The sequence below is a fragment of the Lathyrus oleraceus genome, chromosome 4 (assembly GCF_024323335.1).
Source record: "Lathyrus oleraceus cultivar Zhongwan6 chromosome 4, CAAS_Psat_ZW6_1.0, whole genome shotgun sequence".
Taxonomy (NCBI): domain Eukaryota; kingdom Viridiplantae; phylum Streptophyta; class Magnoliopsida; order Fabales; family Fabaceae; genus Lathyrus; species Lathyrus oleraceus.
The window spans coordinates 390,148,985-390,221,073 of record NC_066582.1 but is presented as its reverse complement, the minus strand read 5'-3'; the positions used below and the strand labels follow the sequence as shown (position 1 = coordinate 390,221,073).

Sequence of the window (72,089 nt, the reverse complement as noted above, 5' to 3'; positions counted from 1 at the left end):
TTTTCTTCTCCAGCAGTAGTCTCTCCCCAATGCAGTCGCAAGCAGGGTTGTTGCTATCTTTCCTTAGCACAGTCGCTAGTAGAATCTGTGATATATCCCCAGAGCAGAGCGCTTGTGGAAGACTTCGTTTTCTCCAACAGTACCCTCTTCCCCGGCCAAGTCGCCAGCGGAGTTGTTATTACCTCTCCATCAGAGTGCTTATCCCTTCAGCAGAGCAGTGATTATGTTCCTCCTCAGCAGTTGTGGGTGTTCCCCTCAGAAGAGTCGGCATTTGGTGGTTGATTCCCCAGCTCCCCTCCATGTCCCCAATGGATTCTTTAGTGAATTCCCCAGTGGAGCCGTCAGTAGATTTGTGGTTTGGTGGAATGTGTTTATGCAAAATCCCCAAAGGAGTGGGTATCCCCTCAGAGTTTCCGCCAGAGCTAGTATCCTCGACAGAGTTGCTTTTGTGGTAGTTTCTGCTTGTTGAAACCTCTGTTTCCCCAGTAGGGTCGGTTGGTGGTCTAGCATCCAGAGATTTGGTGGATTTCCTGATTGCTTTTGATCCTCAGTAGAGTGGCTTGTTGCAGAATCTACTTGTGTGATCTGTTTTTCCTTCAGTGGGTGTATCCCCGATGGAGTGGATAATTGTGTTCTCCCCAGAAGCGTTGCTTGTGCAGCAGATTCTACGTGGATGATCTGTTCTCCCTTTGTGGGTTGTTCCCCAGCGGAGTTATGTGAAGTTGCTTTCATAGCAGTTCTCGCCTGTGCAGTGAACTCTTGTTCCCCTGCAGATATCTCGGGATTTTTCCAGTTCCCCAACAGATTTGTCTTTGTGGCTGTTTATGCCTGTTGTGACTTTTTGTTCCCCAGTTGGGTTGTTTGTTGATCCATCACTCAGAGATTTTGTGATATCTCTGACCTCTTTTGCCTCCCCGCAGATCTTTGCTTTTTAGCATTGAAGATCTCCAGCAGATTGACTTTCCAGTTGGATTCTTTGGTTATTCCTCTGGGAGTGTAGTACCGGGCGTTTGATTCCTGGACTCTGTTTGTGTTAGAATTGTCTGTTTTGTCAGCATTCATCAAACATAAATTCCGCATATTCATGCGTAATCATAAACATTCAGATATTCATGTTGCATTTTTGCCATATATCTTTTGTTGTTGTTCCCTGCTATGGTGATATAGATCTCTTTATAGATCTCCCCCAAGCAGATGTCGGGTGTTTAATCTCAATATAGAGTCAACCCCATAAGCAGAAAGTGTATGTCTTTCCTTCTGCAGTTCCCCACTGAGATATATCCTCGTGGATGACGGTTTCTTCCGTTTCCTCCCAACACATATATTGGGATGGATATTCCTATTGAGTTATATCCTCATAGGATGAGTATTGATTCAGTCTGTCTTTTCGGATCAATCGCGAATTGGCTATTTGTCAGCTGTTTTCTGTGCTTCCCGGTGGAATAAATGAATGAATTGTCCAGTAACCGGTAATAATTTTTTTATCCCCAGCGGAATCTTTTGGGCCTCTACCCTCATACCGGTAGTTGTAAGTCCTATCTTCCCTCTTCTTGGCGGAATTTGTGGTTATATACCTTTTATTCCTCGGCAAGAGTTGATTGGTTTTCTACCCAGTATTCGGTAGTCGTAAATCCTAGTTTTTCTGCTCTCCAGTAGTTTGTGGTTTGTTATAAACCCTATTTTGTTTCCCGTGCGGATTTGTGATTCTTTCATTCCCACGCGGACGTTGTGGTTTTCTACCCCGTATTCGGTAGATGTAAACCCTAATTCTTTGTACCCTCATCAGAGTTGATGGCTACTACCCCGTATTCGGTAGTCGTAAGTCCTATCTCTTTTCCCCTAGCAGAGGTGACCTTTGTGGTTCGTTCTGGTTGATGGTGGATTTTATGCTGTTGTGGTTTTATTCCCAACGGGGTCTATGCTGTTTGTGGATAATTGCCGGTTGCTAGCAATTTTATCCTTAGCCAGAGTTTTGGTATTCTTCCCCGTATTCAGTAGTTGTAAACCCTAATTTCTCCCCTTTGCAAAGTTAACCTTGTTGTTCATCCTAACCGATGATGGTTACTCTTTGTGGTTATCTTCATTCGTTGTTCGATGTTGATATTCTTTCCTTGCTTCTGGATAATTGCCGGTTGCTAGCAATTTTATCCCCAGAAGTCTTCTGGATCATTGTCGTATGCTTGCAATGTCATCCCTTTGAAGTCGCCAGCAAGTCCTTGTGGGTAATTGTTGTTTATGCAATTCATCCCCAGCGAGTTTTATTTCGTTTACCCGTTTGCTTGGTAATGATTGTTGCTCTCTTTGATTGGTCATCTTTATATACCTAGTTTTGGTATTCCGATGCCTTTCTTTTCGGTTGATTTATCCTTTGTTAACCCTTATACCGGTTGTGGATAATCTTCCATGCGAGTATATTATCCACGTTCTGACGGTAATGGATGGCATATCTCATGCGCTCTTCAGTCGAAGCCTTTTGTGTTTCCCTGGTCGAGTAAGATTCGTTATTTCCCTTTGCGGAATCGAATATTTGTTGTTGGATAATTGCCGGATGCTTGCAATTTATCCCTTTGAGTTGTCTTTCGTTTGCCCGTATGCTTGGTATCGATTGTCTCTCTTTTTGGTTGGTCACCTATTATATACCCAGTAACCGGTATCTCTGGTGTCACTTCCTTTCGAGTATATTATTCACGTTCCGACGGTAATGAATAATATGTCTCATGCGCTCTTTGGTTGGAGTCCTTTGTTGATTTTCCCCAGTAGAGTAAGATTCGTATTCTTTGTAGAATCGAATATCCATCCTTTAACCAGATTGTGTTTCGGATGATGAGTGTTTTGGCATATATACCAATTCACGTTTTCGGTTGGTCACCTATTATATACCCCGGTATCTCTGGTGTTTCCTTCCATGCGAGTATATTATCTACGTTCTGACGGTAGTAGATAATATATCTCATGCGAGTATTCTATCCACGTTCTGACGGTAATGGATATTATATCTCATGCACTCTTTGGGTTTGTGTCCCCAGTTGAGTAAGGTTCGTTTTCCCTTTGTGGATTCGAATGTCCATCCTATAAGTCGATTTGATTTTTCAAGCCCTCCTTTCGGATGATGAGTGTTTTGGCATATATACCAATTCACGCCTTTGGTCGGTCACCTATTATATGCCCTAACCGGTATCTCTGGTGTTCCTTCCTTTCTGCTCGCTATTATGACCTTGGTCCCCTGTGGAGTCAGATTTTCCTGAGTTGATGTACCTTTTTCAGGTCTTTCTCAGATGTTTGGTTGATTGATATCTCTCACCCTTATACCGGTCTTAGATGTTCATTCTTCCTGAGTTTGTTACCCTTATACTGGTAACACCTTATTTCCTTGTTGCTTCCCCAGGAGAGTCTCTTTGTTAGACCTTCTCCAGTGGAGTTTCCTGTTGTGATTTTACCCTCTTGTTGTATTGGTGTTTTCCCCAATATATGCATTTTTCCCGACAGGGAGGTTCTTTGTGAATCCTTTCCTGGTCCGAGTCCGGATTTTTATCCGAAGTATCCTTTGTGGATAGTTTGAGTCAGCTTGTGTCTTTCCAATGGATGTGTCTTCCTTTGGATTTCTTCTTTCCCCAGTGTGAGTCCTTCACTCCCCAGTTAGGTCTCTAGTCCAACCATGTCTCATTCACGCAGTGTCAGTTTGTCCCCTAACTCAGAGTCGTGTCCTGCTCACGCATTCTTTTTCTCTTTTATTATCCCCAATAAGAGTCCCCATGAGAGTCTTGTTAGAGTCTCTGTTCCTGGTGAGTGTATTACTCCGATGGATTTTCTGTTCTTTGTGGACCCATTACCCCACAGAGTTTGTTTTCTTTTGCATGCATACATCTTGCATCATGAGGTCTCTTAGGGACCAAAATTTGTCTCATTATTGTTATTTAAGCCCATTCTACCGCGTCGAGATGAAGATTTCTAAACTTTACTTCTCCGGTTAGAATGACCTTAAATAGGGGCATCTGTAAGACCCCAATTTTGTCCCTAAGATCCCTCATAACATCATATCATATCATTCATTGCCTCAAGGATCATTGTGCACCTTGCTTCCTCCCTGTGGGTGGGTTATCTTTTTTGAGTGGTTTCTTGATCACCAAGCATGTTTTTCATTTGTATATCATTGTTTTTCATTTGTTCACTAACCAAAAGTACAAAAATATGTCATCTAACCTTGTTACTTGCAGATGAAGCAATTACAGGTCAAGGCAGTCAATGCATTCATTGAGTTATAGATTGTGGCCATTCTGAAGAATTTGGGCACCATGATCATTAATCAAGAGTTCATATGAGTTGCGATATCATTTTGAATCAAAATTTCAAGTGGTAGAGGCTTGGAATTCATCAGAACATTCTTCGGTTAACTGAAGCCCTAGCTAGTCAACTGCAAAGTCAACTGTGGATTTTGGATATGGGAAGTGATGGGAAATACTTCATTCATGTTCAAACAAGTCTCATTTGACATTTCAAACACTCTCTTTGAAGGATTTGAGGTCCAGTCAAAATTTGCCAAAAATAGAAAGTGACCTATAATTTGAACTTTCCAAAAATGGAAAGGTTTTCATCCAACTTCAACTTCAAATTACATGACCAAAAATGCTTCAAATGAAATTTTGTTGAAGATGAAAGTTGTAGATCTTTCTCTCCCATTTCCAAAATGTCCAAGAACATCAATTTCTCATTTGTGGTTGGAGAGATATGATCAAAAGATGGCCAAGTGTGGATTGAACTTCAAAAGGGCATAACTTCTCAACCATTGCTCCAAATCATGTGGCTCTTTTCGCATTAATCTTGTTTTGACCTATAATTTCATAATCATGCATTACATTTCATCAATTCTCATCACAAAAATATTTGCATTTTTCATTTGAATTTTGGAGGGAAATTTCCAATTTGAAAATGGTGCATTGTTTTTACATTTTTCCACTTGCATTAACCTCCAAACAGATTTTTGAACTCATTCTAAGCTAAAATCGTGCATTGTTCATTGCCATGCACATGCATAAGGTGTTTTTGCAAATTGTCCAAAACACCTTGTTTTCACTAATTGCAATTACCAATTGATTAATCATGATTAAGTTTGGTTAATTAGGAGTATATAAGTGAAATCATAATAGAAAAACCCTAACCACAATTCATTTTTTTCAGATCTCAAATTTTTGCTCTCAATTTTCTCTCAAATTTTTCTCTCATTTCTTCATATCAATTCACAAATTCGTGCTTGATTCTTCATCTAGCATCATCATTGATCATTATTCAAGCAAGAATCATTTGAATCCGTGCATCTTGAAGCTGCTCCAAGCAAGAACATCAACAATGGTGGATTCCTCAAACTGTTGATTCGTGACCAATTGAGCATCAAGAACTTCTCCAATACACTACACAAGCTTGCAAGAGAAATATCCAAGCATTACAAGGCCAGGAACACACGATTTTGAAAGCTGCTCTTCAAGAGGTGTGGAATTCGACTCTCTCTTTTCTCATTTTTGTGATATGAATGTTGTAGATCTCGTTTGTGTGATGATTCTGAGCTTTGTTTCATTTAATTCCATGCTATATTGAGAGAGAATCGAGGATTTAAAGTTTTGATGAAGAATATTATGTTGCTCGATTCATGCATGTTGTGATGATTTTGGATGAAATGCATGTTGATTCGTGTGGTAGGATGTTAGATCTACATGTCCATGTGATTAATTGATGATTCTGGAAAAAATTGTTCTTGCTTGCTCATGAATGCTTGCTGCGTTTTTCTGGAAATTTGAAGAAGATGTACCAGAGTTTCAGCCACGATTTTGCACTGGTTTTACGCAACGTTGTTCTATTTCCTTTGTTCGCTGAAAACCGTTGCCATATCGTACTAGGGCTTGCATGTGCGTGCCATGATCGCTTGCTGATTGGCTGGAGCGCTTCTTTAGTCAAAACGCACCGTTTTGTGGATGGCGCCATTTCCATTTTCAAATTCTATTTCATATAATTCCATTAAATCAATTCCTAATTCAATTTTTATTTCATTTTTTTTTTGCAATCTTTGAAAATTCATAACAAATTCAATTTTAATCCAATTTGCATGGGATTTTTTGCATTGATCTTCTTTTTTCCTCTACTTTTTTATCAGCATGAGAATTAAAGTTGTGCCTGGCCTGGATTTAATTTTGCCTATGGTTTTTGTATGTGTATGCCATTTTGACATTGTTTGCCATTTCCTTTGTGAAATAATGTGTGTTGATCCAATGCTTCTGGAAATTTGCATGATGAAACTAGACACTCTAATTGACATTTTGGTGTTGATTTTGCAATTTTATCATTTGTGGTTTCTGTTTTATGATTGTTCTAAGTTGGTGTGACAATTTGTGTCACACCATTTGCATGTTCATCTTATGCCATGTGTTTACCCTATCAAATGATGCTCAATTGATCTGATTTTTTGCATGCTGATCATATGAGATGTCTTGAATATGTGTGAATTTTTCCAGATTTTTGTGAATCATTTCTGATTTAATTGAGATTTATCTTTCTGTTTGATCACATGTGGATCTTAAAATTGTCTTGAACTTAGAATGATCATGAAATGGATTTGGTAAATGATATGGATGTGAGACTTTTTGCTATGTGTCAATAATTGTTTGAAGTTTCATCATGTCAAATTTGAGCTTCTGTTTTAAATTTTTTTTCTCATCTTTGACCCTAGGCTTTGGCCTAAGGGTTTGCTTCTCATCTTTGAGCTTTGTTTTCAGGTTGAACATTCAAGTTCCATAGTTGTTGATGCTCCATCATTTGAGCACTTGATGTTTACCATTGTCTACTAACATTGTGTGTTTTGTAGGGCTGTTAACTCATTTGAGCTTGATTTGTGGCTTATGCCTTTGCTTATTGGGTTTGACTGTTGATATTAACTGTTGTTGGTTTGTCTAAACTGTGTACTGATTTGTGTGATGTTTCCATAGGTACATTAAGTTGCTTAAGTTCACTTTGAACTTGCTTTTGCTTGGTTGCTTAACCAATTAGGTATAACCTCTCTTCTTCATGTAGTCTGGAAGACCTGGCCTGTTATGTGGCCAGGCACCTGTCTGAAGTCCTCCTTAAGAGGCAATGTCTTTGTGTGTTTATTTTTGTGCTAAGCAGGAAAAGTCCTTTGATAAGGCAATTGGCAGACAAAAGATATGTGTAATCCATCTCCTGCTACTCAGTGTGTCACTCACCTTGCTCACACCACATGTGTTGATGCATAGTGAGTAAAAGCCCAAGATCTATAGATTCTAACTTGTGGAGAAGAGTTCCTACTTTCTGAACTCCCACACCTTCTATTATTCGAAGCTCTCTCTGACCAGAGATAGAAGCTATGAGGCACACCCCTCATCTCCTTTTCATCTGCTTCACCTTAACTCTCAATGTTAAGGTTAAGAGCACAACTTACCCCATTCCAGTTGACTTTAAAGTCTAACCCTTGCTTGAGCCTAATTGCTTGTATATAGTGTGTGCTAACTGAATCTTTGATTGCTTATTGGTTCATCTGTACATGTTTGCTTGTTTGCCTTTGTGCATTTATCATCATTAATTGTTCATTATTACATGATCATCATTTCATATCTTTGTGACACATCTTTGTTTGTCCATTGAGGAATCAACTGTAAGTTCATTCATTGGCCATTGTTCCTATGATTTGGAAGGGATTAAGTGTAAGACCATTTCATTGGCCACTTATGTCCTCTTTGCTTAGTGCTTTTGTTTGTTTGTTGTATGTGAGGTTTCAATTGTAAGTCCATGTTGTTGGCATTTATTTTCCCATGATCATTTCTGTGGAGATTAGAATAAGTCCAGATAGATTGGCATCTGATATCCATGTTTGTTTGTCTTAGGAGATAGGTGTAAATCCATTTATTGGTATCCGATATCCAGTTTGTTTTGTGAGATTGGTGTAAGTCCAGTTGATTGGCATCCGGTATCATTTCTTTGTTTGTTTCAGGAGATTAGTGTAAGTCCAGTTGATTGGCATCTGATATCCATGTTTTGTTTTGCTTTAGGAGACTAGTATAAGTCCATTGAGTGGCATCTGGTATCCCTCTTTGTTTTAGGAGATTGGTATAAGTCCAGTGATTGGCATCCGGTATCCGCTTTTGTTAACTTTGTCTGATACTTTGTTTACCTGTTATTTGCATTGTTGCCTTTTCCAAAGGAATCACTTGAATCATCTTCCATATGATCTCAAGAGGTGAACACCTAAGAAGTTTTACTCCCTCACCCTTCCATTTGTGTGTGTGTTTTCAAAACCCTCTTTTCACATGTTAATTCAAAAGCTTTGACATCTATTGTGCAAACATTTTGACATGTCTTTCAAATTAGAAACCTAGGCCTTAAGCCTTTGACTTTTCAAACTCCATTTTCTCAATACTTCTTTGAATCAAATCTTAATCATACTTTAACTTCATTTTTGTGAATAATCCTAATTGGTTAACTTCACTCATTCAATTGTTTTGTGGCTTTGTCCATTCTTGATAAGTTTTCATGCATTAGCCATAGGTTTGATTTATCCTAGTTGGTTGATGTTAATCTCACCTTTTGTCCTTAGTGATTGAATTGTAAGACTTCCTTGCTTATTATAGGGTTAACCCCTCACTAGCAAGTTGAAGCTTTTCTCACATGGTGTACTTGTTGTTTGTATAAGGTTGAGATTTCTCCCGTGGATAACGAAAGACCTTAGGGCTTTTGTTTTAAAATGAACCCACTCATATTTTGGAAATCTCTTAGCCGAACTACGGCGTTTTGATCCTTACCTTTCATGGAAGGTACGTAGGCAACGCGTTCATCCGTTCAAACACAAAAACAATAAAAATTGTATATTCTTTTCTCATCCCTTCCATCATTGTTTGCACAATATATGTCATAAACAAATAACTTTTTATACAACAAGTGTGAAAAGAGGTTCCCTAGGAGTACCTAGGACGTTTTGGGTGCCTAACACCTTCCCATTGCGTAATTAACCCCTTACCCAGATCTCTGACCTTTTCATTAGTTTTCTATGTGTAAAACTTCTTAGGCTTTTGTTCGCTTTTTAGCCAATCCTTTGGATAAATAAAAGTGCGGTGGCGACTCTATCTTTGTATGCTTTGCTTTTGATTTAATCAATAAATCATAAAGTGACGAATACACCGCTACACCCGCCATATACCACATTAGGGTTGTGGCAGCCGCCATCAACCCGGTCTTCCTTATTCTTCTCCAAACTTTTCGCCACGACCTTCTCTTACTTTTTCAACCAACCATTCCCCATTAGTAGATATCCAATGCTACATTTAAGGAGAGTGGGGAGTATATATGGGAAGGTAATTTTTACGAAAAGGGGGTGCATTTTTTAAGTCAGATTCTTGTTGTTAGATTTTTCTTAGGCAGTTTCCCACTTTGTAAAAGAAATAGTTTCTCCATATCAGGGACTATTGCAATTATTGTTTAAGCATCTGAATTTGATTGTAATGGTGTACTCGATTGCCAAAGCGTGCCGTCATTGTTTACTTTGAAGGATCAGTATTCATTCTAAGTTCTCGATTTAAATTCCAGATTTTATTTTAATTACCATTTTAATTACTTATGCCTTATTGTATGCTTGATTTTCTGAATATCACGTTTGTTACCGGATCCATGTCCGGCTAAACCCCTAGGTATCGATATGTAAAGACCGTCGAAATGACAGGATTCGTAAATAATTGGTGTTGGCTTTTATAAAATATAATTTTCCGGTTTTAGTTTCTTGTTGTATTCAAAATTGTTTTTCGTACGAGAGTACAAAGCAAACAAAGGTTAAGGTCAATAAGAAAGAGAGTTTGAGATTTTAATCGGATAGCTGAAACTAGGCATTAATCCTAAATACAGCGAGTGCGCTTTAGGATTAATTAGACTTTATTTATATTAAAAAATTACTTTTAAATTCATAATGAGACCGCGAGAGCCAAGCATTATGGTTTAAGAGTATGGTCAGAGTCAATAAAAACGAGAGTGTGAGACAAAGTCCTTTTCATAAATAATTTCTACTGAAGAATATTTTGATCTTTAAGATTACACCAACTATCTATCGAATCCCCAAAATTTGATGTGTTACATACCGATATCCCTTTATTAAATATCTTTATTAATATTTTGTTTACGTTATAGTTATTTCTCTTCATCCCTCCAATCTTAGAAATATCCTCAGCCTTAGATTTACACAGTAACATTAGATAATTGTACGTTCGATTATTAGTCCTTTGGGTTTGATAATCTTTAAAACTACGCGATACGGTTGTGCACTTGCAGCCACGATTCCTATAGACTTACTAAGTCACGCGATCAAGTTTTTGGCGTCGTTGTCGGGGACTAATTTAGTCGATATCGTAACTCCAGTGTTGCCCAAAATAGACTAAGGTAAACAATTCTATTTCCCTTTCTAATTTGTCGAGTGTATGCCAAGTACTCGCTTTCAAGGCGAGAAATTAAAGTTATCGTTCGACGAGCCTGAGGGTTATCTAAGATTAGAACACCGGATACGAGACCTGATACAAGAACATCATATCAAGCTAAATCTTCCCGATCCTAATATCCCTATTTCTGAACCAGTTACACAACCAGAGATTGCCGAAGGACCGCAGAACCGTCCTTTTAAGTACTATGCCATCCCTTCGGAAGATGAACCATATAATAGCATCGCTGCCCCTGCCATCGAGGCAAATAATTTCGAGTTAAAACCTTGATTGTTATTAGCCGTACAACAAAACCAATTTTCAGTTAGTCCCACGGAGGACCCAAACCTACATTTGTCAGTGTTTTTGCAATACGCAGATATAGTGAAAGCAAATGGTGTCATCCCCGAAGCTATAAGACTACGTCTTTTTCCTTTCTCATTAAGAGATAGAGCTAGAGCTTGGATCCAGTCTCTACCATCCAACTCTGTCACTATGTGGAACGAGTTGAAGAAAGTTTTCTTAGCACAATATTTCCCACCTAGTAAGACGGCTAAGCTAAGAGCCCAAATAAAACGGGTTTAAACAAAAAGATAACGAATCACTTTTTGAAGCTTGGGTAAGATACAAAGATATGATGAGGCTTTATCCACATCACGATCTAGAAGAGTGGTTGATCATCTATACCTTTTACAACGGTCTCTTGTACAACACAAGATTGACAATAGACGCCGCTGGAGGTGGCGCACTGATGGATAAACCCTACAATAAGGCCTATCAACTTACCGAAAGTATGACCCAGAATCATTACCAGTGGGGAAGCGAAAGAACCTCCATAGAGAAACCTCCAAAGAAAGGTGGTATGTACGAAGTAAGTAGTCTTGACCATGTCAATGCTAAGGTAGGTGCTCTTACTCAAAAGATAGACAACCTGACCATAACACCCGCAGCCACCGTGGCTGCCGTAGCACCAAACTGCGAGATATGCGGAGTTCTTGGGCATGCTGCCCCTAAATGTCAACTTTTGACAGGAGTCTCCACAGACCAGGTGAACTATGCTCAAGGAAACCCTTACTCAAACACCTATAACCTACGTTGGAAGAACCATCCTAACTTCTCATACAAAAACAACAATGCATTGTATGCACCTAACCAGGCACCTGTTGTACCACAAGGATATCATAAAGCTTCCACAAATACTCAAAATGCTCATAGGAAGCCAAACCTAGAAATAATGATGGAAAACTTCATAGCTACCCAATCCCAAAAAAAAAATAAGGATTTCCTAAATCAAAACATACACACTAGTGAGCAAATCAAGCAGTTAGCAAACAAGGTAGACGCTTTACCCACCCATAACAAAATGTTGGAAACACAAATTCGCAAGTGGCTCAACAACAAGCACCTACTACTGCTCTTGCAGGCACGTTTCCTGGACATCCGCAACCAAACCCAAAAGGTCATGCAAATTCTATTATACTATAAAGTGGGACAGAACTAGATGGACCGACCGACCCTAGAATTCAAAACCCATCCATGCACCAAGACCCTGGTGAGATAATTGATAAGGAAGACGAACTAGAGGAAGATAAAAGAGAAGAGGCCATAGAGAAAGAAGAACCTTATGTGCCTCCGCCACCATATAAACCTCTAATCCCTTATCCTTAAAGACTCGTTAAATCTAAAAGTGTAGGGCAATTTAAAAAATTTGTAGAGCTTCTAAAACAATTGAATATCACAATACCCTTTACGGAAGCTATCACTCAAATGCCCTCATACGCTAAGTTTCTCAAGGAAATCTTATCTAACAAGAAGAAGATAGAGGATCACGAAACCGTTACACTTACTGCTGAGTGTAGCGCCATAATACAAAATAATCTGCCTCATAATCTGAAAGACCCAGGGAGGTTCTCCATACTCTGTGTAATTGGAAAGTTTGTCATAGGCAAACCACTATGCGACTTAGGAGCCAACATTAGCTTAATGCCCTTATCCATATGTGAAAGGCTTAAAATGGGAGAACTAAGACCTACTAGGATGTCGTTATAACTTGCAGATCGTTCTGTTAAATTTCCTGTAGGTATGTTAGAAAACGTCCTGGTACGCATAGGTCAATTCTATATTCCTACTGATTTCATAATCATTGTTATAAAAGAGGATTCCAACATCCTTATCATATTAGGAAGACCATTCCTAGCCACTGCCGGAGCTATTATAGATGTTAAGAAAGGCAAGCTAACCTTTGAAGTTGGTGAGGAAAAATTCGAATTTATTTTGACCAATTCTTAAAGGCACCAGCTATAGATGATACATGTTGTCTACTGGATGTCATCGACGAATGTATAAGAGAAATGGAGAATGAACAAACATCATACTCCGAAATACTGAAAATTCCAAGGCCTCTTACTTTTGAAGATGAAAATTGGAGTAAGGAATACCCAGATGACAACCTAAGTGACTGCCTAACACTAACGCTCGATCATATGCCTTGCCCAAAGAAACCAGCCCTGGATCTTAAAACGCTACCCAAAAATCTAAGGTACGAATTCCTAGACACTGAACTCGAGCGACATGTGATAGTCAATGTAGACTTAGGGCAGATAGACACCGAAAATCTTCTACACGTTTTAAGAAAATATCCAACTGCTTTAGGCTACAACATCTCAGATCTAAAAGGAATAAGCCCTTCCATATGCATGCATCGCATAATGCTAGAGGAAGACTGTAAGACCTCTAGAGAACATCAAAGAAGGATAAATCCCATTCTGAGTGATGTAGTAAAGAAAGAAGTGAAAAAATTGCTAGAAGCAGGGCTTATCTACCCAATATCCGATAGTCAATGGGTCAGACCAATACATGTCGTACCGAAGAAGGGAGGAGTCATAGTTGTTACTAATGAAAAAGGTGAATCTACAGCACAAAGACTGGTTATTGGAAGTAGAATGTGCATTGATTATAGAAAATTGAACAAAGCCACTCGAAAGGATCATTTTCCTTTACCGTTTATCGATCAAATGCTTGAACGATTGGCTAAGCATTCTCACTTCTGCTATTAAGAGGTTATTCGGGATTTTTCCAAATTCTAATTCATCCCGACGACCAAGAGAAAACGACCTTCACATGTCCCTATGGTACATTCGCCTATCGACGAATGTCATTCGGACTATGTAACGCTCCCTTAACATTCCAAAGATGCATGATGTCAATTTTCGCTGAATTTATAGATGACATCATGGAAGTCTTTCTGGACGACTTCTCTGTTTGTGGGCTGAGCTTTGAAGGATGTTTATCGAATCTTGAAATGGTACTTAAAAGATGCGTAAAAGTAAACCTCGTATTAAATTGGGAAAAATGCCATTTCATGGTCCGACAAGGGATTGTACTCGGACACATAGTGTCCGATAAGGGGATTGAAGTTGACAAAGCTAAAATAGAAGTTATAGAAAACCTTCAACCACCGTAAACCGTAAGTGTAGGTGTTTAATTGGCTGCATTGTATGGTAAAACACTAGCTGGATTCTAATGTCTTGACTGGTGTCATGACATGGTGTGAAGGTGTGACTGCATTGTAGGTTAGAATATCTAATTGTACTCTGATGTCTTGACTGATGTCATGACACACTTGAGTAGCTTACTGCAGGATTAGCTAATACAGGATTTGGTGAATGTCAAATTGGATGTGGTGACATTCATCCCTGTCAACAAATACTGAGGAATAGAACAATTGGTGTTCTGTTAGAACTCAGTGTTTAATTCCAGTCTGGTCATCAAGGAAATACCAGACCTGGCATAAAGCCTACTGTCTGAATGTCAAATTGGATGTTATGACATTCATCATTGACAGCATATACTGAACAGTAAACAGATTGGAGTTCTGCTACACTTCAGTATGTTTCTTAGTCTGTTCTTCAAGAATAAAACAGAACTGACTTAAGGCTAAATGTGTAAATGTCAAATTGGATGCATTGACATTTATTATTGTAAGCTGCTACTGTAGAATGGACAGTTTGGTCCTGTACAGTTCAGCAAATGATGTACAGTCTGTTTTCAGGAAAAACAGACTTAGCATATGGTCCTTGATGTCAAGTTGAATGTTGTGACATTCATTCCTGACAGCATATGCTATATTGTAGGTTGTTTAGTTTTCTGTTTCATCTTTTTCTCAGGCTATTCTTCAGGGATTCAACAGCTGAGAGAAAATCCAGGAAAACAACAACCAAGCTACATTTAATGAACCTACCAAATAACCTATTTGTTAGTAACCTAGATGTGGAATTTAGGGGAACTCGCGTGACCTTAAATTCAGGAGAATAAAAGTGCAAAGGCCCAAGTACTGCAATATAAAAGGAAGTCGTTCCTTCATTCAGAACTGGGGATTTTAAGGCGTGAAGATTTAGTGTGTCCATCATACTTCACTGCTGTATTTTTGTGAGTCTTGTATTAGACATATCTTGTAAACCAAGATGTTATCACGTAGATGATTGCCTTGGTGTAGGGCGTTCATTGAGTTGTAAGTGTTGTGTCGCTCAAAGCTTTTAAGCGTGAGTGCTGTGTATCTTGATTAAAGCTGTTAAGCACAATCAAGAGTTGTTTGAAGTGTGACTTCAAAAGTGTCTTTAATATTGATTAAAGGTAGTAATCACTGAGGTGATTGAGGGGGACTGAGTAGGAACTCTGATCTTAGAATAAGATTGAAATTGCATTGGGTAGGGATTAAGTGAAGAGTTGTAAACGGGTGAGTTTAGCTTTGAATTAATACTACTGATAGTGGATTTCCTCCCTGGCTTGGTAGCCCCTAGATGTAGGTCATGTTGGACTGAACTGGGTAAACAATTACTTGTGTTATTTACTGCACTTACTTTTAAGTTCTGCATAATTCTTGTCTGTGAAGAATTTGATGTCATAACAACCTATGTGACATCGAAAGTCTGATAACTAGAATTTCAGTAAGAGAAATACGAAGCTTATTAGGACACGCCGGTTTCTACCGGCGATTCATTAAAGATTTCTCAAAAATCACCAAACCACTGACTGGCTTATTGATGAAAGACACTGAATTATCTTTTATGACAAATGCCTAGTAGTGTTTGAACAACTGAAAACAGCTCTTATCACCGCGCCTATCATGCAACCACCCGATTGGAGATTACCTTTTGAAATCATGTGTGGCGCTAGTGACTATGTTGTAGGCACAATCTTAGGACAAATAAAGGATAAGAAACTTCATGCAATATACAACGCAAGTAGAACCCTAGACCCTGCACAGATGAACCACACCACTACAGAAAAGGAGCTTTTAGCCGTAGTGTTCGCTCTGGATAAATTTCATTCTTACCTAGTAGGAGCAAAGATAATTATCTATACCGACCATGCTGCAATTAGGTACCTGTTAAATAAAAAGGACGCCAAACCAAGACTACTAAGGTGGATCTTACTACTACAAGAGTTTGACATAGAAATCAAAGATAATATGGGCACTGAAAACATCGTGGCCGATCACTTGTCAAGAATGGAAGGTATTGAACTTGAATGAGTGCCTATAAATGACGATTTCCCTTACGAATGACTCATAGCCCAACTAGAAAGCAATAAAACTCAATATGCATTAACCTATAAGGATTCCGAAACAAACGAGGTAGTGGAAGCAATTTACACTAAAACCACACTGCCGTGGTATGCTGACTTTGTCAACTACTAAGCATTTGTGGTGCCTCCTCTAGACTTGACTTACCATCAAAAGAAAAAATTCTTCCACGATCTTAAACATTACTATTGGGATGAGCCTATGCTTTTCAAGAGAGGCGCCGACGGTATCTTCCGTCGATGTGTCCCCGAAGATGAGGTAGAAAACATAATCTCCCATTGTCATTCTGCTCCCTACGGAGGACATGCAATAACCTCGAAGACTTGCGCTAAGATCTTACAAGCCGACCTCTTTTGTCCTATTTGTGGAAAGATGTCCACATCGTGATCATCAATTGCTACCGGTGTCAACGCACTGGAAACATATCTAGATGCAACGAAATGCCACTTAAAGGCATTTTTGAAGTAGAAGTCTTCGATGTTTGGGGAATTGATTTTATGGGACCATTCCCATCTTCTTTTGGTAACAAGTATATCCTCGTTGCGGTCATTTACGTATCAAAATGGATCGAGGCTATAGCCTCTCCAACAAATGACACACGAGTGGTAATTAGACTCTTTAAGCGCATAATCTTCCCTAGATTCGGCGTGCCGAGACTTGTCATCAGTGATGGTGGCTCCCATTTCATTTCAAAAAATTTTGAAAAGCTATTACTAAAATATGGAGTCCCGCACCGTGTAGAAACAACCTATCACCCACAAACGAGTGGGCAAGTAGAGGTCTCGAACAGAGAAATCAAACAAATCTTAGAAAAGACAGTTGCCACCTCTAGGAAAGATTGGTCCTCAAAATTACACGAAGCCCTGTGGGCATATAGGACAACTTATAAGACCCCAATAGGAACCACACCTTTTAAGCTAGTTTATGGAAAATCGTGTCATCTGCCGGTAGAATTAGAATATAAAGCATATTGGGTCATTAAGACCCTTAATCTTAATTATACTGCCGCAGGCGAGAAAAGAATATTAGATATCCATGAACTAGAAGAACTTAGATTGGATGCGTATGAGAATGCCCGGATCTATAAAGAAAGAACAAAGGAATGGCATGACAATCACATATCGAGGAAAGAGTTTAATGAAGGTGACAAAGTACTTATGTTTAACTCCCGCCTTATACTCTTTCCAGGAAAACTTCGTTCTAGGTGGTCTGGTCCCTTCGAAATTACCAACGTCTTTCCAAATGGAGCGATAGAGATAAAGGGAAAATCGAGGGAACCATTTACAGTAAACGAGCAACATTTGAAACATTACCATAACATTGACAACAATGATTTCATCGCGAATATAAAGCTTGCAGAGCTTCCCGCTCATTCACCAGATTAACATCTATCCTATTTTTGTCGAGCTTACGACAATAAATAAAGCGCTTGGTGGAGACAACCCACACTTTATTTTTAACTATTAATTCAATTATCTAAATTTCTGTTTATTACTATTGCTTATTTTTCATTTTCTTTCTTTCTTATTTTTCATAAAATCAATCGGTATCTTTCTTTATTATTGACCATTACTAACTTAATGCTATTATATACTTAAATTTATATAGCTACCATCACAATGCAACAAGTAGATTACATGGATATAGTTTTTAGAGACAGAGGTCAAAGGAGACACTTTGAGGCTCTAGCTCAAAGAGAGATGGCGCTAACCATATACCCAGATGGACGTACTATGACCAAGTTAGGTATAAGAGACAATGTTATGTTCCTAATTAACCAAATAGGTTGGGACACCTTTGCTATCAAAAGAAAATTTAGTTCCTACCATAGGTTAACTTTAGAATTCCTAAGCTCCATAGTTTACCTGCCAAACCATGGTATGGGATTTAACAAAGGCCTCATCACCTTTAGGATGTTCGATATTGAGTACCGATACACTCATAGAGAAATACTAGAAAATGTTAACCATATGCTAAACACTTTAAGTTTAAATTATTTCCTATCTTTTAAGGATCCGGTCTATGCTCAATTAACACTAGAATTTTTAAGTTCGTTAATTTTTAGTCCCACACCCAACACAAACTGTTCTAGTGGGACTGTCCAGTTTCGCTTGTTCAACATAGAATATGCTTTTACCTTTGCCCAACTAGCGGACCTGCTACAATTTCCCCATGGGGATGGCGTAGTAAGTGAGGTCCCAAATACTGAAGGTTGGCAACATGCCTTTCAACCATTTTGGAGGGCAATAACAGGTACAGTAACCCATAATTTTAAGGGAAACAAAGCCACTTTAATTCATAATCCGACTATTCGATATTTACGCCAAATATTGGCATGCACCATTTTTGGTCGAGCCAACTCTAACAAGGTGAGCGAAAAAGAACTCTTTTATCTGTTCGCCACTTTTCTGCCACAAAAGGTAAATACCGTCCCTTTTATGTTATCTCACATGCAGGCCATTGTCAACGCGAAGAGAGGGCCAATTAGTTTTGCAGGTTTACTAACCTCAATAGCCAGATTCCTAGGACTCGAAGAAAAATTCTCCCGGCTAACTCCACTCCCGCCTCGTGTCATTGCCATTGACATGGCGAGAAGCATCAAATTGGTAAAACGAAGGCGAGATGGTAAGTTTAACCTAGTAATTTCAAATAATGTTTACAATATTTCATCCTCCCAAATCCAACTCGTACAGATTTGCATAACCCGGAAAATTATTGTTATATTCATGATCCGGTGCCTGACCAGGTCCCCGCTCACATTCCTGAGAATGTAGCTGCTGGCGGGAACACCGACGAGGATTATATTCCGGAGCAAGCTGCTCCCGTTACTGACACACACCCACACACCACACACATGTCATCTGAAAATGTTGCAGGTACATCATCCAGCCAAAGACCCAGAAGAAGAAATATGGCACCTGCCACTCTTGATGAGATATATGCTGAACTACTGTTGCATAGCGAACTAGATGCTCATCGTGACCAACAAATCCAAAACATGGAAGCTCATCAAATAGAAATGCTGCAAATCCTTCGCAAGATGCAGCAAGACCAGCACGAATACGCTTTCAGAACCGAATAAAACATGTCTGACTTGATCGATGAAATGGCAGCATTGATTGTGCGTGTGGAAGATCTACAAGACTATGCGCCACCTCACCAGCCTGGAAATGGTGGACGTGCACGAACACGTGACGGAAGGCACTAGTAGCAGGCTACCAGATTCTACCTTCCTTTACTATCTTATGTCGTTGCATTGGGGATAATGCTCGGTTTAAGTATGGGGGAGGAAGCTTTACCACTTTTATTTATCGCTTTCTAGGTAGATTTAAATTATTGTTATTTCCTTTTGTTATTTTATTTTCGTTAAGTGTTAGTTGAGTCAAATATCAATGTGTTGTCGAGTCTTTATACGTGGTTTCCGTTGTTTACTGATTTTTCCATTTACTTAAGCCATACAATCTTTTTTGTAAAAACCTAGACTTAGAAATACAGTACATCTTTTGAAAATTCTAACCTATAAATAAAACTGAGGTTGAATTGTAGAGATTTGGAAAAACTTTACAAGATCGATATCGTTTTAACACCTTAAATCTCCCAAGTATAAGAATGATTTGAGTACTTGTCATGTCATAGCCTTAAATTTTATCCTTTAATATTCCTGGAGTAGTTTATCTAGCATTGATCACCATCCTAAGCACACATTATGCAAGAAGTCAATGCTAATAAGTGTATGATCCTAGGCTTAAAAGAGAAAAAAAAAGATTGACAACACTTACAAAAAATGTTGTTCCTTCTAAGTTAGGTGACCCTCACCTGGTCATTTAACCGAATGGTATAACCATCTTTAGCTGTATTTGAGCCAAAGTGCGAGAAAAGAAATAAATAAATAATGATGAGATCATAGTCACTAACAAATTATCTTGTTATGAATGTGAAAAGATAATGGGCTTAATGTGATTGCACCAGAATGAAAAAGGATAAAAAGAAGGATTAATAAGGTAGACTTAGGCATGATGACATGATTCATATTGGTTTGTATATGAGGGAGACTTATGGTTGCACTATTGTGACCATGTGTTCCAACGATACCGTTAGTGGGGAAGTTAGTACCTGTTGATGCAATTTCTGACCAAAGTAGAGTTTATAGACTAGAATGAGTATCCGAATGCAACTGTGTCTTTCACGAGTCTTGATACTGTATGCTACAAAGATTTTACAAAACCTTTTTATTCATGTACGCGACATTTGCTAGAGGACAAGCAAAGGTTTAAGTATGGAGGAGTTTGATAATGCGAAAACGTATTCTATATTTGACTTAATATGCATTGCTTTTTACTTGATTAACACTTAGTATTACGCAGTATTTTATGTTTATTTCAGGTATTTATCGAATAAAAGCAATATAGACAAGCAAAGAGGAAAATACAAAAAAGGAAAGAAAAAGAGAAAAAAAGGAGCAAAATAGGAATGGTGGGCCCACCACACCAAATGAATGGTGGCGCCGACCACTTGGATGCGTGGCGCCCGCCATAAGGCTTTAGGAAGTGGTGGCACCCACCTCAAACAATGTGGCGCCCGCCACAAGGCCTTAAGAAGTGGTGGCGCCCATCTCACACAATATGGCGCCCGCCACGTATAGCACATTAGGGTTGTGGCAGCCGCCATCAACCCGGTCTTCCTTATTCTTCTCCACAATTTTCGCCACGACCTTCCCTTACTTTTTCAACCAACCACTCCCCACTAGTAGATATCCAATGCTACATTTAAGGAGAGTGGGGAGTATATATGAGAAGGTAGTTTTTATGAAAAGGGGGTGCATTTTTTCAGTCAGATTCTTGTTGTTAGATTTTTCTTAGGTAGTTTCCCACTTTCTAAAAGCAATATTTTCTCGACATCAGGGACTATTGCAGTTATTGTTTAAGAATCTGAATTTGATTATAATAGTGTACTCGATTGCCAAAGCGTGTCGACATTGTTTAATTTGAAGGATTAGTATTCATTCCAAGTTCTCGATTTATATTCCAAGTTTTATTTTAATTACCATTTTAATTACTTATGCCTTATTGTATGTTTGATTTTTTGAATATCATGTCTATTACCGGATCCATGTCCAGCTAAACCCCTAGGTATCGGTATGTAAAGACCGTCGAAATGACAGGATTCGTAAATAATTGGTGTTGGCTTTTATAAAATATAATTTTCCGGTTTTAGTTTCTTGTTTTATTCAAAATTGTTTTTCGTACGAGAGTACAAAGCAAACAAAGGTTACGGTCAATAAGAACGAGAGTTTGAGATTTTAATCGGATAGCTGAAACTAGGCATTAATCCTAAACACAGCGAGATCACTTTAGGATTAATTAGACTTTTATTTATATTAAAAAATTACTTTTAAATTCATAATGAGACCACGAGATCCAAGCATTTTGGTTTAAGAGTATGGTCAGAGTCAATAAAAACGAGAGTGTGAGACAAAGTTCCTTTTATAAATAATTTCTACTTAGGAATATTTTGATCTTTAAGATTACACCAACTATCTATCGAATCCCCAAAGTTTGATGCGTTACATACCGATATCCCTTTATTAATATTATGTTTACGTTATAGTTGTTGGTGTAAGCCCTAGAGGCCAATACTTTTGGTACTTGTATCGAATTATTTATTAATAATAAAAGGCATTTTCTTTATTATGTTTGTTTAATAAAGTCCCTGGAATAGATAGTCCGTTTAATGTATCAAGTGTGACTTGATCATGAGATCACATTAAACATAAGGACACTAATCTTAAAGTATCCGTAGTCGAGCTTTATTGTGAAATGGGATAACATTAAAGCATTAAGACTATTATGTATATAGACTGATGATCACATCTCATGGATCATGGATAAAGGAGTTATCAAGTCTTAAACATATGTATGAATATTAAGAGTAATATTTATACTGGATTGACCCGTTATGAGAATACTATATAGAAAGTTATGCAAAGTGTCATAAGTTATTCTCATGGTGATAATGGTGTATATGACTCTTCGACCTGAAACCACTATGGACCCAAGATGTAGAGTCGAGTGCTTTATTGCTGATCAAACATTGTCCGTAACTGGATAACCATAAAGACAGTTGATGGGTACTCCACGAAGCATGCTGAGGGACATGAGTGACCTAGATGGAATTTGCCCATCCTGCATAACAGGATAAATGTCTATGGGCCCAATATTGATTTGGACAAGGATGACATGGTCTATACCTTGTGTTCAATATAGACATAAGGGAAAAAGGGTAATTATACACATAACTATTATAACAGAAGGATTTGTCAGATCACAAGATATTTTCGTGTCTTGGGTAGCAGTGATGTGTTGCTAGATACCGCTCACTGTTTATTATGTTAAATGCGTGATTTAATATAATTGCCAACGTCGCGAAAACCTACAGGGTCACACACAAAGGACGGATTGATGAGAGATAGAGTAACTAAGGAACACCGTAAGGTACGGTGCACTTAAGTGGAATACGAAATATGGTAAGGTACCACACACTTAAGTGATTTTGGGCATATTATAAGATATGGGCCAAAATATACTTAAGTGGGCTTTTTAGCTTGAAGCCCACACAAGTGGTTCTATAAATAGAACCCTTGGTAGAAGCATTGTAACTCTCTTGGAATTTCGTTTCCCTCTCTCTCTCTCACTCAAAGCCTTCATTCGTAGCAGCTAGCACTGAGATTGAAGGAATCCGTTCGTGTGGACTGAGTAGAGGCGTTGTCATCGTTCAACGTTCGTGATCGCCACAAGAGGTAACGATTCTATCACTGATCATGCCCATTCGTAAGGATCATTAAAGGAGAAAATTTTAAATTCCGCTGCGTTTTGGATCGTCATTCTCCTTCAGTGGTATCAGAGCCACTTACGAAACCATGAATCTGATAACTGTTTATTTTCTGTATTAATACGATTTAAGACAGAATGAATCAAAGATTAAATTGAGATCGATCAAGTTACATATTTGATATAAGTAATCCTGATGCAAAATACATTATATATGATATAGTGTTCCTGTTTCAATCATTCAAACACTTAATGGTTATTTTCCTTTGAGCGATCAATGGTCGTTTGCTTCTTGATCCGACATTAGTATGGTGAAGCAATGACGTGTTGATCAATAATACTGAATCAACAATCGAGATGTGTTTGACGGTTTGAAATTGGTGCATCAGGGTTAGTGACGGCACAAGGGTTGTGTTGTCAGAGAGTTATGCGATTGGGGTTGTGACTGCACAAGAGTTGTGTTTTCCAACATATTTTCGAACAGTGTTAACCGGTTAAGGTATATGGTTAACCGGTTAACGAAAGACGGAATACTGCATTCTAAAAGACTTTCAAACAGTGTTAATCGGTCAACGTATTTGGTTAACCGGTTAACGCAAGACGAAATACAACTTTCTAACAATTTTTCAATAGTGTTAACCGGTTAATGTATTTGGTTAACCGGTTAACGCAAAACAGAATACAAATTATGAACAAATTTTCAAACAGTGTTAACCGGTTAACGCAAGGAAAAATACACCCGTTCGGCTAACTCTGCATAGTGTGATCGGTCGTCGAGATTTAATTTGGTTTTAATTAATTAAAGGAATTAAAATTAACGATAATAATAATATGTTTATTATTGTCTTGTGGTGATCTTATGACCTTAGTTTTCCTTTATTTTGTTTTGGGTTTTAAAATACGACCCGCGTGTCGTGCCTCTCTTTAAATCTCTCAATGTAACTTCTTTTCTCATCTCACTCCCTCGTATGTAAAACGAGTTTCTTTATGTAATGTAATGTTATGAAGAAAACAAAGAAGTCAGTGCCAAAGGAGGACAACCTTGAAGATCTTGCTTGGAGAAGCTTAGATCGTTATTAGGTTAGCTTAGGTTCTCTCATTGGCTTGGGAGAACAATTGCGCTAGGGGCCATAACTGTTTCATTGTGTATGTATGTTGATGCATGTGAGAGACGATTTATATGATAAATAAGCCGGTGAGATCAGAACAATTGCAATCCCCTCAAACTAAAATATTAAGTTTATGCTTTCCAAGTTTTAGCACTCATCAAGACTAGTATCGGATAATGTAGGTTTCGCCTACGCGAGGTGCATGTTCTATATTAGTAAGGTGCGATGGGATAATTGTAATATCCAACTGCTAAAACAATGAGTCAAACTTAACTAAACAAATTATAATAATATTATATATGTTTGCTTTCCAAGTTTTAGCACTCATCAAGACTGGTATCGGATAATGTAGGTTTCGCCTACGCGAGGTGCATGTTCTATATTAGTAAGGTGCGATGGGATAAATGTAATATCCAACTGCTAAGACAATGGGTCAAACTTAATTATAATAATATTATATATGTTTAGAAGCAAGAGTTAGGAATGATCCATATGATGGATTGGAATAAGGAGTTATTCACCCAACTGAAATTTTTGAGAGTTGTATGAGATACAATTGGAAGGAGTTCCTACCTAAATAACCTAGTTTTGTGTAATCCGCCTACGCGGACTTAGAACGAAGTGAAATATGGATCTCGACCCACTAGAAAATCTTCCAACGGGATTTTCCGAATCAAATAATGAGGGTCATTTGTTTTGAGTAAAATAGTGGGAGCATATTTAATTAAACGCCTAATTAAATATGTTATTGATACTTATATTTTCATTAATCTCAACAAACACCTCTAACAAACATTTTGCAATCAATCCTTGATAAAGATAAATTGTTTGGGACAAATTTTCTAGATTGGCACCGAAACCTGAGGATTGTCCTCAAACATAATAGAAAGCTGTATGTCTTGGAGAAACCTATTCCTGAAGAGGAACCTCCTAGTTCTGCACCTAAGGCAGAAAGAGATGCTTATAAGAAGCATGACGATAATGCCAATAAAACTGCTTGTCTCATGCTAGCTACCATGAACTCAGAATTGCAAAAGCAACATGAGAACATGACAACGTTCGATATGATCGAACACCTGAAGATGCTCTATCAAGAGCAAGCAAGGCATGAGAGGTTTGAAGTTTCAAAATCCCTTTTTCAAGGAAAGTTAACTGAGGGAGCCCCTGTAAGTCCCCATGTGCTCAAGATGATTGGGTATGTGGAAGACCTTGAAAGGTTGGGTTTTCCCCTTGGAAACGAACTTGCGAATGATTTGATCTTGCAATCGTTGCCAGATAGGTTCAGTCAATTTGTCCTAAATCTCAATATGAATGATATGGACAAATCTCTTCCTGAACTACTAGCCATGTTAAGAACTGTTGAGCAGAACCTGAAGTCAAAAGGGAAGTCCATTTTGATGATCGGAAATGGAAAGAGACAGAACAAAAGGCCCACCAAGCAGGGTGATAAAGGGAAAGGCAAGGAAGTTGCCAAACCCAGATCCACTGTTGCTGATTTGAAGCCTAGTGGAGGCATAACAAAGGCAAGCACCTGCTTCCATTGCGGTAAGACCGGACACTGGAAGAGAAACTGCCCAAAGTACTTAGAAGATGACAAAATCTCCATTCACAGGAAAAGGTGAAAGAGCTAATGATCTTTTGGCCCTCATACATACTGATGTATGTGGACCACTGAACATACCAGCCAGAGGAGGTTTTCAATACTTCATCATATTTACTGATGACTTCAGTAGATATGGATATGTGTATTTAATGAAACACAAATCAGAGTCCTTTGAAAAGTTCAAGGAATTCAAGAATGAAGTACAAAACCAACTAGGTAAGAATATTAAAACTCTTCGATCAGATCGAGGTGGTGAATATTTAAGCCTAGAGTTTGATGACCATCTGAAAGAGTGTGGGATCATATCCTAACTTACTCCTCCTGGAACACCCCAATGGAATGGTGTATCTGAGAGAAGATATTGAACCATGTTAGACATGGTCCGATCCATGATGAGTCACGCCGATCTTCCAAACTCCTTTTGGGGACATGCACTATTGACAGCAGCTTACACACTTAACCGTGTTCCATCCAAAAAGGTTGAGAAGACACCATATGAGATATGGAGTGGTAAGAAACCACATATGTCGTACAAGAAGATTTGGGGTTGCGAAGTTTATGTGAAACGACAAATTTCAACTAAGCTTGAGCCCAAATCTGACAAATTCTTATTTGTGGGGTATCCTAAAGAAACAATAGGGTATTACTTCTACAATCCTTCAGAGGGCAAAGTGTTTGTCGCTCGAACTGGAGTTTTCCTAGAAAAGGATTTTATTTCCAAAGGAATCAGTGGGAGGAAAGTAGAGCTTGAAGAAATTCAAGAATCACAAAGCATCGATACACCTATGGAGGAATTAGAGCAGGAAACACAAGTAGTTGTGGAAGAGCAACCTGCTCAAGTAGAACAAGACCAGCGTAGGTCAAGCAGGATACGTCACCTACCTAAGAGATATGGATATCTCATAACAGATCAAGGTGATGTATTACTCATGGATAAAGATGAGCATGTGACCTACCAAGAGGTCATAACTGGTCCCGAGTCTGAGAAGTGGCCAGAAGCCATGAAATCTGAAATGGATTCCATGTACACAAACCAAGTTTGGAACTTGGTAGAGCCTCTTGTAGGAGTTAACCCTATAGGATGCAAGTGGGTCTTCAAAAGGAAGACTGACATGGATGGTAAGGTACATACCTATAAGGCAAGACTGGTTGCAAAAGGATATAAACAAATTCATGGGGTAGACTATGATGAAACCTTTTCACCAGTTGCAATGCTTAAATCTGTTCGGATTTTACTTGCTATCGCTGCATATCATGATTATGAAATATGGCAGATGGATGTCAAAACTGCTTTCCTTAATGGGAATCTTCTTGAGGATGTGTACATGACCCAACCTGAAGGATTTGACATACCAGAAGAAGCCCAAAAGATATGTAAGTTACAAAGATCAATCTATGGATTGAAGCAAGCTTCCAGAAGCTGGAATCTTTGTTTTGATGAAACGGTAAAACAATATGGAATCTTCCTGGTATTATAGGTAGATGACATATTACTCATTGGAAACGATGTCCCTACCCTGCAACAAGTAAAGTCTTGGTTGGGGAAATGCTTTTCTATGAAGGACCTAGGTCAAGCAGCCTATATATTAGGAATCAGAATCTATAGAGATAGATCACAAAAACTGCTTGGCCTAAGTCAGAGTACGTACATAGACAAAGTGTTGAGACGCTTTAATATGCATGATTCCAAGAAGGGATTCATGCCTATGCAACATGGCCTGTGTCTATCAAAAACACAATCCCCTTCAACTAAGGAAGAAAGGGATCGCATGAATAAGATTCCACATGCATCTGCGATAGGATCTATCATGTATGCCATGTTATGTACTCGACCAGATATCTCGTATGCTTTAAGTGCAACGAGTAGGTACCAATCTGATCCTGGTGATGCCCATTGGGTAGCTGTCAAGAATATCCTTAAGTACTTGAGAAGGATTGAGGACTCATTCTTGATATATGGAGGTCAGGAAGAGTTGGTTGTAATAGGATACACCGATGCTAGCTTCCAGACAGATAAGGATTACTTTAGATCGCAATCTGGTTATGTGTTTTGCTTAAATGGTGGCGCTGTGAGCTGTAAAAGTTCAAAGCAAGATACAGTTGCTGATTCTACAACCGAGGCCGAGTATATTGCTGCCTCAAGTGCAGCAAAGGAAGCTGTTTGGATCAAAAAGTTCATTAGTGAACTTGGCATAGTTCCTAGCATTGTGGATCCCATTGGTCTCTATTGTGATAACAATGGTGCTATCGCACAAGCTAAGGAGCCTAGATCTCACCAACGATCCAAACACATACTTAGGTGTTATCACCTCATTCGAGAGATAATAGATAAAGGAGATGTGAAAATATGTAGAGTACCTACACTTGAAAATATTGCTGACCTACTGACAAAGCCTCTTGCACAGCAGAAGCATGATGGCCATACTAGATCTATGGGCATTAGGGGTATGCCTGATTGGCTCTAGTGCTAGTGGGAGATTGTTGGTGTAATCCCTATAGGCCAATAATTTAGGTACTTGTATCGAATTATTTATTAATAATAAAAGGCATTTTCTTTAGTATGTTTGTTTAATAAAGTCCCTGGAATAGATAGTCCGTTTAATGTATCAAGTGTGACTTGATCATGAGATCACATTAAACATAAGGACACTAATCTTAAAGTATCCGTAGTCGAGCTTTATTGTGAAGTGGGATAACATTAAAGCATTAAGACTATTATGTATATAGACTGATGATCACATCTCATGGATCATGGATAAAGGAGTTATCAAGTCTTAAACATAGGTATGAATATTAAGAGTAATATTTATACTGGATTGACCCGCTATGAGAATATTATATAGAAATTATGCAAAGTGTCATAAGTTATTCTCATGGTGATAATGGTGTATACCACTCTTCGACCTGAAACCACTATGGACCCTAGATGTAGAGTCGAGTGCTTTATTGCTGATCAAACGTAGTACGTAACTAGATAACCATAAAGACAGTTGATGGGTACTCCACGAAGCATGCTGAGGGACATGAGTGACCTAGATGGAATTTGCCCATCCTGCGTAACAGGATAAATGTCTATGGGCCCAAGATTGAACTGGACAAGGATGACATGGTCTATACCTTGTGTTCAATATAGACATAAGGGTAAAGGGGTAATTATACACATAATTATTATCACAGAAGGATTTGTCAGATCACATGACATTTTCGTGTCTTGGGTAGCAGTGATGTGTTGCTAGATACCGCTCACTGTTTATTATGTTAAATGCGTGATTTAATATAATTGTCAACGTCACGAAAACCTACAGGGTCACACACAAAGGATGGATTGATGAGAGATAGAGTAACTAAGGAACACCGTAAGGTACGGTGCACTTAAGTGGAATACGAAATATGGTAAGGTACCACACGCTTAAGTGATTTTGGGCATATTATAAGATATGGGCTAAAATATACTTAAGTGGGCTTTTTAGCTTGAAGCCCACACAAGTGGTTCTATAAATAAAACCCTTGGGTAGAAGAATTGTAACTCTCTTGGAATTTCGTTTCCCTCTCTCTCTCACTCAAAGCCTTCATTCGTAGCAGCTAGCATTGAGATTAAAGGAATCCGTTCGTGTGGACTGAGTAGAGGCGTTGTCATTGTTCAACGTTCGTGATCGCCACAAGAGGTAACGATTCTATCACTGATCATGCCCATTCGTAAGGATCATTAAAGGAGAAAATTTTAAATTCCGCTGCGTTTTGGATCGTCATTCTCCTTCAATAGTTATTTCTATTCATCCCTCTAATCTTAGAAAGATACTCAACCTTAGATTTACATAGTAATATTAGACAATGTACGTTCGATTGTTAGTCCTTTGGGTTTGATAATATTTCAAACTACGCGATACGATTGTGTACTTGCAGTCACGATTCCTATAGACTTACTAAGTCACACGATCATCGATACTGAACACGGTGAGGTGTTGATAAAACTTTTATCACAATCAAAATTGGGGCTCTGATGGCAATTGAAGGTGTGAAAAACACAATAAAGGGGGGTTTGAATTGGGTTTTATAAGCAAAAGCTTTTTCCATAAACAAGAACACCAATAACAAGTTAATAACAAAGAGATAAAAATACAAGTATTTTTATCCTGGTTCGCTTGAAACTCATAGCTACTCCATTCCACCCGCCAAGGTGATTTTGCCTTATACACAAGAACTTAATCCACTATAATCAACAATTTACAATAATCACAAAGAATAAGTTTCTTTATCTTCTCAAGGATCCAATTATACCCTAGTCTCCTTAAGGACTCATAAAGAACAACCTTATTTGTATTCTCAAGGATAAACTCCTTAAGGAATCAAACAAATAGTTTGAATAATATTTTGTGCGTTACAAGATTCTTCTATACAAGCAGATTTTACACAAATGAATAACAAACACTTAAAGAAAAAATGTGTACAAACAATTGATAACTTTTCACAAAGAAAATAGACTTGTCAAAATATTGTGTCACTGACGTTTTTCTTCAAGTCTCTAAGTCTCACATATATAGCATAAGAAGAAGACCGTTGGAGGGAAAAATGGGGAAAACTCATAGAGCGGCTGTCCACTATTGGATGGGAGAAAAGTGATATTGCGTATTGTCCTTCGCCCATAAAATCAGTGACATGTGGGATGTGTAGTACTGTCCTTGCCCATGAAATCTGGTAGTGGAAAAAATGTTCAATTTGTACTATGTACTACTTGATCACATTCCCATTTGATCTTATCTTCAAGTTCATTGGCTTATGATGAAAGTAGATGAAACATGAAATGAAGATACATAAAGTGGATTCAGAAATTTTAGAATCTTTTGTTAAAACCTTGACAACGTCATTAGTCTGGTTTGAGATCTTCATAATCTTTAGAGTCTTCAGAATTTTCAGTTAGAACCTTGATAACTTCAATCGTCTGGGTTGAGATCTTCAGAATATTCAGCTACATAACACAACTTCAGAAGCTTGCCCTTCTTTAGAAGTTTGGTGATCAGAGTCACGTTCAGAAGCATGAACTGAGAGAATATTGCAGTAGCAACATAGTGTCTCCTCAAAAGCTTCTTAGGAGTGAATTAGCATAGATGCAGAAAGAACATTGCAGCAACAATAATGAATATCTTTCAGAACTTCTAATAGTTGGCGCAAGAGCGGATTTGGAACACATCATTCAAAAGCTGGTGACGTTGCACATCATATATTCAGAATCATAACTGGCTATTAAAGCTACACAATAACAAACCATTAGGGTACCAAAATTGTTCTCACATAAATACAATATTGTTATCATCAAAACTTAAGGTATAGATACAAAACCAAATCTTGTTCTAACAATTCTTTCCTCTAAAAGTTGATAATCTGTAGACCTGGGATGATTGAACTCGGGGACCATTTGAGTGGCAACCTTTGGAGGAGGTTGACCAACATTTTGAGTAGGCGGTGGTTATGGCATGAACTGTGTATACATATGATACAATAAGGAAGGTTCAGAGTCTGAGCAGCTGGAGTGCCCTCTTGAGCAAATTGCCCCCAGGTTGCACGTTGGGAGAAAATGGTGCCCCAAAATGAGCATACTGGAGTGCAGCGTTATTCAGAAGAGGATGAATCATAGAAAATAGACAGATAAGGATTCAACCGAGCTGGTTGAGCAGGAATCTGGAATTTGATAGGAGGGACCCTATAGTCGGGTTCTTGGTCCTTAACATTGTCAACATTCACAACAGGCTGACGAGTCTCTTCAATTTCAACCCCTTGAGCAGAGAAATGATTCGGCATCTCCCATGGGAAGGAAACATAATTCCCATTAGAAGAGGAAGCAGCGAAGGGATGGTACAACACGAAAGGATTATCACTAGCAAACTGTGGAGTGTAGTTGTGAGGCATCCCCCACGGATAGGAAGCATCAAACCTACTAGGGATAACTTGGATGAAAGGTTGGCTTACATCAACTAGTTGAACAACAGTGTCAACGGGATCCACCACAACAAGAACGGTGTCAGTAGCAGTAGTTACTATAGTAGCATCAGTCAAATTGACAAGAACAACATTGTCCCCCTGATCTTGGAGATGTTCCATGATGGTACCCATCTGACCTTGTAGCTGAGCTAAGGCCTCCCTGGTTGCAACATTTTTTTTTGTATTCAGAGATGATTCTTTGTTTGTTGGCTCTGGTGTTATACTGATGTCGAGTCGTCGTCTTTCCAAAAAGGGTGAAGACGGGCGCAAACATTTGGTTTTTGGATAGAAGAGTGCATTTGAATGAATGCAATGTTATGCAAAAATATTTTGATTATTATGTTTTCCAAATAAGATTTTCCAAGGAAATACATATGCAAAAGAATTATATGATGCAATGATGATTTATGATATACAAATGATATGCAACAACATGGCAGATTCTGGATAATCTGAACATTCTGCTTGATGTCGGTTCATAGGTTCTAAAGCTAGTGGAAAAGATACCCGAATGCATCGCACACTTGAACATACAACAGATTCTCCATCAAACTTTATTTATTCCCGAAGGAAAGGGAAAACATCGATAAAACTCAAGGGAAAGAGATATGTCGGGTAAGGAAGTCGGTTATGCAAGGGGAAGGTATTAACATGCCTAACATCCATGGTACTTTATGGGAACCACTTTCATTGTTCTTGCTTGAATGGATATTATATCTAAAGGTTACTCGTGAAAGAATAAGGGAAAAGGTAAAGAATAGATAAAGGCTCGGTGACGATTGGGGGCCCCATGCCTACGTATCCTTATAGTGAAATAGGAATTCAGAGCTTCGTAGTTCATGGAACTAATTATGGGAGGTGAAAAGAAGTTGTGATAAATGTATGGTCTGAACCAAAGGATAATGTTGATTTGAACTCCAACAAGGGATGAAATATGAATCCAAGAGTAAAACTGTTATAGACTAAGACATGGAGGTACCTATGCATACCCACTGTATTGTCATGATCGAAAAGAAAGAGAATTAAGTGTTTGGTTTCACAACAAAAAAAGCTCTTGGTTCATAAGGAGATACAAGATGGAGCACAAAGAGGTAGTGTAATTGGCTCAAAGATAGGGTATATCATATAAAGCGAATGATGGTAGAATATGAATGTATCATGGAGATGAATGTGGGAAATAAATAAGTATACTCGCGGAGGATTTGAACCCTCGTTTCTATGTATTCTCATAGTGCAATGAGAAAATCAGAGTAATCGTAGTTTAGCCTACTACGGCTAAAACAAAGGAAGACGAGGAGGTGTTTGTCTAGGCAACTAGGACTAACAAGACAAATAACTTCAAGGATATGATTGCAGTGAAGAATAGTGTAACTTGTACCAACATAATCGTAACATGGGAACCTATAAAGGAAAATTGGCTTTGAACCCAAGATAAAAAGGTATAGACTAAGATGTTGAGGGACCTATGCATACCCACTGTATTGTCTTATCAAAAAGAGTGAATTAAGTGTTTGGCATCAAGGCAAACATCTCTTGATTCACAAGATGGACAAATTTCCTAAAAGGATGGGTATGGGACCCACAAGAAAGTGTTGATTGGATACAAGAAAAAATATATCACTTGCTGGGGAACAAACAAATTGAGATCAAAGGAGTAATGGTAGCTTGGATCCATGAAGGAATAAATCCTGAACCGAAGAGTAAAAGAGGTATATACTAAGATGTGGAGGGACCTATGGATACCCCCTCTTGTCATAACCAAAAACAAAGAGAATTAAGTGTTTGGCATCAAGGCAAACATCTCTTGGTTCACAGAAAAGCATTGATTATGGAATCCAAGGAAAACAGTATTTGATCTCAAAAAGATGGTATTGATTGCTGAAGAAATGAATAGGATAATAAATAAGGTAAGATTATAAATAACATAGCTCATAGAGAATCTGAATTGTCGTGCCTATGTATTCTCACCGTGCAATGAGAAAGTTAGAGCTTTCGTAGTTCAGCACACTAGGGCTGAGGGTAAGATGATTGAGGCAAAAGAAGTGATTGATTAATAATAGAATACGAAGAAGACTTGGTAGTCATTGGATTGAACCATACTAAAGTCTATGAGTAAAGGTGAATACGATGAGCAACTGGGTCATGCATCCAAAGATATCCAGAATGAGTTAATGGAATTCTCCACTCTCATCCATTCTTTACTACTTAAGGTTCGTGGCATATAATTCTTATCCTAACTTTCAAGTTGCTGGAGAAGAATCTTTGCTGCTCCCTGTGATGATGAATGCCTTATCAATTATTCAATTCGCGTTGCATTAAAGTCTATGAACAAAGGTGAATACCTTGAGCAACTGGGTCATTCTTCCCATACCCAAGGATACCCTAGACAGGGATAGGAATTCTCCACTCTCATCATTATTTGTTGCTTAAGGCTCATGGCATACAACTTGAATTATGATTGATAGTTGTTGATAGAGTCTTCTGCTTGTTGCACTGCTTGCTTTGTGAAGGGAGAGACTTGCCAATCATATGATTTGAATTGTGTTAAAGTTTATGAATAGAGGCGAATACGATGAACAACTGGGTCATGTGTCCCGTACCCAAAGATATTAAGAATGAGTTAATGGAATCCTCCAATCCCATTCCTTCTCTATTTCTTAAGGATCATGCCACACAATTTTAACCTTGATTAGCAAGCTCTTGAAGAACCACATTTGATGTGCTTGAATAGTAGTCCAATCTGTCTTATACTGATTTGATGTCTTGAACTTGTGTTTGAATTTTAATATCTTGATTGAAGTTTTGAGATCCAATATCCAATACAACTTGAACACAAGGACTTTCCTTATCAAGTGATCAAGTGTCTTTATGCTTGGGGAATTGAGCACAGTCAAAGGATTTAATTGATTAAAGAAAACTTTGATCATTGAATCAATTGGGGGAAAACAGTTGGAAATGGATGCACAACAACCTAAAGGGTTAATTGATCAATCAAAATATCTCTACAAGTCCTAAAACTAGGGGAGCATGCAAATCAAGCTATTTCTAACCCAGGGGAAAAATAGTCATTATTCACAAATTGAATTAATTCCTAATCATGAAATCCTAATTAATATCCATTAAATCCTAAACAATTCTAATTATTCTAAATTCTAATAATATCTAATTAAATCTAATTCTTAAAACTAGTTAAGGCTAAGAACTAATTAAAGTATAATATTTCTAAGAATTAATCAAAATCAAATCAAACCTAATATTTCTAAAAGTCTAATTCTAAAATCTAATATTCTAATTAACTAATCCAAATTAGACTATCAATTAATTTTTATCAATTTGTATTACCAAGAATTATCATCCAATTAAAAGAATATAATGCAAGATAAATTCCAAGACAGGGACGTTAATCAAACCAAGGTGAAATTGGTGAAAAACACAATGTAGGGCCCAAACAAATCCCATATCCATGCTCCTCCCAAGCAACAGGGCTGCAAAAGTTTGGAGAGAAAACTTTACCTCGTACCCCTACAATTGTACCCACACCCCTACAAATATTTGTTTTGACCAAAATACCCTTATATAAATAGGGTATATTTTTCAGAAATGAAAGTTTTTTCCATTTGCACTTGAAGACTTCCAAAACACACATTTTTGAGATTTTTTGGCATTCTAAACCGGAACACTAAGAGTAAGTCTTCCGGTTCACATATTGTATACCGAAACACTTATCTAAAGTCTTCCGGTTCGCTGCATTTTGGGGGTATTGAACCGGATGTCTTTTAGAAAGTCTTCCGGTTTGGTTGGCTGTATACCGGAACTCTTTCTTAAAGATTTCCGGTTTCGATGAACTAAATCGGAACTCTTTCAAGAAGTGTTCCGGTAGTCAACCTTGTTTTTTTCCCACCGGAACTCTTCTTTGAAGTGTTCCGGTGTTTTTTTTTTAATTTTTAATTATTTTGTTATAATATGTTTTTTGTAGTGGTTCGAAGACGAGGTGCAGATGATAGGATTCCAGATCGCATTTTAGGTCGGGGCGTATCTTCATATGCAGTAGAGCCGACTGGATATCCAGGAGGGCCGTACGATACGTCTCTTTTGGTGAAGTACGAGCATCATGTTACTCGCCATTTATGGTTTGGTGAGGTAAATAAACGGGATATATTTGAAACCGAATAATAGTTGAATATTTTATATTGTGTTTTCTAATATGTGTTTTAATTATTTTTAGGAAAAAGGTCCAAAGAAAGAGTTAAAGGTTGCTGGACATGGACTGAAGTTGACATCTAGGGTTCCACTGGCTCTTCCACAACAGGTGGAGAGTTGGGTATCTAGATCTGGTTTATCTTCACTTCAGAGAACTAGTTTGAACAAGATAGACACAAATCTTATCTCTAAATTTGTGGAAAGATGGCATCTAGAGACATCTTAATTTCACATGCCGTTTGGTGAAATGAGCATTACTTTGGATGATGTCTCATGTCTGCTTCACTTGCCCATCAGGGGTATCTTCTGGAGTCCTCAGGATGTCACGGAAGAGGTAGCTATTGAACTTGCTGTTGACTACTTAGGAGTGTCACAGGGTGAGGCACAATCACATGTTCGTAGCTGCAGGGGTTCGTATTATAAGTTGGAGTGGTTATACGATTTATTCGTACATCATAGAGCTGCTTCCAGCTGGGCATATGCGACCAGAGCATTGTTGATGTTGGTGGGTTCCACCATTTTTGTCGATAAGACCTTTACACTTGTCAAGGCACGATACCTCCTACTGTTTACAGACTTAGATAGATGTTCGGGATATAGTTGCGGAGCAGTTGCACTAGTTACCCTATACAGATATCTTGGAGATGCGTCCATGTTCAGTTGTAAACAGCTTGGTGGATATCCTACTCTCTTACAGGTATATAATTTAATTTTGTTTATTAAGTGTTGGATTCATTTTATAAAGTATGCTAACTTAATTTATTTTATTTATTATGTTTTTATTTTATAACAGTGCTGGATTCACGAGTACTTTCCAACTGTTGGAAAAAGAGGGGAGAATTGGAAACCAGCTGATAATTGTGGTCTTCCGCGAGCGATGAGATGGTCCTATAGGCAAGGAGTCCTGAAGGTTGATGATTTACGACCTATTTTGGACGAGATGACACCTGCCGACGTCATATGGTGTCCATTTGAGGATCATAGAGCATGGCGTCAGTTTGATGAGTTATGTCTCTACAGGGGGTGTTTGAAGTGGGGTGACACAGTTGTTCCATACTTGCCTGACAGATGTTTACGTCAGTTCGGGTACAAGCAGTATGTTCCACCCCCACCTCTTGATTGTATGATGGCGACTGATATTGATGTTGATTGGATTGGTTACCATCAGAGCGTTATTGCTGTGATCCATCCAACTACCCTGGCCACCACTCCATCTGATGTAGAAGATGGTTATCTGGAGTGGTATTATTGTGTTTCGCATCTACGGTTGGTCCCTCCCCATCGTGACGATCCACGAGAGGTACCAGTTCCTGTTTATGACGCCGGACCACTTGATCCTGATTGGGCTCGTGTATCTACATTGATTCATCGTTATCTGAGATAGGTTAATACCGAAGAGGAAGATCCACAGTTTGCTGATTTATTTGAAGCTTTGCATATTTCTCGTTCACATTGATTTATGTATTAAGTTTTAGAACTGAATATAATAGACATAATATAAAATTCATGTTTTGATTACATATTCATGTTTTGAGTACATATTCATGCTAATATAGGCGTAAGTAATTGCCAATGTTGTAGACGTTCTGCAAATCCTAACATCCAAGACGTTGTTGTATGAGAACGAAACTTCTTCCAATCAAATGTGACCGGTGGCAACGGAAACCCCTCTTTCATGTTAACCTGATAAAGTGAAATAATTAAAATATTAAGTCATATAAAATATTAAGTGAAATAATTAGAATATTAAGTCATATAAAATATTAAGTGAAATAATTAAAATATTAAGTCATATAAAATAACTTGTCATACAAAATACGTACCTGAACCCAATGATTTTGGTTAACGAAACCAATGCAATAAATAGAGACATTTGGTGAATGTGAACTTGTCATAGGAAAGAAAGTCATGCACGGATTGCCTAAACAGACAAGTACAACATTATAGCGATTCACTATCAAGTAACCCATATCTGGTAGAGTCAACCATTTTTCAGGTGGCTGTGAACCAAAGGATTCTATCATCAAAGATTCTCTCACTTCTGACAACCGATTAGAAAATAACTTGTCATACAAAGTTGACCTATCCTTGTCTATTATTTCCAACCCCAACTCTATGCGAACCATTGGCCAACCATCCTTACCATATCCATGCAATGATGCAATGACTATAAATCCACAATTACCATCTGATTCAACATTAACTACATCTTCAATGTATGACCTAATATGATTAGGAAATTGAAGAGTGAATTGTGGTTGTTTCTTTGATAATTTTAACTTCTTCGAAGTCTGTGATGGTTGAGATTGCCTTTGTGAAGATTGAGATCCCTTATCAACATACTCATGAGACGAAGGGTCCCTATAAACATCATATTCTGCTGGTTTTTTCCCTTTCTTCTTCACTCCTCCTTTGGTTTTTAGTTTCCCGGGTGATGGACACAATGGAGTCATTGTTGGGTATGCTAGTTCACATGCCCTACTCTTTAATGCCTTTTTCCCAATAACATCTAATGACCTAAATCGTTTCCACAATTCATCCATTGCACAAGTCATATCCACCTCTGATCCATCATCTGCACCTACCTCTAACTCAACTTTCATAGTTAGTTTCCTCCAATGAACATGAAGAACATCTATGTGTATCGGTATACCACCTAGTGTGTATGTTCCTAACTCACAAGCACAAGGTAACCGATAAGATATTCTAAGAGTACAACTACATATTTGCCTGTTAGTTCCAACATAATCAACTCTCAATAACTCTTCAGCAATACGTCTCAAAGCAGCTCGAGATACGGAACCACGCAAATAACCATAAAAGGGACTTATGTGCGTGTGCTCAACTTCGTAAAAACTCTTTTGAAAAGAAGCTCTAATGTTTCCCAGTTGTAACATCAAGTTATTATTCATAGCTTCCCAACATTTGACCATGTCACCTATACTGTTTCCTAACATCTGCTTTAACTTCCAATGAGTAGATTCAACCCTAAAAATATTGAAAATAACACATAAAAAATACATAGAAAAAATATCACATATAAAAATAATACATAAAAAATTATAACACGTACCGATTAGTCGTTGTGTTACCCAAATATAGCACTCGATTAATCCATGCTCCAATAAATCTATGTCTATGTGGAGTCAACCATGTGTCTTTCACATAACTAATAAATCCACTATAATCAACACATGCTTTCTCAAGTTGATGCAACTGTTGACCATACTCAACCTCATGACTAGCCCAAACAACTTCCATCCATAATGTGTCTATCGTCTTTTGCAGGTCATTCACCACATGTTGTTTGCATTTGGCACCAACGTTTTTGTTAATGTGAAATCTACATAGCAAATTAATCGACCTGGGAAACACAATTTCAATTGCTTTCGTCAAAGTAAGATCTCTATCTGTCAAAATCACTTATGGACACAAGTCTTTCTTCACAAACAACTCTTTTAGTTTCTCCAATACCCAACAAAAATTCTCTGTCTACTCAGACTCCATATACGCAAATGCAACAGCAAAAGTCAACTCGGTTGATGTCATGCCAACAATTTCAAACAAAGGTTGTCTATATTTTTTTGTTTTGTAGGTGCTATCCATAACTAACACAATCGGAAAAATATTCAACAACTTAACTGAATCAGGATGGGCCCAAAATATATCTCTCACAACTTCCGAGTCATCCTTTTTTCTACTCCAATACACATAGCCTGCATCCTCAATAAGCTTAAACAAATGTTGTATCTCACTCTAGGACCTATTATCTCTTTTTGTATCACACTCTTATGCTTGTATACTTGCGTAATTCGAGTGACATTCTCAGGATCTCGGTCTTGCAAGGAAAGCATTATGTGTCTATGTGGTACATGTCTCTTTGTCAAATCAGCGACATGTTGCTTCTCATTTGTGGTCAACCTACCAATAAAGGAATGACCTTCTAATATATCAGGTAAACCATGATTATGTAACCCACATTTTACATCAATCTTCCAACCAGATCCATCTTTCGCCGGAGTCGACCTGATTTTAAATGGGCATCCACATTTCTTGGACGCACTTTGGGTTCCACTATCAGTACTCTTGTGTTTCCCACTTTTATCATAACCAAATATTAATTTGTTACTTCTCCCTCTCTTCCCTGTTTCAGTATCTGAACGACTGATAATAACAGTTACTTTATTATTGATTCCAACCTCTTTAATCTATCTGATCACCTCTTCTCGTGTACCAAATCTTTCAGTCGTTATAAATGCATCAGAAGTATCTACACATATTTAGGGAAGATTTTCCATTCCTGCACAATAAAAAAAAATTTAAAAAATTTAAAAAAAATTAAAATGAAAACCGGAAGTCTTCAAAAAAGAGTTCCAGAATACATAAAACACAAACCGGAAGACTCTTCAAAGAGCTCCGGTATGTGTCACTTTGTTTACCGGAACTCTTTCAAGAAGTGTTCCGGAACGTGTCTTTTTTATTAAAGAATCGAAACTCTTTCTTGAAGTCTTCCGGTTCACTACTTGGTGTGTTCCGGATTTCTTTTGTGAAGTCTTCCGGTTTGGAAAAAATACATATCGGAAGCCTTTTTCCAGGAGTTCCGGTGCGAGGGTAGAATGTGTAATTTTGGAAGTTTCAACTGAATGGTAAAAATGAAATGGTAAATTGGTTAACACCAGTTAAGGGTAAAATTGGTATTTTTGAAGAATTGTAGAGGTATGAGGCTAAACGTAGGGGTACGAAGTAAAAATTTCTTATGTAGGATGTGGATAGTGTAATGGATGGGCTTGGCCAAGGTTAGGCATAAACACATAAGTGAAGGAAAGGAGGATTCGTTTAACATTACAAAAAGCTTCGGAATGCACAAGAGTGTTCAAAGTTCACAGCCAGACCTAACTCTTCTTCCACCACGCCGAAATTTCCTCTGACGGCGGCAGAGAGCCAATCCCTAAATTGTTCATACCGTTATGACCATCTCATTCCCTACAATCCAAATCCAACATCCAATTAACCTAATTCCTACTCACATAACCGAATCAAAACAGAAAACGCATGAAACCTAATTCACATAAACAAAAACTAAATCAAGTTTGTGAGGAATTGAAGCCACTCACATGAGGGCTTCTATTCCTCCGGCAAAGCTCTACATGATGGCAACCTGAAATTGAAGAAAATGGAGCCAAGGTGGACCTACCAGAGCTTCGCCGACGAGAGGAGAATGACAATTCTGGTAATGTAATATTTTCCCTGGAACCTACTTCTTCTCCCTCTTCACTTTTCTGCATCTTGAAGTGCTCTGCTTCTTCTTCACTTTATTTCTTCAGTAATCTACGTGCATGCTTGTTGTGAGGATTCGTTGATTGGAGAGCCTTTATTGTAAAACTGAGAGTGATTGAAGAGTGAAGTTTGAAGGTTAAAGGTTGAATGTGAGGAACTCAGGGAGAGTGAGGGAATCGAAGTTTGTGTGTGATTGAATGAATGAATCAAACTTGCAGAGTGTGAAAAAATGGATGAATAAGAGGATCTCAGAATTTTGTGAAGAGTGATATATGTCCAGATTTGGTGAACTAAATGTTATTATATAGAGTTTCTGAAATTCAGATTTCGGTTAGAGATTGAAATGCACATTCAAATGAAATTCATTTTTCAGTTAGAGTATAAGGAGTTAGTTAGAGCGAAATTCAGTTGAAAATGAAAGTGAAATGTAAATGCAGTTTTGTTAGTTATTTTGAGATGAAAATTAAATCTGTTTTCAGTTAAATGAGGTTAAGATGGCAACTAGTTTTGCTTGAGTTCAAACGCCTTGCTAATGTGAATTTTGGAAAAGTTATTGGTCTTATCGATTTGCAATTTCATACTGGTGTTGAATTGTTTGCTTGAGGGTTATTGGTTCATTACCTGTTGTTGAATTGTTGAATGTTGTTGCAGGATTGTAGGTTAGATGATTCTTATGATTTGGCTCCTGACTGTGATGTAGTGCTAGAATTGTATGGTTGGACCACCACATCACTTGTCTCCAACTCAGGTTAATTAGTTGCTAGTTGCTTAGTAGTCAGTGAATTTCTTGTTGTGAATTTCCGGGATAGAGCAACTTGAATACTTGTAGGACCCCATTCGATAAAGTTAACTTGCTTGCTTTTGCATATCCTCTGCAAACTTTCATGAACCTGAGTTGGGTCAACCTCCCCTTAGATGATATTCAGAATTGATATATATTTTGCTTGGCTGGTATCTTTGGTCCTTGCGTAAGAAGAGATTGTAATATTCTTTGCCTGCAGAAGTCTTCTCCTGACATCAAGCACAGTGGTCTTACAAATTACATTAGCCTGACGTTCCACTGTCAAAGGATCTTGGTGTTAGAGTCAGAGAGGCAAGAAGACCAAACAAGTCATTATTCATGTATCTTGGATACTGAAGAGTGGTTGTGCTGGCAGACATCACAGTAGAAACTAGGGAATTTGTTTGAGCAAATGTAGGATTTGATAAACGAAGTCGTTCCACAGAAATTCTATTTAGTGCAGTATTATCGAGAACCACAACACAATCAACATTTAGAGTCAGTCGCTTGAGTGTCAAAAGAGAATTGTATGGTTGGACCACAACATCACTTGTCTCCATTTAGTTAGGAAATAAACTGTATGTATGGACCAATTGTTTTTGCTGTAACGGTCATTCAGAGTCTCCAACAGGTATGTGCCCATGCCTGAGCCTGCTCCTCCAGCAATAGAACAAAACCCTCAAGAATAATGAGATTTAGAAATGGATGATGAGATTGAAAAGGGAATATTGGTGATTTTGTTTTGGTTTATGGATTAGAGCATTGGTTGTTATTATCATGGTTGTTGCGGACTCGGTTAGGATGCATTTAAATCTTGTAGATTGATGTATTAGAATGGTTATGATGTTAAATGATATCATGGAAAAATATTGAAATGATGTGTTAAATAGTGCTATATTTTGGTTTAAATTAATGTTAAATGGTTTAGGTTGGATTAAGTGAATGCCAGGTCCATGTTTATGGTTTCATTGTGATGAATACTATGCCATGGCTATATGTTTTGGATTATTTTTGTGTGTTTGATATTTCAAATGTGCATATGGCATGAATGCAGGTTGTTTGTGATGTGCAAGGTCATGCTCTCAAGACACTTGGAATTAGAACCACCATGAATGACTTAAAGAAAACATGGTTGCTTGATATAAAGGTAACCTTGTCCATGAGATGGAGAATGAACAATCCATGTGAAAAATCAACAATTAGGACTAGGGACTGGATGGGTTGACTTTGGTCAACTTCTTAACCAAAAACTCAAAAGTTGACCAAAGTCAACTGTAGATCAAAAATCATTTTCTTGTGTAATTTTGTATGCCTTCTTGTATGGACAATGTAACTTGATTTTATGTGAATGAAATGCACCTTTTTAGATGAGAAAGTACTTATGATCAATGAACATGACTTATATTTAAATGGCCATTTTCCCCCTCCAAAATTCTTTAACTGAAATCACTTTGAAACCATGATTTTGTATGCACTTATGAAGCCATGGATGCAATATAATTTTGAAACCAATGGACAATTAAAGCACTTGAATAAATGGACTTTAGTGAGGACTATGCATTATGAAACATTATAAAACATGAAGTAATGGACTAGTAATGCCCCAATTAAACCATGAAAATAATGAATGAAAGCATACCTTGGATCAAGCACATAACACCATGAATTAGGGTTTATTAGGTCAAAGTTCAAAGATAAGCCATAAGTAAGAGCCTCAAACCAGATGAGTCACAAGTGATCCATCATTTCCATGGACTAAACTAGGGTTTCCACTCCCTCAATGCAAACCCTAAGGTTCACAAACTTTCCTGATCAAAAACTAGGGTTTGGTGTGAAGTGGATACCAAGATGGCACCTCTAAGACCTCAAGCTCCATGCAACTAGGGTTTTGAGGAGTACCAAGTCCAAAAGTCAACCAACATGGCACTCATGCACCAACTGTTCGTGATTAGGGTTTCAAACACAACACAAAGCTCTACAAGCTACACCTTAGATCATGGTCCTACCATTATGGCTTAGAAGCCAAGTCCAATGCATAGAGGTCAAGCAACAAGACCCACAGGAGCATAGTCGAGAACTAGGGTTAGGATCACATATGAATTTCATAGCATAGACCTCAAGAATCAAGGTCCCAAAGGATCAAGAATTTAGGGTTTCACTCCACATGATGAGCAACACCATAATCTCCATGCAAAACCCTGGTTTTTATTAATCATAAACCTTGAATATATGATACTTGTTAGCAAATGTTAACCATGAAATGAAGGATGCACATGAATGAGTCTTAAGTCATAAGTCAGATGAAAAGCAAAAAGGGAGGGAAAATTTTGGGGTACAACAGGTTCGACATCACATGAGAACCAGGGTATGTAGGAGCTTGGTTTCTTTCAAAAACCCAATATCCCACTCATAGATGTGTACTAGTCTCCAAGGTAATCCCTAAAAGGCTTCTCAGAGTTATGGATACAAGTGAAAATACTTTGCAGTAGTAAATTCTCACAGAACAAAAGTACTCCTAAGTGAATCTAGTATGGGAGTGGGTCTTGTGCCAACCCAACGCATGAAACGCAGGTCAACACGACTATCCACGAGTCAATCCTGTGTGTATACTCAAGCTCGGGTGTAAAGCTTCTCTCAAGTAACATCAACCCAACCCAACAACAACAAAATACAGATATCCAGAATGGGTTAGGAAATGAATATCTAAAGCAATAAAATAAATGCAATAAACAAACATGATGATAAAAGTAGGCAAAACATGAAAATAAACACCCAACCAAACAAGAAAGAAATCAAAACTAGGCCCGACTTCTTCTTGCAACTAGGTTGCAATCCCCGACAGAGTTGCCAGTTGAAGCTAGCAAAAATATACTCGAACAGATCGCACACTCGAAGATACAATAGAGTCGCCACTGAACTTTATTTATCCCAAAATAAGGAAGGGAAAGTATCGATAAAACTCAAGGGAAAAGAGAAATGGGTAAGGAAGTCAGTTATGCAAGGGGAAGGTATTAGCACCCCTCACATACATGGTATTCCATGGGAAGCGTTTTGAGTTCTCATTGCTTTGATGGGTGTTACTATCTTCGTGTACCTGCAAAACAGAAAATGGGTTAGGAAAACAGTGCTCGAGAAGAATTGGGGCCATAATGCGTATGTTTTCTCATAGTGCAATGAGAAATTCCGAGTCTCGTAGTTGTTGGAACCAGAGAAATAAATGGGGGAAAAGCAAGAAAAGTGCTCGCTAAGGATTCACATCCCCGTGCGTACGTATCCTTATATTGCAATAAGGAAGTTAGAGCTCTGTAGTTCGGAGGACTAAGACTGAAAGAAAGATATGAACGGGGGGTGGTGCTTAAACCAGAAAAGGTTAAAAGCTGACTGAATCGGTGTTTAAACCAAAGGAAAATGATTATGGTGTTTAAACTAGAGGTTAAAAAAAGGGTGGTGTTTAATCCAAAGAAGTGGTTCTTAAACCAAAGGTCGATGCTTAACTCAGAAAAGAAGCAAGTTTAAACCAAAAGAGTGGTGTTAAACCAAAGGTCGGTGTTTAAACCGGAAAAGAAGCTAGAGTGGTGTTTAAATTAAAGATCGGTGTTTAAACCCGAAAAGAAGAAAAAGTGATGTTTAAAACACAAGAGTGGTGTTTAAACCAAAAGACGGTGTTTAAAAAGGAAAAGAATCAAAAGTGGTGTTTAAACCAAAAGTATGGTGTTTAAATCAAAGGTCGGTGTTTAAACTAGAAAAGATGCAAAAATGGTGTTTAAACCAAAGGTCAGTGTTTAAACCGAAAAAATCAAAAGGAGATGTTTAAACCAAAGGTAGGTGTTTCAATATGAAAAGAAGAAAAAGGTAGTGTTTAAACCAAAAGGAGCATGGGATAAGAGCCACATGGCTAGTTACAGACTTGACAGTGAATTGATTTGAATTGCAGTAAAGCCTATGAATAAAGGTGAATACTCTAAGCAACTGGGTCATTTGTTCCATACCCAGAATATTCAGAATGAGGATAAGAAGGCTCCCTCTCACCCCTTCTCTATTGCTTAAGGCTCATGACATGTAATACTTGTCAATGTCTGACAAGTTGTTGAAACAGTTTCCCAGGGATGCTCTGCGGGGATGACAAAGATGGTTAATGCCTTAACTTGAGCTTGAGGTCTTGTACTTGTTAGGAAGCTTGAGCTCCATAGTAACAAAGGCAAGTACCATTAAATGACCAAGAGACTTATAGTCACTTGACAAAGACAAGGGGAATGTGTGCAAAGTCAAATGATCTAGTTAATCAAATGGAACTAAGCTAAATCAACTAGAAGAAGATGGATAAAACACAATGCATGATTATACAAAGACTAACATAGGGTCTCATTGTTAGGTAGACCAAGAGTAAGCCATGTGGGTGCAAAGGTGTACTAAGCCTAGGTCTCATTCTTAGGTAGCCCAAGAGTAAGCCATGTGTGTGCTAATGCATGCTAACCTAAACAAATTAATGTCATAAGCAAAGGTATAAGGAAATGAACAAAAAAACAAGATGACATGATCACAAGTTCAAAAGTTCAATAGGTGAACAAGGTGTAAGTGATCAAGAGGTTAATGAGTCCAAGGTCACCTTAAATCAAGCATGGGTCTAAGTCCTAAGTCCAAATTCTTCAACATCATTCCAAGTAAAGCATGAGTCTTAAGGATCAAGTATATCCATTTTATCATGTTTTGATTCATTGAGATTGTCAAGCAAACCATGCACAAGATAAGAAGCGTAAGATGAATAAGACAAGATGAATAATGTATGAAGTGAGATGATGCTTAATGAGACATAAAAGAAAATTGCATAGAGTAAAGGCATGAAAGTAAATGCAATTAATTAAAGGCACAAAAGTAAATTGCATAAAGTAAATATTAGGAGTTAGAATAAATGGTCAATTAATTGTGTCAGGACAATTTAGTGCTATATTAAGAAATCATAGCACAATCCATATGAAGATCATACTATGAGAGGCCAGGAAATGACAATTTATGTGTCAAACATGTTAGATTAATAACACAAGTTATACTCCTAAAACATGTAACACAATGATTAAAACAAAGAAGAAAGATAGATGAAGAATGAGAGATTAGAAAGCAAACTGATGTTGAGTAAATCAAAAGAAGTATTTTATTATCATATCCACAGAGACTGGAGAGATATTACCAACGTTTTAGATTATTGATATAGTTTAAGTTCAAGTTTTCAGAAAGTTTAAAGTTTAAATCAAAAGTAATAGCGAAACGTAAGATAAACAGAATAAAATAAGCAGAATTATAATATGACAAATTATCTTGCAAGGATTGGATTTCTTCTACCGTTTACGTATGCAATGTATCTATTAATTTTGGAATAACCATATATTCATTCATATTTCAACACACTTTTCAAAATAACATGTATGTCTACATGAAAGTTTCAAGATTCTAATCGGCTTGTTGAATCGATGATGTCTCAACCGGTTAAACAATCCGATTGTATGAAGATCAAGTATTTTGAGGTGGATATTAAAACTAATTCTACGTATAGCAATTAGAGTTTAGCCGATTCGTTATCTTTGATTCATGAGTTCGAAAGCAATTTTCATTAACAAATCGAATTCATAAAATTTGACGATAATAACAAGATAGAATCAATAATCATGAAAGCATGTTTATATTAAGAATATAATCAGTAAATATACATATGATTATGGTAGATTCTTCCAATCCCAGTACGAGAGGGAGATTAGCTAGCCATTTTCATGGTAGCTTGTACAAAAAGGAAGAATTGGAGATGAATGAGCATCACCATAATTTAAAGTGTTGGATGAAGTCTGCCCCGTTTGGTCTACTTTCCTCCTATTATTTTTCTTCTCCAAGCAGAACCTATCCATATATGTGTCATTAACCTTGGTTTTGATTTCAAATGCCACCACATTTGGAATTCACACTCGGGACACAATGAGCAATCCCATGAGGAGACCAAAAAAATAAGAGGACAAGTGCTTCTGGTTCCTGTTCCAAACTCCTTACCACTTTCTGCAACATTTCTCATTTCATTAGCAATGATTTGAGCCACATCAATTTGCTTACCTAACATGATCAGATAAAGAAGTTAAGTCGTATCCATTGTGAAAGTGCTAGTGTGCCTTCTCGGTCAGATGTTGTGCAAAATAAATAGGAGAAGAACTCGAGCTTCAGAGATTAGATCCTCCCTATGATACCTAATTGTTGCACCATAAGGGTTTATTTCCACTTATCTTCCATCCAAAATAATTTTCTTTGAAATTGCCTCCACATTCGGCACCATATTGATGGATTCTTGATACCTGCACATATGCCCTTCCCGCAAGACTAAAGGATTTCCCAAAAATTCATTGATAGCATCCCTATGAAATTGAATCATTCTTCCCCCAACCTTGGTTGAGAAAGAGAAGGCAAATCCTACTGAGGGAAAGACATTGGCATAGAATTCCTGAAGCTCAGTATTGATTTTGCGGTGAGGGTTCAAGAGCTTATCCCATTTGCGGCTGGACCATAATGAACTTAAATACCTGTAGGATCCTTCAGGGTTAATCTCAAAAATCCTTTCATACCAGATGGATCTCCTAAATAGTTCTTGATACCTATCCCATTCCTCTAATCCGAGAAATTTTGTCTGATCAAAGGATTCTTGCCCCCTTGAAGTTCCAGCCCCTGTGGTTTTCTATTTCTTTCTGGTCACATCTCTTTTTGGAGCAATACTTGCAACAACAAAACACTTGAAATTTGTTTTGTTAACAAACTAATTTTTCTGTTTCAGGCCAACATCACTTAGCAAACTCAAGTTTTCTTAGCGAACTTTGCGATTTATGGAAAGTAGTTTTTCTCCCTGATTCTGGCCTCTTTTTGTTCATCCAAAATAGTGATATTATAGACTTGTGCATTCAATATATTTCAGATTAGGTGCATATTATAAACATAAAAACATAGAGTATGAACTATGACACCTAGTTTCAACCATAGATGCACAAAAATAACACAAATCCTACAAGGTCTAAAAATAAGAAAAGAAAAGTAAAAGAGAATGATGGTTAGAACTTGCATACCTGAGGTTTCTGCAAATTTAAAGATGGATAAGAGAGAATGAAGGTGTGAAAAAGTGAATAAAGTGAAGGAGTGAATGTGTGAATGGCAAAAGTGAAAAGAGTGAAGAGTTTGTAGGGTTTAGTGAGAGAAAAAGGTGAGAAATTTTGAAAAGGTAAGGCTAATACTAGACATAAAGGCTGGTAGGTAGTAGGTGGAGTCTATTAATTTTCATAAATGTAGGTTTGACCACCGCATATTCGCTTCACGAGGTTAGGTTCGCTTAGCGAACTTCCTGGGTTTTAACATTCGCTTAGTGAATTCCGCAGCAATTCAGAATTCTGCAGTTTTGACAAATGTTTTACCAGTCCCTTTGTGTGCCTTTAAAGGTCTCTAACAAAACAAAATTACTTACAGAGTCGGGTTGCCTCCCGAAAAGCGCTCATTTAATGTCATTAGCTTGACGCTTTGTCGCTTTTATGGTTCGTTCAACGGAATTGTGGTGGTAACTCGATCAATCTCACCACCTAAGTATAACTTCAGCCTTTGGTCGTTAACTGTCCAAGTTGCATTAGTGTTTGGATCTTCCAATATAATTGCTCCATAAGGCCTGATGTCCTTTATTTGAAAAGGTCTAGAGCACTTTGATTTATGTTTTTCGGGAAATAATCTCAACCGCGAGTTGAAGAGTCGAACCGTCTGCCCTACTTTGAAATCTTTGGTCAGGATTCTATTGTCAGGATATCTCTTCGCCTTTTCCTTGTATAATCTTGAAGATTCATATGCTTGCAACCTTAGTTGATCAAGCTCATGCATTTGAAGTTTCCTTTTTGCATTGGTTTGTTGTGATTAAAATTGAGAGACTTTAACGCCCAAAAATCCTTATGTTCTAATTCAACTGATAAATGGCAAGCTTTACCGTATACCATTTGAAACAACGTTAGGCATATTGGTGCTTTGTAAGCGGTACGATATGCCCAGAGAGCTTCATCAAGCTTTAACAACCAATCTTTTCGTGAAGTTGAAACTGTATTTTCTAAGATTATATTTATTTCACGATTAAATACTTCCGCTTGATCATTCGTTTGTGGGTGATATGGTGATGCAACCTTGTGTTTGACGCCGTAATGTTCAAGAGCTCTTGTAAGTTGTGCATTGCAGAAATGAGAGCCTCCATCACTAATCAACACTCTTGGTGTAACAAATCTTGTAAAGATGTTTCTTTTTAAGAATTTCACCACTATTATTTTGTTTGCTTTTGGCGACGCGATAGCATCTACCCATTTGGATACATAATCAACCGTCACTAAGATGTATTCATTGGTGAAAGACAAAGATAAAGGCCTGACGAAATCAATCCCCCAACAATCAAATACATCTACCTCTAACATGCTTTGTAATGGCATTTCATTTCACTTGGTAATTCCACCGGCCCTTTGACAATTATCACAATTCTTGGCATGTTCATATGTATCTTTGAATAGAGAAGGCCAATAGAATCCTGCTTGTAAGACTTTGGCAACTGTTCATTCTCCGCTATAGTGGCCGGTATATGGTGAATTATGGAAATGCCATGTGATGCTTTTGGCTTCCTCTCTAGTAACACATCTTCGTAATAACCCATTGGATCCTATTTTGAAAGGGTACGGATCATCCCATACATAATGAGTGGCATCACACAAGAATTTCTTCTTTTGTTGCCAATTGAGATCTTCGGGGATGAGACCTGAAGCCTTATAATTTTCAAGATCTGCAAACCATGGTATTTCCTAAATCATGAGCAATTTTTCATCTGGAAATTCTTCAAGTACCTCTCTTTCTTCTTTTGTAATCTCGGGATTCACTAATCTTGATAGATGATCCACAACCATATTTTCGGTGCCTTTCTTGTGACGAATATCTAAATCAAATTCTTTTAATAGGAGCATCCATAGGATTATTCTTGGTTTTGAGTCCGCTTTTTTGATCAAGTACTTGATGGTTGCGTGGTCAGTATAGCAAATAATCTTGGATCCAATGAGATAAGACCGAAATTTTTCTAATGTGTACACTATAGCAAGCAACTCTTTTTTTGTGGTTGCATAGTTAACTTGTGCATCATTTAACTCTTTTCTTTCATAGTGTATAGCATGAAAAAGTTTGGTTTTTATTTGTCCTAAAACAGCTCCGACCGCGTAATCACTTGCATCGCATATGAGTTCAAAATTGAGTGTCCAATCGGGTATAGTGATTACCGATACAGTACTTAATTTTTCTTTTAAACTTTCAAAAATAATTAAATAATCTTTATTAAAAATAAATGACTTGTATTTATTGAGGAAATTGCTTAATGGTTTGGCAATTTTTGAAAAATCCTTGATAGAACCCCGCATGGCCAAGAAAACTTTGAATTCCCTTGACGTTAGTTGTTGGTGGCAGCTTTCCAATGACATCAACCTTGGCTTTATCTACTTCGATCCCTTTGGCTGAAATCTTATGCCTCAGGACAATGCCCTCTGTCACCATAAAATTTCACTTTTCCCAATTTAATACCAGTTTCGTCTCCATACACTGTTTTAATATGGTGTCCAAGTTTTTCAAGCATAATTCAAATGATTCACCAAACATGGAGAAGTCGTCCATGGATACCTAGATTCACTTTTTGATCAAATCTGGAAAAAAAAATGGTATGCATACATCTTTGAAATGTTGCAGGTGCGTTGCATAGACCGAAAGGTATTCTTCGATATGCAAATATTCCAAATGGACAAGTGAAGGTTATTTTCTCATGGTCCTCGGGGTTTACGGTGATTTGATTGTATCCTGAGTATCCGTCTAAGAAATAATATAACTATTACCCTGATAATCTTTCCAACATTTGGTCCATGAACGAAAGCGGAAAATGATCTTTTCTTGTTGCCTGATTGAGTCTTCTATAATTAATGCGCATACGCCATCGGGTTACTGTCCGAGTTGGAATTAACTCATTTTCCTCATTTTTTTATCACCTTTGTACCACCTTTCTTTGGTACTACTTGCACAGGACTCACCCAAGCATTATCCGAAAATAGATAGATCATTCCTGCTTCTAATAGCTTGACTACCTCTTTCCGTATGACTTCTTTCATTATTGGATTCAAACGCCGTTGTGGTTGGGCAATTGGTTTGTAATTCTCTTCTATCATGATGTTGTGCTTACAATATGATGGACTTATTCCCTTCAAATCTGATAGCACCCAACCGATTGCGCCTTGATTTTCCTTAAGAACTTGGATAAGCTTCTTTTCTTCATGGCTGGCCAGAAATTTGCTAATTATTACCGGTTTCTTGCATTCATCATCAAGGAACACATACTTCAAATGATTCGGTAATAATTTCAATTTCAATTTGGTGTTCTTTTCCCGGAATCTTCTTTTAATTCCTCAATTTTTTCCTCTTTCAATGCTATTTCTTTTTCTAAATCCAGTTCTGTTAAGCATTCATTGAGTTCCTTTTCTTCTTCTGGATTAAGAACATTGAAAACATTCATGAGGGCTCTTTCTAATGGTGTTGTCAAGTGTGTTTGTTTTTGTATTTTCAGTATTTCTTCATCAATTGTATCAACTCGAAAACAGGCTCACTTATCCTTGGAATGTTTCATGGCTTCAAAGAGGTTGAAGGTAACTTCTACATCTTGAACACGTACTTTCATTAAAAGGTCATCAATATCAATTATCATACATGTGGTTTTCATGAATGGACGTCCCAAAATTAGTGGTACATCATCATCTTCCTCTATACCCATGACAACAAAATCGATAGGGAATAAAAACTTATCTACCTTGACCATCACGTCTTCGATAATATCGGATGGCTTTGTGACTGAATTGTCGACTAGTTGCAAAGTCGTCCTAGTATTCTTCATATCCAAATCACCAATTTTTCGTATTATTGAGAGCGGAATGAGGTTGATACTTGAGCCAAGATTAATCAATGCTTTCCCAACAGTTACCTTTCCAATTGTGATAGGTAACGTAACTCTTCCTGGATCTTTTTCTTTTTATGGAAGTGTTCGTTGAATGGTCACACTACAGCTTGTGTCAAGATGTACTATTTCTTCATCAGTAATCCTTCTCTTCTTGGTGAGAATTTCTTTCAGGAATCGTGCATATGCAGGCATTTGTTCAAGTGCCTCCGCAAAGGGAATATTGATTTGCAACCGCTTGAAAATATCCAAAAATCGAGCGTATTGCCTTTCTTTATCCTTTTTTGTTGGAGCATGAAGGTATGTATGTTTTGTACTGGTGGATTTATCATTTTTCCTATTTCTTCCCTTGTTCTCCGATTTTTTGGCCCTTCATTCGTTTCTTTCTCATCTCTACCTTTTCTCTCTTGCTCCTTTTCAATTAAGTCTCATTTATTATCGTTTTCTCCTTCTTTCTCCTCTTTTTCTCTCTTTTTTCTTCCTCTTCTCTATTTCCAACAACATTCCTTTCTTTTTTCTCATTTTCGTCACCGTTTGCATTTAGCATTTTTCCAATTCTCGTTGTTATTGCCTTTCAATGATCTTTTGGATTTGGTTGAGTTATGGTTGTGAAGGTGCCTCCTTGTTGCTCCGCCAGTTGCTTTGCAATTTGTACGACTTTAGTTTCAAGGTTTTTGATCAAAGCGTCGGTATTTTTCTGATTTGCCATAGATTGTTGCATGAATTGTTGCAAGGTATCTTCAAGTTTTGATGTTCTATCTGGATGATTTTCATTTTGCAGTTGTTTGTAGTTTTGATACTGATTTGGCCTACTTGTTGTTTCAGAGTCTTGTCTCCAACCATGACCATAGTTGGTGTTGTTTCCGCATTAATAATTTTGATTACCTTGATATGGTGTTGGTCTATGTTGATTCCCCATATAATTGACTTCTTCATTGATTGGGGGACAAAACCCGGTTTGATGGTCTCCCGTACATGACTCACAAAAAGCTACTCGTTATGGTGTACTTGACGAACCGTGCATTTCCTTAAGTTGTTACGGTAATTTGGATAATTGTTTTGTCAATTCTTCTACAATTTGAGTGAGAAGTTTATTTTGTGCTAGTATTGCATCGTTCGCACCCAATTCCAGGCTTCTTTTGTGCGGTTCCTCGATTATATTGGACTTGATGATCGGTGAGATCCATTCGGTTGATAATTGAAACTGCTCCTTCTGCACTTTTTGCTAATAAAGAACCACCGGATGTTGCATCAAGTAAGAGCTTCGGTTGGGGCTTTAATCCATTACGGAAGATGTGGATTTGTGTTAGATTGTCAAAACCATGATTCAGACATTTTCGTAGCATGCATTTGTAACGTTCCCAAGCTTCACATAGAGTTTCATTTGTAGATTGAGCAAATGTGGCAATGGTTATTTTAGCATCCATGAACCGGTTGTGAGGGAAGAATATGTTAAAAAAATTATCTTCCAATATATTCCAATTGGCCATGGTTTCAGTAGGTTGGTCAAGATACCAATCCTTTGCTTTGCCGATTAAGGAGAGCGGAAACAATCTCATGAAATTAGCTTCCTCTTCAGCTTCGGGTGCACCTAACATACCGACCAGTTCATAAAACTTTGTGAGATAGGTGTATAAATATTCATGATCCAAACCTGCAAAAGGGTTAGCATAAATAATCTGCAGCAGTCCTATTTTCATTTCAGATCGTCTAGTGGTTGGGTTGTTGGTGAGATGGGCCAATCGCCTTAGGTTGCTTGCGCAAGGACCATTAACAGTCTTGTATGCCATGGTTTATGTGATAAGAGTTGTTGATAAAATGGAAGTGGATTCCTTCTTATTTTGTTTGGTTAATTATTTTTGCTTCCTTGTACGTCTTTTGTTCTTTCGGGCTGTTCTTTCGATCTCGGGATCAAAAGGTACTAATTCCCTTGAACTCATACCTCGCATACACAAAGCTTTGAAATTTCTAACCAACAAATGTTAGGAGAAAGTAAGATAAAATATAGGTGTAAATATATACACAGTATTTTTAACAAATATACAAACTTAAAAGATAACAATAATCGTTATGTTCGTAATATCGACAAGTCAGTCCCCAGCAACAACGCCATTTTGATGTCAAGTAAATCAAAATAAGTATTTTTTTATCATATCCACAGAGAATGGAGTGATATTACCAACATTTTAGATTACTGATATAGTTTAAGTTCAAGTTTTTGGAAAGTTTAAAGTTTAAATCGAATGTAATAGCGAAACGTAAGATAAACGGAATAAAATAAGCAGAATTGTAATATGACAAATTATCTTACAAGGATTAGATTTCTTCTACCATTTACGTATGCAATGTACCGATTAATTTTGGCATAACCATGTATTCATTCATATTTTCACATACTTTTCAAAACAACATGTATGTCTACATGAAAGTTTCAAGATTCCAATTGGTTTTTTGAATCGATGATGTCTCAACTGATTAAACAATCCGATTGTATGAAGATCAAGTATTTTGAGGCGGATATTAAAACTAATTCTATGTCAACAATTAGAGTTTAATCAATTCGTTATCTTTGATTCACGAGTTCAAAAGCAATTTTCATTAACAAATCAAATTCATAAAATTTGACGATAATAACAAGATATAATCAATAATCATGAAAGCATGTTTATAGTAAGAATATAATCGGTAAATATACATATGATTATGGTAGATTCTTCCAATCCCAACAAGAGAGGGAGACTAGCTAGCCATTTACATGGTAGCTTGTACAAAAAGGAAGAATTGGAGATGAATGAGCATCAATGACGATTCCTCATTCCTTGATGCGTATCCAGCTCGATTCTTCGATTCCCTCCCCTAAGTGTCTATTACAACCCTTTTTGACAAAATATAATAACTATTACCAATTGTTATAAAAAAGACAAGATGATTCCTTCTGCATTTATCTTGGTCCCTTTTTATATGGTTCTGGCTGCCTGAGTTTGCTTAGCGGGATAAAGTTTCACTAAGTGAACTATCCTTTCTTCTCCACTAAGTTTTGAGCTATCAAACCAGCTTCTAGGAGACGCCAAACTTCACTAAGAAAAGTATAGTTCGCTAAGAAAACTTCCTTTCTTCTCCACTAAGTTTTGAGTTGTCCAACCGCCTTCTAGGAGCCGCCAAACTTTGCTAAGCAAAGTATAGTTCGCTAAGCGAACTTCCTTCGCTGCTAGTGAACTGGGATGTTTTTCCTCTAGGACTTTGCTTTCTCCTCGCTGCTAGCGAACTGGGATGTTTCGCCTCTGACTTGGTTTCGCTAAGCGAACCAGAGTTTGCTTAGAGAATCGGGCTTTCGCTGTCTATTCGCTACTACTTGCTGCTAGCGAACCTGGATGCTTTGCTTCTGATTTGGTTTTGTTAAGTGAACCAGAATTCGCGTAGCGAAACAGGACATGCTTTTTGCTTTTCTTTTTTCCTTCCTTTGATCTATTCCTGTAATAATTAACCATACATCTTAGAAGTATCATTTTCTTGACAAAGTATGTATAATTCCATGAATAAGTGTTTCCTTAATTTGATAAATGTTATTTTTCATAAGTAAATATTATCCATTTTTGGGCATTTATCACAAACTCAAACAATCACAAAGGATCATCTATCAACAAGTCAAAGGATCCAAACATATGATGCACTATGGGGTAATCTATAACTAATCCAAAGTGTCAAATATGATCAAATGATCTTCCATCAACATGTTTGAAATATTGAAGATTCAATCAACTAAAGGATCATCTATGGATGACTTGAAGTGTTGAAGATAGGATAAACCAAGCAATCACTCAATCAAAGTCAAAAGGATGACAAAATTTGAATTAAAAGGATTTAAAAATGGTTTAAAATGGGAAATAAAGAGAAAATGCAAAAGAAATGTCAAAATGTAAAAGAAATGGATGAAAAATTCTAAGAAGTCAAGAATATTACAAATGAAAAGATCTCAAAATTTGGATGCAAAAGTATTTTAAAATGATTGAAAATAAAATCAAAAATAAAATTAACAAGAAAATGGGAGAAAATTAGCAATTAAATGCAAAAATGTTTTTTAAAATTACAAAAAAAATATGTGAGATGCAAAATATTTTTAGATAATTTCTATAAAAAAATTGATCAAAAATGAATTTAAAATAATTAAAAAATTAATTGAGAAAGTAAAAAGAAAAAAAAAATTAAAAGGGTTCCAAGGACTATGTGGTTTGAAAAAATGTGTCGGCGCTATCCCATTGGCTGGGAATTTGAATCACGCACGAAGCAGAAGCATCTGCAACCTTCCTTTGATTTCTACAACATCTGGAACTCGGTGTTTTTGGCCAAAACCTCACACGTTTTAGCGATAACATCTATCATCGTTCATGTATCTTTGCTTCAGAGCCATTGATTGGCTCTAGGCAAAGAGAATTTGTTTAAGAACACGGAGAACCCTAGTTCTTTAAAGTAAAATTAAATGATGAAAACATAATATAAATTCAAGCTAACATAGGGCTTTTGATTAATGGAACCTCACGAAGAGAGTGGTAACTTATTTCCTCAGGAATTTAACTCGTATCCACCATTTCAATTGAAGTTTTGAAGGTCAACAATGGTAAAATCGAATGTCTGGTTCCAAGGAGTTTTAGAGCATGACAATACTTCAGTTAGCTTCAGATAATGTCGATGACGAGTTTTGGGCAAAGATTCGAAGCAAAAGGAGCTTAATTCGATGGAACAGTTAACTGATTTTTTGTGGTTTCGAGCTCAAGTGTAGCAGGTTTTTTTTGGCTTTCTAAGCTTGCCAATGAAGGTAAATCACTCCCCTATTTATAGGAAATGAAATGAGGTCATGGTACATGTGAATTGGATCTAAAATCGTGTGAGCTACGTTTCAATTTCGTGATTTGCCATATGTGTGAAGAAAAGGGTGAAAAATGTGATTCAATGAGTTTGAAAGGTCGTTTTGCACTTGGTAGCACGCGGTTTAGGTACACAAGAAGTTTGCACATGTGAAGGTGGTCCAAGATTAGAGATTGGCATGATTTTGGTGACCTGTAATCTGCACAAAAATAGAGTTCAAGGTCTCATGTTTGAAGCTAGGCCAAATAAAATCCACTCGTGCATTTTTTATTTTGCTTCGTGCATTTTGTTCACTTCATTGCAAGGAATTCACTGCAAAAGGAATCACATCAAAAGGAGCTTTGAGCTGAAAATGGCATGGTGGTAAAGTTGAGGTCATGGCAAGGTTATTTGGTTAGGCATTAGGTCAAGCAGCTTCTTGCATATTTGGGCAATTTGGGACCTCATGTTCATGCTTGAATAAATTTTGACTCCCTCGTGCATATTGAGCCAAACTTGGGACAAATTAACTTTGACCAAAGCTTAACAAAAGGAAAAAATAATGAGATCAAAAGGATGATTGAGTTGAAAATGACATGGCTGCCAAGTGGGGGTCATGACAAGGTTTTGGCCCAATTTGACAAATTAGCCCTTTCCAAAATTGAGGTCTTTAGGGGTTGAATTGATGCTTGAGCCTTGAAGCAAAGTTGTAGAGAGACTCATTATGAACATTTTACCCAAAGAAACTTGTCAATTGGTTGAAAATTGAAGAAGTTATGGGGTTTGGACCAAACGTAAACCATACTTGCAAATTAGGTCAACCAAACTTGTGCCAAATTGTGCAAACTTGGAGTTCTCTTGCATACCATGCTAAAATTATGATGTAATGAGTATTCCTTGAAGAGAACTTGATTAAATATTGAATGATCTTGAGGATGGCTTGAAGATTGAGTGATGTGGCATAAACACATGAACCACCCTTGAATCAAAGAACCACCCTTGTAACTTTCTTGACCAAAATGACCTTTGTTTTATTTTGAATTAAGGCATGATCACCTATATTAAGAAGGGAACAAATAAGTACCATCTCTTATTGATGCCTTGGTTGGTTGATGAGTAAATAGAAGTGAAAAAAATCATATGTTAAGATCAAACAAAGAAAATGGCCATACTTGTGAGCCAATGACCAAATGCAAAAGGTTATGCTAAAGTCATGATGATGCATGATATGATTCCATGTATGAAAATGAAACTAAGCAAAAGGTAGGAAAATGGAGGGTAAATTTTAAGGTATGACAGACCCGAAGTAGTTTAGCAGACTACCGAGAAGGCTAAGATGATTTCGGAAAAGATGAAAACATTTTAAATAAGGTAGAAAAGTTATAATGATATGCAAAGAACGGAACTCAAATTTCAAGAAGAAGATCATGTTTTCTTAAGTGTCACTCCAGTGACTGGGATTGGTTGAGTATTGAAGTTGTACTAGCTTACTCCTCGTTTCACTGGTCCTTATCAAATTCTTAGAAGAGTCAGTGAAGTCGCCTACCAAATTGTATTACCCCCGTATTTTTCAAATATCAAGAGTGTCTTTCATGTCTCTCAACTTCATAAGTATACTCCAGATCCTTTGCATGAGATTCAGTCTGATGATGTGCAAATAAGAGATAAATTAACTTATAAAACATCACCCTTGCAAATTAAAGATCGAAAGGTAAAACAATTTAGAGGAAAAGAAATTTCGTTGGTCAAGGTGGTATGGGGCGGAATTATTGACGGTAACGTGACTTAGAAGCTAGAAAGCCAAATGAAAGAATCTTATCCAAACTTGTTCATTTCAGATAAGTTTTCGAGAATGAAAATTCAATAAGTGGAGGAGAGTTGTAACACCCCAAAAATGAATGCTATTTTTACTATTATTATTTCATTATTCTTATATTTTTATGATTTTTTTTATTTTTTATGATTATTATTACCATCATAATTATAATAATAATAATAATTAATATTATTATTAATGATTGAGAAATTATCTGTAAATTATAGATTTTAGAGATAATGGGAAGAGAGAAATAAAGGAAGAAAGAAATAGAGAGAAATAAAGAAGGAAAGAAATGGAGAGAAAAAAGAGCGAAATATAAAAGAGAGAGAGAGAGAGAGAGAGAGAAACACGTATTAGGAGAGAAAACCATGGTTATCATAAAATTCACAAAGAATTATCATCTTCTTCTCCAAAAACCTTATTCTAAAAAAATCCAAGAGAAAGAACCCACCAAATTTACCAAGAAGGTTGTAGTAGAGCTTGTGCAAGGGAAAGATTTCACCAATGTTAAGAGTTTCACAAAGAAATTTGGAAAAGAAAGGTAAGGGGGAGATTGTTGTATAATCTTGGTATCTAGCATTTAAAGTAGTGGAGTTTCCCTTAAACCCCTAATTTTTATGAGTTCTTATATGAATTCCTCTTGAGATGATTACTCTTGAATTTAGGTCATGTGTATCTCTCTTATCACTATTTATTTAATTTCAGTTTCTGGTTTTCGGTTTTGATCTTTCATGGATTTCTATGTGTAAGTGTTAATATCATGTGATGTTTGAAAGATAATGTATTGTGATAAATTGGTCCTATTGAGTTGATGTTTAGTTCGTTCTATAAAGTTTAATATTCTGTAAAAAAAAAGGTATGGGGTTTTAATTAGGAATCTATCATGATGCATGGATCATAGTGTTAGGATAATCTTTCTACATGATGAATATGCAATGTACATGTTTGATATTTTAACATTAAGGATTAAAAGATAGATTTAATGTATATGGTATCATAGACAGAAAGAATTATCCAATCCTTAAAATATAGATTTATTTTTTGTTTTACCAATATATGTGTTGACTATTCGGGAGAAGTTAAGGGGTCCTATAAAACCATAGAAAGTAGTAATTATATGGAATTAGGGACAAATAACTATTATTAAAATTATGCAACTTGCGATTAGTATACGATGTTAGTAATATTCCTATAAATTTAGTTACAAAGATCTTTTAGGAGTGAAACTAAAACCGTTAGGAAGAAGACAAGATTTAGCATAAGATATACTTTGATTTGGATCATTTTAGTTGTGGCCAAACTGAGAAAATGTAACTACAAGTTTAATTATTGTCTTGAAATTTTGTAGCACAAGCATTTGAGATACTGTTAGTATTTGGGATACAACACATTATACATAAGTCCTTTAAGAGGGAACCTAATATCATAATAAAATATACAAAACTTCATACATATTAGCCTTAATAAGTGTCTCATTTATTTAAGTTGAATAGGAGAAATACTAGTTATAAGGTTGACAAAGCATTCTGCCCTATTTCTTCACCATTTCATATTTTTTGATTAAACTGTACAAATAGGACCTTAAGTCCTGAAATATAAAAATAAAGCATTGGGATTCCGTTAAATTAGTTTGCAGATATTTATATAAGTGAAATTGTGAGATTGCATGGGATTCCATCTAGCATAGTTTCATATAGAGGTCCTAGTTTCACGCCGAAGTTTTAGAAATGTTAGCATAAAGCAATGATAACCAAGTTAATATTGAGTCTCGTCTATCATCCCTAGACAGAAAGAACTATCCAATCCTTAAAAGATCTTTTAAGTGCTTGAACAAGCAAGTAGTTGGGATAGTTATTTACCATTGGTATGAATTTACCTATAATAGTTGTTTTCATTCTAGTATTAGGATGACGCCTTTTGAAGCGTTATATGGTAGAAAATGTAGAATGCCTTTGTGTTGGTATTAAAATAGGGAAAGCATCGTGTTAGGACCCTAAGTAGATTAGTAGACTACTGAGAAGGCTAAGATGATTTAGGAAAAGATGGAGATGTTGCAAAATAGGTAGAAACGTTATCATGATAGGCAAAGAAAGGCGCCCAAATTTCATGAAGGAGATCATGTGTTCTTGAGAATCACTCTAGTGACTGGGATTGGTTAGGCATTGAATTTGTGATAAATTACTCCTCATTTTTTTGGTACTTATCCTATTATTAGAAGAGTCGGCGAAGTCGCCTAAGAAATTTCCTTACGCCCATCTTTTTCAAGTCTCTAGAGTGCCTTTCATGTCTCTCAACTTTGAAGGTATATTCCAGATCCTTTGCATGTGATTTAGTCTGATGATGTGCAAATAAGAGATAATTTAACTTATGAAACATCACCCTTGCAAATTAAAGATCGAAAGGTAAAACACTTTAGAGGAAAAGAAATTGTGTCGGTCAAAGTGTAATGGGGATAAATTATTGATTGTATGTGACTTGGAAGCTTGAAAGCCAAATGAAAAAGTCTTATCCCGACTTGTTCATTTCGGATAAATTTTTGAGGACGAAAATTCAATAAGTGGAAGATAGTCATAACACCCCAAAAATGATTAAGCTGATATTACTATTATTATTTCATTATTATTATATTTTTATGGTTTTATCATTTTTTATGATTATTATTATTATTATTATTATTGTTATTATTATTATTATTAATGATTGAGAAATTATTTGTAAATTAGAAATTTTAGAGATAATGGGAAGAGAGAAAATGAAAGAAACAGAGAGAAAAAAGAGAGAAATAGAAAAGAAAAAGAAAAAGATATATTTTAACATTAAGGAATAAAAGATATATTTAATGTATATGATATCATTTAAGAATTTTTTATATGTGTTGACTATCCGGTACAAGTTCAGGGGTCCTATAGAACTATAGAAAGTAGTAATTATATGGAATTAATGACAAAAAAATATGCATCTTGCGATTATTATACCCTGTTAGTAATATTCCTATAAATTTAGTTACATAAATCTTTTAGGAGTGAAACTAAAACAGTTAGAAAGTATACAAGATTTAGCACGAGATATACCTTCATTTGGATCATTTTAATGGTGTCCAAGCTGAGAAAACAAAACTGCAAGTTCATCTATTGTCTTGAAATGTTACACAATTCATTTAAGAGTGAACCTAATATCATAATAAAATATAGAAAACTTCATACATATTAGACTTACTAAGTATCTCACTTAATTAAGTCCAATAGGATAAATACTAGTTACAAGGTTGGCGAAGCATTCTGCCTTATTTGTGCACCAGTTCATATTGTTTGATTAAATTGTACCAACTAGGAACTTATGTCCTAAAATAAAAACAAACCAATGGGATTCCATTAAATTAGTTAGATGAGATTTATATAAGTGAAATTATGAGATTGCATGGGATTCCGTCTAACATAGTTTCATATAGAGGTCCTAGATTCATGTCGAGGTTTTAGGAATATCTGCTTAAAGAAATAAGAACCATGTTAATATTGAGTTCTGTCTATTATCCGCGGATGGACGCTCAAGAGGAAATAACTATCAAATCCTTAAAAGATCTTTTGAGAGTGTGTGTGTTTGAACAAGCAGATAATTGAGATAGCTATTTACCGTTGGTATGAATTTTAACTATAAAAAATGTTTTATTTCTAGTATTGGATGACGCCTTTTGAAGTGTTATATGGTGGAAGATGTAGAACACCTTCGTGTTGGTGTGAATCTTGGGAAAGTGTCGTGTTAGGACCCGAATGGTTCAGTAAACTACCGAGAAGGCTAAGATGAATTAGAAAAAGATGAAGACTTTGCAAACTAGGTAGAAATTTTATCATGATAGGAAAAGAAAGACACTCAAATTTTAAGAAGGAGATCATGTGTTCTTGAGAGTAACTCAAGTGAATAGGATTGGTTGGCCATTAAAGTTGTGAAAGCTTACTCCTCATTTTCTTGGTGCTTATCAAACTCTTACAAAGGTCGGAAAAGTCGCCTACCAAATTGTATTACTCCCGTCTTTTTCAAATCTCCAGAGTGTCTTTGATGTGTCTCAACTTTGTAAGTATATTCCAGATCTTTTGCATGTGATTCAGTAGGATGATATGCAAATAAGAGATAACTTAACTTATGAAACATCACCCTAATAAATTGAAGATCGAAACATATAATACTTTAGAGGGAAATAAAATATGTTGTTCAATCTGGTATGGGGAGGAATTATTGACGGTAGTGTGACATGGAATCTAGAAAGCCAAATGAAAGAGTCTTCTCCAGACTTGTTCGTTTCGGGTAAATTTTCGGGGACGAAAATTCAATAAGTGAAGGAGAGTTGTAACACCCAAAAAATGATTAAGTTATTATTACTATTATTATTTCATTTTTATTTTTTTATGATTACTATTACTATTATAATTACAATTATTATTATAATTATTACTATTATAATTACAATAATAATAATAATTATAAGTATTATTATTATTATTAATGATTGAGAAATTATTGGTAAATTAGAAATTTTAGGGATAGTGGGAAGAGAGAAAATGGAGAGAAATAGAGATAAAAAAAGAAATAAATAGAAAAGAGAAGAGAGAGAGAGAGAGAGAGAGAGAGAGAGAGAGAGAGAGAGATATTAGGGGAGAAAACCCTAGCCATCACAAAATTCACAAAGAAATACCACCTTCTTCTCCAAAACCCTTATTCTAAATAAATATAAGAGTAAAACTTCCAAATTTATCAAGAAGGTTGCATTAGAGTTTGTGCAAGAGAAGGATTTCACTATTGTTAAAAGCTCCACGAAGAAGTTAGGCAAAACAAAGTAAGAGGGAGATTGTTGTATAATATTGGTATTCTAGCGTCTAAAGTAGTGGGGATTCCCTTAAACCCCGAATTCGTACGAGTTCTTATATGAATTCCTCTAGAGATGACGATTCATGAATTTAGGTCATGAGTCTATTTCCTATCACTAATGATTTAATTTCAATTTCATATTTTTTTTTGTGATATTTCATAGATTTCTATGTGTAAGTAATGATATCATGTGATGTTTGAAAGATAATGTATTGTGATAAATTCGTTTTATTGAGTTGATGTCTAGATGGTGCTATAAAGCGTAATATTCTGTAAAAAAAAATAAGGTATGGGGTTTTAATTAGGAATCCATCATGATGCATGCATCGTAGTGTTAAAATTATCTCTCTACATGATGAATATGCACAATACATGTTTGATATTTTAACATTAGGGAATACAAGATAGATTTAATGTATATGATATCATTTAAGAATTTCTTATGTGTGTTGACTATCCGGGACAAGTTAAGGGGTCCTATAGAACTATATAAAGTAGTAATTATACGGAATTAGTGACAAATAGCTAATATTAGAACTATGCAACTTGCGATTAGTATACCCTGTTAGTAATATTCCTATATCTTTAGTTACATAGATCTTTTAGGAGTGAAACTAAAAGCATTAGGAAGTATACAAGATTTAGCATAAGATACACTTTCATTTGGATCGTTTTAATGATAGACAAGTTGAGAAAACGGAATTGCAAGTTCAACTATTGTCTTGACATTCTGTAGCATAATCATTTGACATACTGTTAGTATTTAGGATACAACGCATTTTACACAATTCTTTTAAGAGTGAACCTAATATCATAATAAAATAATACAAAATTTTATACATATTAGACTTAATAAGTGTCTCATTTAATTAAGTGCAATAGGAGATATACTAGTTACAAGGTTGACGAAGCATTCTGCCCTATTTTTGTACCAGTTCATATTGTTCGATTAAACTGTACCAACTAGGACCTTAAGTCCTAAAATAAAAAACAAAGCAACGGGATTTCATTGAGTTAGTTAGTTGAGATTTATATAATTGAATTTATGAGATTGCATGGGATTCCGTCTAACATAGTTTTATAAAGAGGTCCTAGATTCATGCTGAGGTTTTAGGAATGTCTACATAAAGAAATAGGAGCCAAGTTAATATTGAGTTGCGTCTATCCACCACAGACGGACGCTCAGACGGAAAGAACTATTCAATCCTTAAAAGATCTTTTAAGAGTGTATGTGGTTGAACTAGTAGATAGTTGAGATAGTTATTTACCGTTGGTATGAATTTTAACTATAACAAATGTTTTATTTCTAGTATTGGATGATGCCTTTTGAAGTTTTATAAGGTAGAACATGTAGAACGGCTTTATGTTGGTTTAAATACAGGGAAAGAATCGCGTTAGGATCCAAAGTAGCTCAATAAACTTTCGAGAAGGCTAAGGTGAAATAGGAAAAGATGAAGACGTTGCAAAATAGGTAGAAAATTTATCATGATAGGCAAAGAAAGGCACTCAAATTTTAAGAAGGAGATCATGTATTCTTGAGAGTCACTCAAGTGACTGGGATTGGTTAGGCATTAAAGTTGTGAAAGCTTACTCTTCGTTTTATTGGTGCTTATTAAACTCTTATAAGAGTTGGCAAAGTCGCCTACCAAATTGTATTACCCCCGTATTTTTCGAATCTCTAGAGTTGGTGCTTATTATATGAATTCCTCTTGAGATGACGATTCTTGAATTTAGTTCATGTGTATCTCGCCCATCACTAATGATTTAATTTTAATTTTAGGTTTTTGGTTGTGATCTTTGATGGATTTCTATGTGTTGGTGTTGATATCATGTGATGTTTGAAAGATAATTTATTGTGATACATTGGTGTTATTGAGTTGATGTTTAAATGGTGCTATAAAGTATAGTATGTTGAAAAAAAATTAGGTAAGGGTTTTTGATTAAAAATCAATCATGATACATACATCGTAGTGTTAGGATAATCTTTCTATATGATGAATATTCACACTACATGTTTGATGTTTTAAGATTTGAGAATTAAAGATAAGTTTAATGTATATGATGTAATTTAGGAATTTTGTATGTGTGTTTGTAGCGTTAAATTCATGACCTCAAGCTATGGATAAGCTTAACATCAATAAAACCAGAGTCTCCACCGCGCTTTTATTGTTTCCAAAGGAAAAGGGAAAAGTACGAACAAAACCCAAAGATAAGAAGTTTTCAAATCAAAACTAATAAAATTCCAGAGATTACAGGTAAGGGGGTTGGTTACGCAAAGGAAAGGTGTTAGCACCCAAAGTATCCTAGGTACTCCTAGGGAGCCCTTTTTTATGTGTGCATGTGTTTTTGGTATAAATGATGTTTGTGAAAAAAATAGAGTGTGGGGATGAGAAAAGAATTTATTCATTATATTTTTGTGTTTGACAAGACCTTCATACTTGTGCCTACATACCAACATAAAAATGAGGGATCAAAACCTCGTAGTTCGTGGTAAGAATTTCAAAGTTGGTGAGTTGCTTTTTAACAAAAGATTTAAATGAAAAGGCACAAAGGGCCAAAAGCTTGAATGAAGTTATTAGTTCTTTTTTGTCTTTCTGAAATTTTAAGTCAATATGATTAAGTTTATTTACAACTTTGATTTAAGAAATAGTTTGAAAATTCATTGGCATGAGGCCTAAGTTTCTAATCATTAAATTAAAGTCTAAGTTTGAAATCACAATTAGATAAGGTTTTTTAAAAGAGGGAGAGATTTTGAAATTTAAGAAGTGGGGAGGAGATAAAGATACTACCCTAAGCATAAATTTAAAAGTTAAGAGTTGAAAAGATCTGACCAATGGGATGCAATCCAATAGACAAGAATGTCATATAGAAACCCATTTCCCTTGGATTTTAATCAAGCAATAATCAATGAGCAAATAGAAATATCTAGACATCATGAAGATCAAGGCATCAAATAAAGATAGCCACATCCAAGCAAGCAAATGCCATAGCTAGCAGTCTTCTTTGTCTTCTCATGTATCAGATGAAATATTCCTGGATCAACTTAGAACAAAGCATCAGACACCAGATCAAAATAACAATTAGTACATAGACAAGATTGTAGATGAATTCAAACAAGATCCAAGGCTTGCATCAGATGAAGACCCAGTTCAACATAACTTGGTTTCAAAATGTTGGCATTGGCCAAGTCCTTTTGCACAGGGAATGTTGCCTAATCCTAAGTCCAATAGTTCAGATCAAGAGCAATAGTCTACCAGATGTTTTTTAGGGTTTTGGTTGTTATTAAGTATTTTAAGGTCCCAAGACCACAAACAAAATCAAAATGCACAAACAAATATATACAATCACAAGATATGGCTCAAATAAGCAAAGGGAAAATGACATAAACATAAACAATTTAAATGAAATGTAAATGGCAATGAATGATAAATGACTGAAATTTAAAATGCATAAAGTAAATGACTTAAAAGTAAAGCAATATTAACAAGAGTTAGTCAAATGTTGGTCAAAGGTTAGTCAAGTGTTATTGGTATTTTTTTAATTGATTAAGTCATTCTTTGGAGAACACTCAACCATTCATTCACAAGTATGAATCCTTAAACCAAGACATCTTCCATGAGAAGGGCTCCAACTTGGATGATTCAACAAGTATGCCACTAGCTCTCATGAAAAGAAAAAAGGTCAAGTTTCCACATAATACCATGAAGAATGGGAGACTTACAATCTCACTTACTAGAATGTTATGCCTTTAGGGTCAAGTTTAGCTCTATGTTAAGCAATCGTAATTAGACTTATGTAGAATGCACAACTATCTGAGGCCGGGCAATAAAAATTTAGGTGTTAATGCATGTTAGAGATTTGGTATGAAGAACCAAACTCCTAAAAATATACCATACACTAAAAGAAAAGATCAAGAGGGAGGGACATATCTCAGTCATACTTGTATTGGTTCATCTGACACAAGGTTATTGATGAACCAGTTAGCCTTAGGACATTAGAGATTTCATTGGTTAAATGAGGGAATGGGGAAGAATAGAGATGAAGATGGAGAGGGAGGGGAAGATAGAAACACAAATTGACCAATGGAGGATTTTATCAAATCAAAACCATTCATTCATTTTGGGAGATGAAATTATATTTCATCAATCCCCTAAATCCAATGGTTTTGAGCCAACAAAAGTCAAATCAACCTTGACAAAGGCCCAAATAGAAAGTCAAACATCACAAGACCATAAAAATGGCTCAACATAATTTTTACACAATTAATCAATTAAAAATCCAATTAAAAATGAATTAAAATACATTTTAATTTGGTCAAAACCTAAAATCTCTTTAAAACACCAAATAAATGGCCAAGAAATTTCATGATTTTTGAAAAGTCAGAAGTATTTTTAAACAATTAAAAATATGCACAAAAATATTTAATTAATGAAAAATATCAAACTTAATCCAAAAAATAATTTTAATGCAGAATACAAAAGAGACAAATATTTAAAGATTTTTGGTGAAAGTCCCATATTTGTTAGATTAAAAATGAAATTAATATCAATTAAACAAAATAAAAGGATTAAACGTATAATCAAAAATCAAAATCAACATAGAAAAAACAAGGGCCATCAAATCTCCCTCATTAATTGAGGTGGCATATATGATGGCCACACGCGCGCGTTCCATGGTGGACTCTAGTCAACTTGTTGTACGCGTGGTAATCAAATGCAACGGTCCAGATTATAACATACAATCATGATTATATGGCCAAGAGGCGTGCCAACATACCACCGGAGCTAGGGCTCCGGTCATCTTCTCCGGTGACCTCCACCGGACTGGTCCAACTTCATCTCAATGGAAAATGAAAAACAAGGACACTATTTCAAAGAGAAAATGCTCAGGATCACGAATCTGGCCTCAATTTTCTCCAATTCCAAGTATATAAAAAGATAAAGAGATTTGAATTTTGAGGATCATGAACCGAGTTGCTTCGATTTGACCTCAAAGCATCTAAATCTAGTTGCCTACATTGGTAGGACTTCAGCCAACCAAAAGTCACAAAGAATGGTGAAGAATTGAGAGAGAATCGAAGAGATGAAAAGTTTGGAAAATCAAATTCGAGTGAGCTTCAAATTTGCTTGATCTTGCTTCAAATTGGCCTTGGCTGGACTTCAGAAGCTTATAGGAGTTGAATTGGATCAAGGAAAAGCCTGGACTCTTGGAGTTTCAATATCAAAACAGAAGGAGATTTGAAACTCGATTTTCAAATGAAAACCTTCAAGATTATCCTCTAATGGTGGGGGTTTGGATTGTAGGTTCAAAACTTGGGCAAGGTGTCCTTAATTCTGATCCATGAGGGTCTTATTTATAGGCAATGCATTTGATTTCCACACACTTCCAAAATTGACCAAAAATAGAAATTCACTTGCATGCTTGCATGGGCATGTGATAGGCCCATCAAATTATGCTATCAGGTCCAATATCCTTCATTTGCAATGCTGAAATCATGTCATGTGATCATGAAATGGAGATTGAAATGTGAATGTGGATTTTATCCAAATGAACCCTTGAAAGGAACCCATGCGCAAGTCCTCCAATTCTTGGACAAATGAGATGATCTTGGACTTTTTGGAAATGAGAGATCAAGGGGAACAACTTTCATGTTGAACATGTTTCCATTTGAATCTTGGATCATGATAAATTTTGAGGTGGAAGTTTGGAAAATCAAACATATTTAAAAAAATTCTAAGTACCAAGGCAAATGTTCACTTCTTCCACCTTGAATAAATTTTTCTATGGGTTTCAAATGGAAAATGTTCCTTCATAAAAGTTGTATATATTTCAAAAATATTCAATTTGGTCACAATTTTGACCTCAACTGGATTTGTCATGAAGGAGTTATGCATTGTAGAAGTTGAGGAAAATCACTTGTTCAATGGTAATGACCCAAAATGACCTATAATGTTTCCTCTTGGAAAAGGCCCTTGACAGTTGCATTTGAATTTTCTCAAAGAATAAAAGTTGGAGAGGAAATATTGAATTTTTTTATTAAACTTGAATGGCTTTCATATTATAAAAATTGAGCAAGTTATGGTCCTTGGAAGTTGACCTCCTACCTAGGGTTCAGACAAAATGATCTATAATCTTTCACCATACAAAATGACTTTCCAAGAAAAAATAGCTCTTGGCTTCAAAATTAAATTTGTTTGTAATGTCATAATTAGTAATGTTTATCTTGGAATGATTTTAATATGACAAAAATTGTAGGAGATAGGGTCTAAGGAACCCCAGTTTTGACTAGTTGACTTTCTCTGGTCAACCTCTTTGAACCAACTTGCAAACTTGAATTTCTCTTGATATTTGGGACTAATGGAGAATAATATATGCATAATATGATGTAATATGAAGTATCCCTAGAAATATTTGATCAAATGGTGAAGAAACATACTGAGGAAGTCACACAAGATACCCAGATGAATTAGGGCTTCCAAGGCAAACTAGCTTCAATCTCTTGATGATTTCTTGATCAAAATGATATGTGAAGATCATGGGGATCCATATATGATGTCTAGAGCCAATGTGAGCCATCTCTTGATTAGTCTCTTTGTATTGAGGGTCTCAAACCCTAGATATGAGCTTGATGGAGCATGGGTGGACACACACACTACCTACAAAAGAAGTAAACTATACATAGACATATTTTTGGTATTTTGGTTAGTAAATAATAATAAAAAGTAGTATACGATCAAATGTGCTTGGTGATCTCTCCTAATGCAAACCCAATGAATGAGGGGTAAGGAGGATGCCAAGGTGTGATCCCAAAGCTAATGCATATGATGAGATAGCATGAGGGATCTTAGGGTCAAAATTAGGGTCTTATAGTGTTCACTGTGGAGGACAAGTTAAAGGATCCTATAGAACCATAGGAAGTAGTAATTATATGAAGTTAGTGAGAAATAACAAAGATTATAATTATGCAACTTGCCATTAGTATACCTTTTTAGTCATTTGCTTATAACTTTTGTTATATAATTCTTTTAGGAATGAAACTAAAATCGTTAGAAACTAGAAAATATTTAGCACGGGATAAACTTTGATTTGAAACATTTTAGTTGTGTCAAAGTTGACAAAACTGAACAGCAAGTTCAACTTAAGTCTTCAGATTCTGCAGCGTAATCATTTGACATACTATTAGTATTTTGGATACAACTCATTATACACAAGTCTTTCAAGAGTGAAACTTATATCGTAAGAAAATAGAAAAACTTTCATATATATTAGACTTAATAAGTGTCACTTTTCATTTAGTACAGTAAGGGAAATACTAGTTACGAGTTGGACAAAACATTTTGCCCTTTTTCTCCACTAGTTCATATTGTTTGATTAAACTTTACCAATTGGGACCTAAGTCCTAAAATAAAAAAGCATAGCCTTAAAATAGATATTTTAATATTTTCAAAACATTTTCATAAACTTGATTCCAACTCGGTTTGATATTTTAAATAATTATTCAAATTTGATGAATGACTAGTAAAAAAACATGATTTTGGGGTTATTTTGATAAGAATGTTGTTGCACAAGATGAATGACCAAATCTATGATATGTGAAATTGTTTGTATTCTTGAATTCATATTGAATGTATTATTCTATACATGTTATATATTTTTTGTGAAATTACATAATTTTGTCATGGTATTTCTATGGATTCCATGATGTTTATATGTGTGAATGATCATGTGATATGGTAATGGTTTCATGAT

The 72,089-nt window shown here is 36.5% G+C and overlaps 1 pseudogene; it reads right to left on the bottom strand.

Moving 5' to 3' along the window:
* Positions 1-41,683: 41,683 nt before the first annotated feature.
* LOC127137675 (tubulin gamma-3 chain-like) lies at positions 41,684-50,282 on the bottom strand (annotated as a pseudogene).
* Between the last annotated feature and the right edge of the window lie 21,807 nt (positions 50,283-72,089).